Here is a 70,088-nt window from a genome sequence, read left to right as displayed (position 1 = left end):
TACCGCGGGCAAAGCCGACGTGGCCTCCTCCGGGCCTGGGCTGCTCCTGGCCACCCCAGCAGCTGCCCCCTATGACGCACACAGCTCCAGCTCTTCCGGCTGCCCCTCACCCACACTGCAGTCCTCTGACCCAGACGATGCACCACCCAAGCTACTACCCGAGACCATGAGCCGATCTGCTTCCAACTGGCGAGAGCCAGAGGTGCTCGATCTGTCCATCCCTCCCGAGGCGGCTGCCACAGGCCAACGGGCGCCTCCTGATGCCACTGCTGCTGCGGGCCAGGCGCTCCACACAGCCCTGGAGCCCACAGGTGCCTGCTCCTCTGAGCCCGAGGCTGGGGACTGGCGCCCCGAGATGTCGCCGTGCTCCAATGTCGTCGTCACAGATGTCACCAGCAACCTCCTGACCGTGACCATCAAGGAATTCTGCAGCCCTGAGGATTTCGAGAAGGTGGCTGCTGGGGTGGCAGGTGCTGCAGCGGGGGGTGGTGGCACCGGGCCAAGCAAGTGAGGGGCTTCCCCAAGGAGGGAGGCTTTGGGGGGGGCCTCCTTCCTGGAGTCATCTTTGTGCTCCCACCCCGTCCCTGCCCTCAGACCCGTTTGCCTGTGCTCTGCTTGCCTCAAATGGCTTGGTGTTGACCCAGGGATGGGGCTGGGTAGTCCTGGACATGGTTAGGGTTCTGGTAGGGCACAGGAAGGAAGAATTGCTCCCTGGTGTCCCTGGCACTGTCCCTGACTGTGCAGGTGGGGCCCAGTAGGTGGCTTCTGGGGAAGCCCAAGAACTTGGGGTTCAGGTCCTACCCACACCCCACCCTGCCTCTCCTAGCTTGCTTCTTGCTGTGTGTGCAGTGTCCGGCCTTGGTGCTATCTTAGCGGCTGCAGGGCCCCTAGGAGATCCCACCTAGGGTGGGCACAATCTCTTAGTGCCACCTGGGACTGAGTGAAGGATGAGGCCGAAATGGGCCCCTCCCTCGCGACACTATTGAGGGTGGCAGCAGCTGGGCCAGAGGCCCCCTTCCCTGCTTGCCTGTATCTGGACCAGGCCCACGCAGATCTTGTGTCCCACACACTGTCTCTATCCAAAACCCCCTTTGAAGGTGGAGGGGCTGCAGACATGGCACCCTGCCCGCAGCCTCTGGGCATCTGGAAGCCTCCTCCGTTTTCTACCAAAGGTGCTGTAGGAACCTGCTGTGGAAACTTCTGGCTGTGCATGTGTGTTTGCCCTTGGCTTGTTCTTGCGTGGATCCATGTGTGTGCTGGGTGCAGGGTTTCGGGCTTTCCTGCAACACCCCTTACAGGTTCCTCAGAACAGGGTCGCTGAAGGCGTGGCCTCCCTTGCCTTAGCCAGGCCTGGCACAGTTGGGTCTGTGTGGTTTGTTGTGGAAGCCACAGGCCTCTCCTCCAATCCCAGGTTCCTGGGGGACATGGAGCCCTCAGGCCCTTCACATAGTGGCCAGCATGGTGGGACTGTTGGGGGTGGGTCCAGCTCCAGCCTCCCTCCTTGCAGATGTAGGTGGAGGAAAGAAGGCCTGGAGACCTCCCAGGAGTCCTTGATTTCTCCCACCCCCCTGGCTTGCTTTGAACTGCTGAGCTTCCTGGCCTTCTAGCCTGTTGGAAGACTCTGGGTGCCTTGGGCAGCTTCTGTTGCCCTCTGCTGCTAGGGAACCGAGGCATCCACGCCAACAGCAGAGACCAAAGCCCCAGTTTCAGGCCAGGCACCAGAAGAGTGGGTGGGCCAGTGGGGAGAGGGAGGATGCCTGTCCCCAGGCAACATTAGGGACTCCACTGGCCTACCCTTGGCCTGGGATTCACTTGGGTGTTGTTGAGTGGTATGTTCCTGTGTGTAGCCTGAGCTGGCTCCTGGTGTACATGGCCCTGGTACCTTGCTCAGAGCATGGCAAAAGGCGGAACCAGCTGACCCGAGGACAAGTATTCTGGTCTTAGGAGAAGACGTTCTTCCTTCTCACCCCTCTGCCAGGGTCTGCAGCACAGCCCCAGCCCTCCTTCCCCCAGGGTATGAAACAGGGGTCCTCACAGGGTTTGGGGGCCACAGTCCAGGTCCCGCCTTGTCCTGTGTTAACCCCAATACCGTCCAAGTGCCAATTGGCTTTTCCCCCAAATAAGGGCTGGTATTTCACCTCTGTCCCCAGAGGCGATTTCCCCCTCCCCCTCCCCCAGGTGGGCCACCACCACCTGGGTGCCAGTTACAGGTGTTTGCAGAGACCATAGAAATGTGTTTTCCTGAGAGTCTGTGTCATTTGTGACCTTTTTTTGTAAAGAAGTTGTGTTTTCAGAGGTGATTTTATGACAGGAACGTGAAAGAGTTAGTTTTGCAAAAAATGAAAAAAAAAAGAAAAAAAATTTAAAAAGTAAAAAAAAAAACAAAGAAAAGAAAAAAATAGAAAAAAAAATATTGTGGGATTCCTAAGAGTGTGGGGTGGAGGGAGAAAGCTATTTAAAGAAGACATAGGAACGCACCGATTGCAGAGGTGAGGTGGCAATGTCAGGGTAAGGTGGAGGCCTGAGCTAGCTGGTGGGCCCCAGGGTGGAAGGCACCATTCAAGGCCATGGCTGCCCTCCTTCCTCGGCAGCAGGCGTGGCGAGTCTTCTGTGGTGACCTAGGAACCGACTTCCACTCCAGTCCTTGCTTGAAAGGAAGGGTGACAGCCAGTCCCCAGGGAACTAGCAGGAAGCTCAGGGGACAGGCAGGTGTTGGTCGTGGGACGCCTTGGGGACTGGATTCACTGTGCTTTTCCCCTCAAGGAAGAAGTCTCAACCACGCGCTTTTACTTTTCACCAGTTTGCTGGGTCATCTGGTTCCCAGTCACTCCACCGTCACCCTAAAGACCCAGACGACACCTTTGAGTTCCCCTGGTTTGGAAAGGGATGCAGGCTTCAGAAAGCTGCTGCTGGGGTAACCCCCTCTGGGGGTGCAGGGAAGGCATGGGATTGCCGGTGAGCAGAAACTTTCTTCCCTCTCCTGGATAGCCTGGAGTGAGAGGCCTGGACCTCTGTGCAGACCCCACACAGCCGTGCACCGCCGGCCTACTGCAGGCCCTCCCCCACCCTTGCTGCTTTTTGTTTGCCTAATTGCCAAGCGGAAGTTGCAGTCCGGTGTGCTTTATTTTTGTATGTGAAATGACCCCCCCTCTGACGGTCACGCCCTGTAAATGCACCCTTCCCACCCACTTGCCAGGAAAACGGGAGTGAGTAGGTGAGTCCCCAGGGTCTTGTTGGGTTTTGAGATGGAAGGTTGGGACCCATTCCTGTTGAGTGAGTCCCTCTGTGAAAGGGCTGTGCAGAGCAGCAAGACCTCCACACAGAGCACTCTGGGGCCTCCAGCTGCCCACAGCCCCCGAGGGAGCAAAGTGAGCCTCCTTCCTCTGGTCAGGCCGCCCTTGCCTCAGTGGGAGGGGGTGGAACGGGGTGGGGGGGCATGGTCTCTTTGAAAGGGGGCTAAGCTACTTCACTGGAGTGCTGGAGGGCTTTGAGCCCAGGCTGCCCTGGCCTTTGAAGGGAAAGGTGGGGACTCTGGGGATGGCTATTGCCCAGGCTAGAGACTCGGCCCTAGCAGAAACGAGGTCAGCCGAGAATCTGGGCTTAGGCCAGCCTTTCTGGCCTCTGGGGAGCTGAGAGGCCGCACCCCTTCCCCTTGCTTTTCTGGTTTGGTTGGTTGGCTTTCCCCCCCTTTGTTTTGTTTTGCACTTCAATGGATGATGGAACCCAGTCTGGTCAGCTCTGCCCTCGGGTTCCAGTGCACTAGGCCAAGGTGGCCTCTCTGGGGCTTCTGTGGTTCAAGGAATCACTTTGTAAAAGATAAGAGAAATTTTAAGGGTTTTAGTTTTGTTCTGTCTGCTTCTCTTCTTGGTTCAGAAAGCCCAGAGAGTGGGGTCCTGCACCCCTTCTGCACCCAGCCACCACCGAGAAGCAAGAAGAGCAGCTGCTTAGGTGGGAGCCAAGGACCCCACTTCCCAGCCTGTAGGTCCCTCCGTCCTTAAAGGACTCAGGACTCCATTCCCACTGTATGCAGAGCATCAGCTAGGTGATGGAGCCAGAAGGTCTGAAGAGGCCAGGTGGAAGGGGTCCAGTGCTGGGCACCCCTGTGCCGAGGAGCGAAGCGGGCATCTTTTTGTTGGTTTTAACTTAAAAACACAAAGGCCTAAAGAAATATGTATCTTATAATTTTGTTTTAATTTTTGAGAAGCTCATTTGATGAACCGCACGAATGGATTCTCTATATATAATATACGTACATAGCTCTATATCTGGGGACGGGCACTGTCTCTCTTCTCTCGCGTTTTAAGGATGACGTGTCTTTCTTTGTCTGTGGTTCAACCATCCAGCTCCCAGCTGGCTAAACTTTGCCTCCAGTGGTTAATGGCGGGAACATGGTAAAGCTGGCCGATGACGGATGAAGAAGGGGTGGGGCCCCCAGTCTGCCCTACCCCTTGGGAAGGACTTCCATTGGGGAAGGTAGCTTATTTTGGATGTGGGTTCGGTAGATTCTGGGCCAGGGGAGGGCGGGCTCGTGCTGATCACTCTGTCTCGTTCGTTTCGTTCTGCTGCTCTTCAATATTGTATCGATGCCAGGAAGAGGGGGTGAGACCTCTCTCACCCCCAAATAAATTGTCACATTCCGAAGCTAATCCCAGCCCCCTGGGTGGGGTGTGTCTGCCTCGTTTCTTCTGGTTCCCATGGCAGTTTTTCTTTTTTTGAAGTGGTCTCTAAACCCACACTGGCCTCATACCTGTCTCCTACACCGGGATTACAGGTGTGAGCCACTGTGCTGGGCCAGCATCAGACCCAGGTCGCTGAGGCGGCACAGCAGATAAAAGGCACTTGCTGTGAAACTCTGCAACCCAAGTTCGATCCCCAGAACCTACATAAAAGGGGAAGGTGAGTAACCAACCCCGCAAAGTTCTCTCGTCTCCACACTCATGACATGACATGCTTTTTTTACCCTTACATGTGCTTCACGCTCACACATAAATTAAGGGGCTGGAGATAGCTTAGAGGTTAAGAGCACATAATGCTCTTGCAGAGGACCTAAGTTCGATTCCCAGCACCCATGTAGGGTGGCTCACAATCATCTGTAATTCCAGCCTCAGGGGTATCAGGTGCCTCTGGCCTCCAAGGGCACTTGCACCACTCACATGTACATATACATGCACAGATACTCATACACGTACCTTTTTTTTAAGTAAATCTTTAAAAACTTAATGAAGGTAGAGAATCATCCATGAGGATAGTGTCAGCACTGGGTCAATCCTCAACCCTTGCAAAGCTCTCCCAACTCCCCAACCAGCATGAACTGTAGGTCCGAAGGGCACTTGGCCGGGAACACAGGCCTGTTGTTCTTGGAAATAGGGGTCTTGAGTAGTAGGTATGTGGCGGGAGTGGAGAGCTAGGGGCCAGCACCCACAGAAAGGAAGGGGTCCACAAGGCTGTCTGTCACTCTGGAGCCTTGGGGCACATAGACCTGAGGGAATCCATGACTGCTTTTGTTGCTGCTCCCTGAAATTTGGCACCATATGGTCAGAGAGTGGGGTCTTTCACACTTCTTAGTCCCGTGAGCCATCCCTGAGGACATGAGCAGGCAGCAGCCTCTGACATACTTCAGCACTGTCTTTGGTGAGCTGCAACCCCCCCCCCCCCCCCCCCCCCCCCCCCCGTAGGCTCCATCCAGGACATTCCATGAACACCTGTTGGTTAGGTGTGGGCATAGCATCACTCCCCTCTCTTTCCACTCCATCCCTATCATATCCGTGTCCAGCCTCTTCCATGCCTCCCCACCTTGCAGCCCCTCTGCTCCTCATCCTGCAATCCCAGGACAAGGGAGGTAGAGACGGGAGCATCCATAGGGCTTGCTGGGTGGTCTGTCTAGGCTGACCGGTGAGCTCAGGGTTGAATGAGAGACCCTGTCTCAAACACTAAGGTGGACAGTGACAGAGAAACACATCTGGTGTTAACTTACAGCCTCTACAAGGAGGTATGGAGAGATGGCTAATGTATTCAGTTTGGAACACCTTGAGAGAGAATTAGGCAGAGAGCCCCAGGGGGATATTTATGAATGGGTTTGAGGCTGATCCAGTTCCTGATGACCCAAGCACCACGGGAGAGAGCCTTGAAGTCTGTTCCTGGTGCTCCTCAGTGCTGTCATCACCCATCTTGTGAAGACCACCAGGGGTTTCATTCTAGAGGCTACTGGGCAGCTTAAGTGTCAGCCCTTGTACCCTTTCCGAGCTCATGCCTTCCATCGTTGTGAGCAGCTGAGAAACGTGAGGCACATGAGACAAGGTATTTGGGGGGGGGTCCCCAAAATTTGTCCAGAGAGTGGAGCCCTAGTCTGGGGCACGATGGCTAGAACCTTCTATAATAATACAAAATATTAGAGACACTAGGTAAAAGTCACAGGCATCATTTTAAATACTCAAGTTTCTAAGATATTTTTTAAAGAAAATCCCTGGAGTGTGGTGATATATTGTGTATCCTAATAAAATTTGTGTGAAGATCAGAGAACAAAACAAGCCACTAGATTAAACATAGATGGGTGTCAGGCAGTGGTGGCACATACTGTTAATCCTAGCACTCGGGAGGCAGAGATCCGTCTGGCTCTCTGTGAGTTCAAAGCCACCCTGGACTACATGAGATTGATTCACTCTAGGAGAGAAACAGAGCCAGGCAGTGGTGGCACACACCTTTAATCCCAGCACTAAGAAGGAAGTGATATGGTGGGTGGAGGAAAGATATATAAGGCATGAGGAGACAGGAACTAAAGCCTTTTGGCTGAAGGCTTTTTCAGGCTGAGGAGTCCTAGAGGTAAGATGTGGCAGTGGCTTGTTCTTTTGCCTCTCTGATCTTTCAGCATTTACCCCAATATCTGGCTCCGGGATTTTTATTATAAAACCAATTAGATTGCATACTACATCTGGCACCCAACGTGGGGCACGAACCCACAACCCTGAGATTAAGAGTCTCGTGCTCTACCGACTGAGCTAGGTGGGTTACACCAGAGACCAAAAACAAAGGAAAAATAAAATATCCGAGCAGTAGGTAGATGTGGTCCTGTGGGCACGCTGTGGGGTGGTGGGGTGGCAGTTGTGGGGACAGAACTGAGGCAAGACGTTGGCTTCTGAGGACCTTGGTAGCTAAAGAGCTTGAACTGTGGATTCAACAACCAGGACTGGGCCCAAGCCAGGGATCCCCCTGTACGGAGGCAGTGCTGGGGGACTCGGCTCATTCCTGACTCCGCCAGAAACACACAAAAAAGACTCCTCTCTGGAGACACAGTAACTCTAAACCTTTGCTGGCACGAAGTTAAAAGTGCGAACTTGTATTTTTCACACAATCCCAGAACTCTCAAATTGAGAAATTAATATAAAAAACAAACCCGAGGTGGGGGACCGCCATAGAGCAAGTGGGAATAGCAGACAAAAATCTCTCTGGAACACTGTGCCCACTGCACGGGCCACATGGGGTTCTCTCTGAAGAAAGCGCTGGTACCCATGAGGTCACACGCCCAATGACAATACACAGCAAAGGCACAAAGACACAAACAACAGTGGATAAGGGGCTGGGCCCCAGCACCTCTGTTTGTAATATAGGGCAGGGGCTCCTGAGAGTCTGGGAAGTGCCCTACCACTGAGCTGGGACCCAGCACTTATGTTTGTAGTATAGGACAGGGGCTCCTGAGAGTCTGGGAAGGGCCCTACCACTGAGCTGGGACCCAGCACCTCTGTTTGTAATATGGGGCAGGGGCTCCTGAGAGTCTGGGAAGGGCCCCACCACTGAGCTGGGACCCAGCACTTCTGTTTGTAGTATAGGACAGGGGCTCCTGAGAGTCTGGAAAGTGCCCTACCACTGAGCTGGGATCCAGCACCCCTGTTTGTAGTATAGGACAGGGGCTCCTGAGAGTCTGGGAAGGGCCCTACCACTGAGCTATATCCCTGGCCCAGTTTTGACCCAGGGTCTCACTAAGATGCCCAGACCAGCCTTGAACACACTCTGTAATGCTGGTGGGCTTTGAGTATGATCCTCCTACCTCCCGACCTGAATTTGAGACTGTAGACTACACTGCCAGACCTGCTCCCAACATACTTTTAAGGATTCATTGAGGATTTCAAAAATTAGCACGTCTGTACCCAACAGGACACAAAGCAAATCTCAGTAAAATTTTAAGAATTAGCATCACAGACAATATCATTGGATCAAAAGTCAGTAGCAGTATCTGGGGCACTGTGGTGTAAAGATAGGCCAACAGGACAGGGAGCAGAGGGCCCAGACAGAAATGTTCATTTATAAGGTCAAGGGATTTGTTTACATGTGTGTATTTGTTGTGTGCCACAGGTGCATGTAGAGGTCAGAGGACAACTTTTGGGAGTTGGTTCTCTCCTACCTTGTAGGTCCTGAGGAACAAACAGTTCCTCAGACTTGCATGGCAAACACCTGTACTTTCTGAGCCATAGGTTAATCCTAGTCACGTGACTTCTTACAAAGGTACCCAGCCTAGTCAATGGCAGAAGAGCTTCCTTCTCTCCTTTGAGACAGGCTGGACTCAAACTTTCCGTGTAGCCAAAGATGACTTTGAGCTCCTGTACCACCACATCTGGTTTATGTGGTGCTGGGCATGGAACCCAAGGCCTTGTGCATGCAAGGCAAGTGTTCTACCAACTGAGTCACATCCCCAGCCCATTTGTCTGTTCAATGAGTGAAACCATCCGTTTGCAAAAGAATGGAATTGGATCTTTAGGAGGTAGACACATGGTGCAGCTGGAAAGCTTTTAGGGAGCCCCAGTGGTACAGTCAGCTAGTGCACGGTATTTAGATGCACTATGTAAAATCCTGGGAGCTGGAGAAATGGCCCAGCTGTTAGGAGTACTGGCTGCTTTTGCAGAGGACCCAGGTTCCGTTCCTACTACCTACATGGTGGATCACAACCATCCAGAACTCCAGTTCCAGGGGGATCTGGCACCCTCTTCTGGTCTCTCAGGGCACTGCATACACATGGTGCGCAGACATACAAGAAAGTAAAACACTCTAACACCTAGGTCTAAAAAAAATTTTAAATACTGTTGACAGTAAAATATCAACCCACAAATGGGCCAAAAAAGGCAAACCAAATATCTGATAAAAAGTCAATACCCAGAACACACAGAAGTTTTTTTTTAATAATTTATTTATTTTTATTTTATGTGTATTTGCGTTTTGCCTACATACATGTATGTCTGTGTGAGGGTGCCATCTCCTGGAACTGGAGTGTAACTTACAGACAGTTGTGAGCTGCCATGTGGGTGGGTGCTGGGAATTGAACCCAGGTCCTCTGGAAGAGCACCCAGCGCTCTTAACTTCTGAGCCAACTCTCCAGCCCCCAGAAAATTCTTAAAACTTAATGACAAAAATAATAACAGTAATAAAATCTTGAATCAAAACTGGTCCAGCACACCAATGCTATGGTAGAGCACACCTGTAATCTCAGTATTCCAGAGACGGAGGCAGGAGACTGAGAGATCCAGGCCAGCCTGGGCTACTTAGATACATACATTGTCTCAACAAAATAAAAACAGATGAAGAACAAAATGGACAAAGGACTTGGACAGACAGTTCTCCAAAGAGGAAAGAATAGGCAGAGGTCCAGGAGGCCCAGGATGGTCTGCATCAGTGACCATTAGGGAGATGCCAGGTACAACTGTAGTGAGGGCTGGACTGTGGCTCAGTGGGTAGAGTGCTTTCCCAGAATCAACAGGCCCTGGGGTTGGTTGATCCTAGCACTGCATCAGCCTAGTGTGGTGGTGCATGTCTGGTGCGGTGTTGCATGCCTGGTGCGGTGGTACATGTCTGATGCGGTGGTACATGTCTGATGCGGTGGTGCATGTCTGGTGTGGTGGTGCATGCCTGGTGCAGTGGTGCATGTCTGGTGCAGGCCTGTGACCCCAGCGCTCAGGAGATGGAGGCAGGAGGATCGGAAGATTCAGATCATCCTAGGTCACATATCAAGTTCCAGGCCAATCCTGGGCTACACAACACTCTGTCAAAAAGGGGGAGGGGGAACCTCACAACCACTTTAGAAAACAGTATGAAAGATGCTTAAAAAGTTAAAACTAGCCTGGTGGCGGTGGCACACACCTTCAATCCCAGCACTTGAGAGGCAGAGACAGACAGATCTCTGTGTGTTCGAGAACAGCCTGGTCTACACAGTGAGTTCCAGGACAGCAAGGGCTACATAGTGAAACCCTGTCTTGAAAAACAAAACAACAAACAAACAAACAAAATTAAAGCGAATCACCAGAGGATCTGCAATCTCACTTCTGATTAACCTTAAAGCAAGATCTTCAAGTGGTTAAGTGTTTCCTCGGACCAAGAATGGCACAAATAGCAATGACAAAAATGTAGAGCAACCCAGGGGCCATCAGTGGGTGAGCGAGAACGCAGAAAGTGATATCTGCTACCGTAGAGCGCTGTTCAGCCTTGATAAGGAAGCTACGTCTGGTACAAGCTGCACCAGGGATGGACCTTGAGGCCCGGATGCTAGGCAAAGCAAGCCAGCTGCAGGACAAGGTCTGTGTGGCTCCGCTTGTACTGAGATACTTTTATAGAACGGAGTCTGGGGGGCTTTGGGCAGGGGAAGAGCTTTAAAGGTGGTGGTAATATGGCGTTACAAAAGCAGCTGAGTGTGGTGGCACATGGCTAGAATCCCAGCACTTGGGAGGTAGAGGCAGGAGGATCAGGAATTCAAGGTCAACCTTGGCTACATAGAGAGTCCAAGGACAGCCTGAGCTAGTAAGGCCTTGTCTCAAAGATAAACAAGAGGCCTTAGGAGATGACTTAGGCAGTAATGTAATTGCCATTTGAGCTTGAGAATCTGTTTCCATCCTTAGCAGCCAGGTCAGAGCAGAGTGCATTGATAGGCACTTGTGAGCCCAGCTCTGGGGAGTTGGAGACAGGTGGATCCCAGGAGCTCACTGGGGGCCAGGCTGACTAAATCAATGAGCTCCAGGTTCAGTGGGAGACCTGTCCCAAAAGATGAGGTAGAGAACGCGGCTGGAGAGATGACCCAGTAACATGCTTCCTGCTCTTGCAGAGGACCTGAGTTTGGTTCCCAGCACCCACGTCAGGCGGCTCACAACCACCTGTGACTCCAGCTCCAGAGGATTCAACATCTTCTTCTGGTCTCCACAGGTACCTACATACCTGTGACATACAGACGCACACATAATAAAAAAAAAATCTTTTTATAAAGTCAAATAAGGCGAAGGGCCAGTGAGCTGGCTCAGAAGGTAAGCCATGTAAAGTGGAAGGAGGGGAGCAATTCTATAAAGTTGCTTTCTGATCTCCATCCTCCACCATGGCGTTCGTGGCCTGTGACCTATCATACACACATACACACATGATACACACATACACACATGATACACACATACACACATCATACACACATACACACATGATACACACATACACACACGATACACACTTACACACACGATACACACATACACACATGATACACACATACACACATGATACACACATACACACATCATACACACATACACACATGTTACACACATACACACATGATACACACATACACACATGATACACACATACACACATCAATACACACATACACACATCATACACACATACACACATCATACACACATACACACATCATATACACATACACACATCATACACACATACACACATCATACACATACACATCATACATACATTATACACACATACATCATACACACATACACACATCATACACACATACACAAAATGAGTGAAATATAGTGCTTTAAAAATAAGGTAGTAGGCCAGGCAGTGGTGGCGCACACTGTTGATCCCAGCACTCGGGAGGCAGAGCCAGGCGGATCTCTGTGACTTTGAGGCCAGCCTGGTCTACAGAGTGAGTTCCAGGACAGCCAGGGCTGTTACACAGAGAAACCCTGCCTCGAAAAAACAACAACAACAAAAGGTAGCAAGTCATGGAGGAAGATGCTGGTGTCAACCTCTGGCCTCCACACATACACGCTCCTCAGTACACATATATAAGAACACAGAAAATGGACAGTCGTCACAAAAGCGCTAAATACGTATGGCTGAATTACATTAACACAGTATAACATGGTCAATTTTATGTCGTGTGCTTTCCACTGGAAACACAATCACTTCCCAGGAAGAGGACTGACGAGCACAGCTTCCTCCACGCACCAAATGTGTCACTGCTGTCGCTCACCAGCTCCGGCCGCCTCCCGGATGTCTGTCATCTCTGTGAGACTGAGATCTGAGGGCAGCGTGACAAAGCCTAACAGAAGGCAGTCACCCAGGAGCCCCACATCGGATCTGAGAGTTGAAGCCGGATGGGACCAGATCCCCTCTTGTCCCTCAGCTTGGGATGGAGCCTTCATTAGAGAAACTTGGGACCAAAGTCTTTTCTGCCCTTTCCAAAGGCTTTGTGAGCTCAGAGACTGGCAAAGGCCTGTGATGGTCAGCAGTGGCCTTTATGAGTAAGTAGGCCTGGGGAGTGATCTACAGAGCAGAGGGCTGATGGAAGCAGGACAGGCTGAGTGGCAGGGGTTCTGTGCTCTGGGAAATAATGACAGCCCCCTGCCACGGCCTCTGCTCATGCTTGCTTCGTGGTCTAAGATGGAGCCATGAGCAATAATAGCCTTTTGGGGCTGACTTTGGTGTCCCAGGCATTCTTTGTCACAGCAGAGGCTCCTGGCTGTTTGCAAAGAGCCAAGATGCACTTTGGGAAAGGCAAGCATGTCTCTGTCCCCGATGGAGGGTCGCAAGCACAGCTGTCACTTCTCTGGCTCCCTTGGAGACCTCTGCTACTTCCTAGAGCTCATCACCTCCTGCTTCTCAAACTCAGGTGCCATGAAGAACCTTGTCCAAAACTCATGTGGCCTGGTGGGAACCTGCTGGTCACCTCTCACCAGACCTCAGTGTTCCTTTACCATGGAGGAAAACAGGTTGCCAGGCAAGCTGGGTTGTCTGGAAGTGTGGAAGGAAGTGGTAGCTAAGAAGACATGTCTTCCAGGTCTGTGGTCAGATGTGACTACTGTTCCTGGCATCTGGCTTGATGTCCCGGCTGCTTGGGACCAGCTAACACTGCCCAATGCCACCACAAACAGCTCGAAGACAGTAAAAAGACAGATGAGTCTCTGCCCTCTGTGACCTCAGCCAGGCCAGTCACCCAGACTGAGCTTCCTTCTTTACCTGGAAAATGGGCACAGGGCTTCCTCTCATTAAAGAGAGAACATGCGCAGAGTGGTATGTGTCAGGGTTGGCTCACTATGAACTACCCAGCACACAGTTCCTTTAATGCCCAGAGAAGTCCCAGGCCCTGCCAGGCAGGTTTCTGAGAGATAGCCCCAAGCCTGTGCCCCTCAGCAGTCCCGCTGAACATTCACACCATCCCAACAACAGGATCGCTGGAGCCAGACTGTCTAGCTGTGTGGAACCCACGGTACGTCTCTTGCCTGTTCGGTGCCGTGGTTTCCTTATCTATAGAATGGGGAAAGGGCCTGGGGCGATAGTTCAGTCTATAAAGTGCCTGCCTCGAAAGTATGTTTTCAAAAGGTAAAAGTGGATCAAGGCAGGGGCTGGAGAGATGGCTCAGAGGTTAAGATGACTGCTTGCTCTTCCAAAGGTCCTGAGTTCAATTCCCAGCAACCACATGGTGGCTCACAACCACCTGTAATGAGATCTGGCGCCCTCTTCTGGCCTGCAGGCATGCATACAGGCAGAATACTGTTTACTAAATAAATAAATCTTTAAAAAAAAAAGTGGATCAAGGTGTCTCAGTGGGTTAAGGCAGTTGCTGTCGCAGTTGCTGTCAAGCCTGACTACCTGAGTTTGATCCCCAGGGGACCCCTGGTGGAAGAAGAGACCCAGCTCCCCCAATTTGTCCTTTGACTACACACACATGAACGTACACAAATAAATAGATGTAATTTGTAAACAAATAAAAGTGGAGAAAGGTCGAGGAGACACCGGCTGATGACGTTTGGCCTCTGCACACATGTACACACCCACACTAACAAGTATACACCTCCATCCCCACAAAAAACAAACAAACAAACAAAAAAACCGGAAAGGACAGCGAGGTCCCATTCTTCATGGGGTTGCGGAGCGGAGCGCCAGGCTCTGACTGTGCATTTGAGTCTTCCACTAAATCCCCACGGTGCCGCCATTGAAGCTGGAGACAGATTGAGCCGCCTCCCCCAGGGACAGCATTAGTAAGTTGTACAGCACAGTTGAAGCCAACAAAGCTGACCTCAGGGTCGTTGCTCTCAAATACCCCGTTCTACCTCAATGTGAACCCCTTAGGCCCCACATTCAAAGCATAGCTCCAGACCACATGTGGCCTCCCGAGGCTATCTGACTCATCCCCTTTCCCTGGGAAGCCCAAACCCTATTCCTGCCTGTGAGTCATTCCCTCCCAGTCAGCCACCAGCATCTGTGACTAAGTGACCCCTGTGTGGAAACGTCGCTCTGATCTATCACTTCCTCTGCAACCTGCTGTCCCCCTCCAGTCCAGACCTCCAGTGGATGCCTTGTGCCCACTTCAAAGTGTGGACTTGCACAGTAGGGCAAAATGTGCCTACTTCCTATCCCTTGACCTCACGTGGCCACAGAGCTAGGGAGCCATCGATGAGGTGGGAGGTCTAGAGGGCTGGGGTCTTCTTAGGGACAACTAATGCCACTGTTTGCCAAACTCTCTCACTTACCCCAGGAAGAGCCGAGTCCATGGCAGACATCGGTGGGAATTTGGAAGTGAAGAAGCTGGGAACAGAGCTTCTTCACTTCATCTGTCCCTTGTCTGAAACGACCCATGAAGCAGGGATGGGTCGGTTTTTTGTTTTTTAATATTAGAGCCTGGAGAGATGGCTCAATGGTTAAGAGGTTTACTGCTCTTGCAGAGGACCTGGGTTCAGTTCCCAGCACCCACACGGTGGCTCACAATGGTCTGTACCTCCCATTCCAGAGGATCTGATACCCTCTTCTGGTCTCCAGGGACACCGCATGCATGTAGTTCACATAAATTCACACAGGCACACATGTATATATAAATTAAGAAATTAACAACTTTTAAATTTGTTTATTATTACTGTGTGTATATGTCATGTGTGAGTCAGTGAAGGCTTGTGCACACCATGGCACGCATGTGGAGGTCAGAGGCCAACTTTATGGCATCACTTCTCTCCTTCACTGTGAGTTCTGTGTGGCAAGCACCTCCCCAGTGACAAGAGCTATTTTGAAGTATGATCTGATCTGGCTGCTCCAGAGGGTTGGGGGCACCAGGAAAGGGGCACATGTTCCTATCCAAGGAGCTTAAATTAGATGGATCCGCGCGCGCGCGCGCGACCCCAAAGCCCCTCTGGAGACAAGTTGTGATGGGAACTCACTGTAAGCAGGCAGCCAGCCAGAGGAGGCTTTGCCCAGCAGGAACGCTGGCGATGTCCTCTCTGAAGATTGTACAGAAGCACCATAACGAGGAGCCAGCTTCTGGCACCTTCCGGGACATCTAAACTCTGGAGAACCAAGCCAGGTGGGATTCCCCATCCACCCTCCCCTGAACCCCCATGCTTGAGAGTGCAGAGGTATCTGGTGAAGGGAAGATCCGGTTGTGGTCATTTTGTTTGTTTGTTTTGCTTTGTTTTTCAAGACAGGATTTCTCTGTGTAGCCTTGGCTGTCCTGGAACCTGTTCTGTAGACCTGAGCCCACAAAAGACTCTCTCTCTGGATCTCTAGCCCACGCAGGCCTCAAATTCACTATATAGGCAAGGATGACCTATGACCTAACCTAACAATCCTGGCTCAACCTCCCAAGAGGCTTACAGCCACGCACCACCATGCCCAGCTCATTCAGTGCTGGAGACCAAACCCCGGTCCTCATGCGTGCTAGGTGATCGCTCTACCAAATGAGCTACTCAGCCTGTTTCAGTACCTGAAGATTCTGGTAAAGGAGGCTGCAGAGATGACTCTGTTGGTAAAGTGCCTGCCACACAAGCCTGAGTTTGGATCCCAGCATCTGTGAAAAACCCAGGTGTGGTGGCACCTGCCAGTAACTCCATTGTTGGGGGTGGAGGGGAATTGGGCAGAGACAGGCAGATCTCTGAAGCTCATTGGCCAACAAGCCCAGCCAAATCTACTGGTTTCCCTAGTCAGTGAGAACCCATCTCAAAAGAAGATAAGAGATCGATAGAGGAAGACATTTTACAATCGACCTCCGGCCTCTCTTGTAGATACATGGATGTACACATGCACCCCACACTAGATGAGAGAATCTAGTAAAACCCAGAGGTGACTGAATACATTGAGACTGCACCAGAGGTCGGAAAGATGGGCGAATTGACTGGCCTAAAGTGGCAGCCACTGGGCAAGAGGGAAGTCATTGCTTCCAACAGCGGGCCCAACACAGACCTTCCTGAGTGTCTATGGACACTCTTCTGTTTTGGTTTTTAGAGACAAGGTCTCACTAATGTAGCCCTGGCTGTCCTGGAACTCACTCCGTAGACCAGGCTGGCCTTGAACTCAGAGATCCACCTGCCTCTGCCTCCCGAGTGCTGGGATTGGAAGTGTGCGCCATTATGCCAGGCTTCTGTGGATATTCTTAGCAGGCCCTTCAGCCATGTCCTCAGATCCTGCTCCAGGCACTGGACTCAGGCGGGCCAGATGAGACACAGTGTATCCCCGCAGCATGAGTTTCAATGCGTGAATTTGAGCGTCAGCCCCTCAAATTAGCCATTGAGCGACCTGAAGCCACTAGATTAGCCGCTCTGTGCTTCGGGATCACCGTCTGCAGCATAGGAATGTTGGCGGCGGCGGCGGCGGCGGCGGCACGGGGTTTCCTTGGGATTTTGTGAGGCTTTAGTGAAGCGCTTTGGAGCAGTACCTACAGCGCCTTCTCAGAGAGCTCCTCTCCTTGTCACATGCCTCCTCCCGTTAACCCTGCAACAGTCTCTTCCCTCCACGCCTCCTGTTTTCAAATTCGAAAAACAGCGTGTGGGTCCAGTCGGCTAGTGGCTGCAATTATGGCGGGAGGTAGGCGGGCTTTAGACAGGAGAGACCCAAGGCTGGAGTCACCTGAGGCTGACGAACTAGCCCAGGGACAGAAGCAAGAAGGGCCTGGCTCACGGGGCTTCCCACCTGCCCTGACCTCCTGTGCTGTCCCATTTTCCAGCCAGAGAGCTTCCCTAACCTGGCCCCCATTTTTAGATTCGCCCTGGGTACAGGAGGAACCAGATGGCGTTGAGGGTTGCTGCCAGGCACATATGAAGGGCCACGCAGGCAAGGTCCTGGGGCCCTCCCTTGCTGTAGCCAAATCAGGGCTCTTCAGACCTATTTCCCAGACAAGAAAGGATGTTTCCTGGGCTCTAAAGGCAGTATCTGCAGAGTCCCAGGGTTCCCCAAAATACCCTTTGTGTAGAAAGCAGACGCACCTGGCCCTGCTCAGGGACAAAAGACCCACATGTGGGAAACCAGCTCCTGGAACCTCACAAGTACATGCGGGACTCAGTGGGTAAAGGTACCTGCCGCGAAGAGCAATGGCCTGAAGTCGATCCCTGAGACCCACGTGGTGGGGAGAGCTGACTCCTGCAAGTTGTTCTGTAATTGCCCACATGTATACACATTTCTATCTCCATCACCCGAAATAAATGTAGAAAACTGTAACTGTCCACACAAACCATAGATTAGCATGAGAGACACTGGTGTGGGACCACTAGGCAGGAAGCGGGGGGGGGGGGGGCGGGGGGGGGGGGGCGGGGGGGGGCTGTGTGGCCACCAGGGCTCAGGGGACTGTGCAGGAAGAGGCCATTTCTCAGGACATCCACATAGGACAGGAATGACAGGTGGTAATGGGAGCTAGAGACTGACAGCTGCTGAACTCAAATGCCAGCTTGGCCACCCACTGTCCATGGGACCCCAGGACCAACACTGAGCCTGAGTTCAGCTCCCCCAGGTGGGGACTAAATACTGGGTAGCGTGTAGCTGCAGCCTGGCCATGGGTGAGACCCCATAAGGCAAGACTCAGGAGGAAGAGCCAGTGTCTGGGCGGGGAGGGTGCAGGGAACCCAGCCTGTCCCTCAGAGCAACAGACAGCAGTCTTTGCTGGCTCTGGTCCCACTGGCCTTTCTTCTCCGGGCCTGGCCTGGACTCTGCACAACTCCAGTGGCCCTGCCAGCACAATACACTCTTCCTCCTGCATTGGGGCTCCTCCAGAGCCTGCAGGAACAGATGTCCCCTTTCTGCCCAAGCCTATGGCTGGGTTGGCTTTCTAGCTGCTTCCAGGAAGCGGAGAGTCTGGGTGGAAATCTCTTGGCTTCCTCAGGAGGCATGCTGTCACCCCACTGGCTTCCATTCTCTTCCCATTTGATCAGGGCTCCTCATCCCAGCATCCACTGCAAATGTGCAAACAGTTTTGGGCCCCAGCAGGGCCTTGCTTCCCTCCAAAGAAGCTGAAGTGTGTGGAGTCAGATTTATAAATGAGTCCCGGACTCGAGTCATAAAGGAGGCAAGAGGGCACCAAGAGAGGAAAGCAACACTGGGCACCTAACCCATGCTTAGGAACACACAAGCATTTACCAGTCACCTTCTGAATGTCAGGCACTGTCCTGTGCCCTGGAAATACAAAGCAGTGTGGTAAGAAATGGAGCCAGGGGCCCGGAAGATGGCTCAGTGGTTAGATGTGCTTGCCATCAAGCCTGATTTGAATTCAATACCCAGGACCCATATGGTAGAGGAAAAAGAGAACCAACTCCTGAAAATTGTCCTCTGATCTCTATACATGTATGTGTGTGTGCATATACACTTGAGATAGATAGGTAGATAGATAGATAGATAGATAGATAGATAGATAGATAGATAGATAGATGATAGATATAGCTAGATGATAGCTAGCTAGCTAGCTAGATACATAGGGAATAAAACAGTAAAGAGAAAAGAAATGGTCCCTGCACCTGACCCCTGACCCCTGAAGGAAAGTTCTCGGCAATGTCTTTCCTTACTCCTCATTACATCCTGTCAGTAGGTATCACTGATTCTACAGCTCCGATGGGGGAGATGAGACAGCTCCCGCCAGAGACCAGACCTCATGGAGACTACAATGCACGGTCCTTACAATGGAGAGGTGGCCTCCTTCCCCGTGTTCTGGGAGGAAGGGGTTGCTTTGCTCACAGGCACACCCTCGAGAGGGACATCAGCTCCCCATGTAGCAGTCCTGGGGACAGGAGGTGGGGCTGTGAAAGCTGGTCCCAGCCTACATGTGGGCTGAAGACACGTGAAGGGGCTGCAAGGGAGGGTACCCGGGGCTGGAGGGAGGGAAAGGTGTGGGGTGACCATGCACTCCCTGGCGACATGGAGGAAGCATGGCAGAATGGCTTGGCTTTGGGGATCTAGTGGGTGCCACATTCATGGTTTGTCCAGGACTGAGAGATTCCCCGGGTTGCAGGACACTCACCCCGAAAACTGGGGGAAAGCCCAGGCCATCTGGTGTGAGCTGGCAGCCCTAAGCCCCATGTTCAAATCCTGCGTCTGCTCCCTGCCTGCTGCAGAGACTACCAGGGACCTATCTAGCGACTGCCCGTGTTTGGAATTTTTATTACATTCATTTATTTATTGGAGGGGGCACATGCATGTCGCGGCACTGGTGCAGAGGTCGGAGGACAACTTTCCAGTCAGTTCTCTCCTTTTATCACCTGGGTCCCAGGGATTGAACTCAGATTGTCAGCTTGGCAGCAGGCGCCTTTACCTGCTGAGCCAGCCCACCGACCCGTGTCCTATGTTTTTAGAAGCCATGTAATTACATTTCTTGCACCCATTCCACCCTTTCCATGCCTGCTCCTTTTAAATTAGCCATAGAGTGCTAAACACTAACTGAGCAGAACTTTTGTCTATCTATCTACTTTATTGTATCTGTGGCATAGGTGTGTATATGTGTTCATGTATGTGCAGGTACACATGTATGTGTATGCACATGTGTGTAGAGGCCAGAGGTCAGCATTGGTGTCTTTCTCATCATTTGCTCTACGTCTTATTGTTTGAGACAGTATCGCTCACTGAACTTGCCCTTTTGGCTAGAGTAGCCAGCAAGGTCTTCTAGCTGCCCAGGCCCTACTGCAGTTACAGGCTAGTGCCACCACATCCAGATTGTTGATGTGGTTAGACAGGGTCTCACTATGTAACCCCAGCTGGCCTGAGACTCACTGTGTAGACCAAGTTGGTGTGGCACTCACAGAGATTCCCCTGTCTCTGCTTCCCAAGTGCTAAGATTAAAGGTGTGCACTACCACATCCAAAAAAGAAAATCCTAAAAATCATGTGTTATTTATAACAAAATTCCCTCAACCTAAGAATGGAATGGAAATGAAGAAATAAAAACTTAGGCTTTCTGGGAGTGTATCCCGGGATGGAGCTCCTGCCTAACATGCACAGGCCCTGGGTTCTGTGTCCAGCACTAGAAGAGAAAACAAGAGATGCAAGACTTACGATGGAAATGGGGGTGCTATTACAGTCTTAGGGAAGGTTCCCTGAGAACACCCTGACCATCCCTGCAGGAATTCTTTGTTAGGATAATGGTGGTGCATTCCCAGAAGAGATGGGTCTAGCCTCAGCACTCTGCCCAGAGCAGTGACTCTGCCTGTGGGGAAGCTACCTCAGCGAGTATTCTCTAAGAAGCAGCTGGGGATTGGGGAAGGGGGCTAGAGAGGAATGCTGTCGGCTGCCATGGACCAGTGCAGAGATGGGAGGTATTGTGGTGCCTGGGACATTAGCAGTTTGAGATTACTGCAGGCAGCGGGCACAAGGATGGAAAGCTGAGTTATGCTCAGATTAGCAACTCTCCCTCTGTCAGTCTGACTCTCTCTCTCTCTCAACAGGCTCTCACGAAGCTCATGATGACCTGGAACTCTTGATCCTCCTGCCTCTGCCTCCCAAATGCTACAATTACAGGCATGCACCACACCCTGGCTTTTTGTGGTACTTACTGGGGCTTCATGCCTGCCAGCCAAGGACTCTCACAACTGAATTACATCCCCAGCCCAGACAGAAGCCTTTGTATACTCTCACTATCCCTCATTTTAGAGAGGAGAGACCCAGAGAATGTCAAGATGGCCTGAGATTCACCTCACCTGCAAACTGGCAAGTTAGGGCCAGGTTTGATGGTGAACATCTTTAGTCCCAGCTCTCCGAGGCAGAGGCAGGGGGATCTCTATGAGTTTGAGGTCAACCTGGTCTATATAGAGAATTCCAAGCTAGCGAGGCCTACATAGAAAGACCTTGTCTCAAAAACAAACAAACAAAACAAACCACCAAGCTAGCAGGTTTCATGGATGCTGGGGAAGTCAAGAACCCTCCCCCCAGGGTGGGGCAGAGAGAGACTTCATCACTCACATCACAGCAAGCAGCATTTACTGCACATAGGCAATAGCCCCCTCCCTGTACCTTCACAGAGCAATGCAGGCACCCTAGATGGACACACACAGTAGGTCTGCAGTACAGCAATACACTGTGTGCTAAGAGAGCCTTAGTCGTCTTTTGATGGGCCACAAGCTGACCCACCCCACTGTGCTCCCGGAGATGTGAACTGTACTCTGATCAGCAAGCAGATCTGCTCTCTGAGGGCAACACTCAGTCTGTTTTCCTAGGCCATTTACCATATAGACATCCCTGAAGAGATAGTCCCTGACAAGAGCTGGGGTGCCACTGGCAGGTGTTGAAGCAGAAGGGTGACTCATACCATTGGCTTAATAGTCATGCTAAGCCATTAATAGACCAGTTTAAACAAGATCCAACTCCAGCCCCTGTACTCATCTGTTCTGCTGTCTCCAAACTCTTGGGGTGGCTGATATACTCACATCACAGTTAACTGTGCCGCTCCTCATTGTGGCTTCCTCTTGGCCTCTCCCGGCCTTCCTTGCATCTCAAAGAACATTTTCCTCTGGGGAATTTTGTCTGCCTGTCTGTCTGCATGGACACATTAGAATCAGCTGGGGTGCTGCTGTCTTTTCTGCCCCTAAGGCTTCAGGGGCCCCAGTGCCTGACATGGCCTCCAAAGATCTGAGGCTAGCTTTCCACCTGCGGATGCTTCCTCTGAACCATGCTGCCTGGGCTGGTTTTCAGGTGACTAGCTCCCATCTACTCATACGGCTCTGGGTGTCCATGATGAGCAGATCCTGCCTTGGGTGGGTTCCTATGCTACTTACCACTCAGATCGGGACAACAAACTCTGACTTTGGAGGTGAGTGAGCCGAGGGGACGTATCCCCATGAGCGTGGAGGGGAGCGAGTTGGAACACACGCCCATGGGACACACATGTGGTGTCAGTGGCCAGGTAGGGTCCCCCAGGTTCCTGGGGGCTAATACCCCCTCAGGAATGTCCTGGTCTCCCTTCCAGTCATGTCCACCCTGGCAGCTGTGGAGGTCAGAGACTTTGAGATGGCCTTCCCTTCAGGTCAAGGCTCGGCTCAGGACTTAGTGAACAATTCCCACGAGCCGCAGGCTGCAGTAAGAACCGTCATGGCTTCCCAGAGTTCTTTCAGCCCAAGAATCCACCCCAGGCAGAACGATGGGGCTGGGGCTGGACTGGAAAGGGTGGCAAGGTTTTTAAAATATTTAATTGCGAAGTTCATTTCCAATAGACTGTATATAGACATTTTAGACACGATAAAGTAAAACCTACACACACACACACACACACACACACACACACACACACACACACACACACAGCCTACTCCTGCCTGGTCCTGGCGGCACCAGCTTGCTTCCCACCTGTCACTCTGATGGAGGCTGCAGTGAGCTAGGGGGTTCTCCTCTGGGAACCTTGATGCTTGCAGGCCCAAGGTCTCGGATGGGGGTGCTTCTGATAGTCCCTGCCATCCTAGGGGTGGAGAAAAGTGAACCCTGCTGTGCTAGGAAGTTTGGAGGTGGCAGGTGACACTCAGGTGATCCCAGCAGAAACAGGTTAGGTTAAAATCGCCTCCTCACCCTCGGGTGCTGTCTCTTTTCTCCCCAACTCCCACCCTACGAGTCCTGTCCAGGCAAACGCTGCTCCAAATGCATACCATCTGTGTGACCTTGGGTTGCCACTTGGCCTCCATGGGTCTCAGTTTCCTCTTTGTATCAAGAGCATGCTCACGTTGAGGCTTAACTACAACCAAGCCTGCATCATGCTGAGCCCAGAGCCCTCAGTTTCCTCATTTGTATCATGAGCATGCTCACATAGAGTGTTAACTGCAACCGAGTCTGCAGCATGCTGAGCCCAGAGCCCCGCAGGGGCTCAGCTGTCGGCATTCCCGGAGACCCGGAGAGGACCAGAGCCCAGAGAACAGGGTCGCCCTGGAACCCAGCCATCCAGTCACCGCCCTCCTTGTGAGATGAAGTCCTGGGCGTGGCGCACGCACCCGGGCTCCCGGCACAGAACGGGTGCGGGGCTGGGCCTCGGCCGGCCCCGGGGGAGCGAGTGGGGCGGGGCCGCCGCGCCCGCCTTCTCCTCCTCCCGCCGCGCGGGCTCAGAGCGGCGGCAGCAGCGGCCGCGGCGACATCTCCGGCTCCCGCTCCGGCTCCCGCGCTCCCGGGCCCCGCGCCCCGACCCCGCCGCCGCTCCTGCCGGGGGCCTCGCGCGCCCCCTCCGAGCTTCACGCTGAAGTTCCTGGCCGTGCTGCTGGCCGCGGGCATGCTGGCGTTTCTCGGTGCCGTCATCTGCATCATCGCCAGCGTGCCCCTGGCGGCCAGCCCCGCGCGCGCGCTGCCCGGCGGCACCGACAACGCCTCGGCCGCCTCGGCCGCCGGCGCCCCGGGCCCGCAGCGCAGCCTGAGCGCCCTGCACGGCGCTGGCGGCTCGGCCGGGCCCTCGGCGTTGCCCGGGGAGCCGGCTGCCAGCGTCTTCCCGCCGCCGACCGGGCCCCTGCTCAGCCGCTTCCTCTGCACGCCGCTGGCCGCCGCCTGCCCGTCGGGGGCCGAGCAGGGGGACGCGGCGGGCGAGCGCGCGGAGCTGTTGCTGCTGCAGAGCACAGCGGAGCAGCTGCGCCAGACGGCGCTGCAGCAGGAGGCGCGCATCCGCGCAGACCGGGACACCATCCGCGAGCTCACCGGCAAGCTGGGCCGCTGTGAGAGCGGCCTGCCGCGCGGCCTCCAGGACGCCGGGCCGCGCCGCGACACCATGGCCGACGGCGCCTGGGACTCACCCGCGCTGCTCCTGGAGCTGGAGGACGCGGTGCGCGCGCTGCGGGACCGCATCGAGCGCATCGAGGTGAGCAGCGCGCCGTCGGGGGACACAAGGTGTTGGGGGGCACTGCCCTGACTGCGACGCGCGGGTCTTGGGTCTCCCCTGCTGCCGTCCGGTCACCTGGAGCACGTGGCTGGCACCACGGGAGCGTCCTGGTCCCGATCCCGGCTGGGATCCTGGCACGATGACCGAGGCACTAGAGTGGGAGAATGGTGATCACTTGTAGTGGAAATTGATTAAGGGACAGGTGTGGGGATGTTGGGCACGTACGAGGCTCTCCTTAGATGTCCTTCTACCAGAACCAGAGCAGCACCCGCCCCACACTCACTGCTGTTAGGAAGTACTCCTCTCATGCCCAAGAGTGCCCCATTAACACCAGCCTACTCTCCCCGCACCACCTCCCACCCTCCGGCCACGCCCAGCTTTATATACCTGAAGCTCTGGACTCTTGGGGAGTCAGCGGCTGACTCTCCAATAGGGACCCACTTAGCTCTCTCCTCCTCCTTTTCCAGGTCAGATTCAGGAAGCCGGGGCAGTAGGGACCCTAGTCTGGCTTGTATGTGATGCTAAGCCCACTGATTGATTATACCTATGGTTCCCTTTCTCCCTGTTACAAATTCCCATTCCGGGGAGACAAACAGATTGGGCAGGACAAACAGCCAGGAAGCCTCGGCCATTCCCGGGCATGGACTGATTTCCAGACACAGTTAGATCGGCGACAGAGAGGAGAGATATGGCAAGTGCTGTGGCCCCTGCTCTCTCCCCCAGGCTGAAGCTGGACAGAGGTGAGGAGAGAGCCTGAACTAAATGGGGAGAGAAAGTATGCATATCGCTCCGGACTCAATCTGGGGGTGCAGGAGGAGATATCCATGACCCTAGCCCAGAAGACCACCAGGAAGTCAGCCGCTCACACCCCCACCTTCAAGATGTCGGGCCACAGCCTCCCCTCACCATCCCCAAGGCTTCTACTCCCTTTATGGAAGTGAGAAAATCCACCTCGAACCTCCTGAGCTGAGCAGCAGAGGGGGAGGCCAGCCAGGCCAGCACCCCTCTTCCCTGCCCAGGGGTGAAGTTCCAAAAAGCAAGAGCAGGAAAAAGACCAAGTAAAAAGCTCATAGTCCGCAGGGAAGGGCAGCCTCAGTCTCCTCACCTATACAATGGGCATCGTGACACCGTCTCACCAGACACTCCAATCCCAAAGACACGAACATAATTGTGAGCAAACACTCCCTTTAAGAAGATTGTACTAATGTGAAAATCATTGGCTTTTCCTCCCCTCAACTTTCCCTTCTGCCCTAGCCCTGGCACCACAGATGGCACAGGGGGCCCCTCCCACGTCTGTGACTGGTAGAGCTGGGCTGACCCTGGCCCTGCTCCCTGGCACCTGGCTCTTGGCAGGGTGGGCTTCCCTGCGGTGGGCCTGCTGAGGTGGAGGGATCCTGGCACCTGGGATTTGGCAGCGGGTCAGCTTCCCAGGCGTGGGGAGCCCCGGTTTCCCCACATTCTCCTCCTTGTGTTTGCTGAGTGCAGCGGACATGGGGCTACCAGGTCTGGTTTCTGAGCTTGGCAGCAGTCAGAGTCAATCTCCTGGGGTCATGCTCCCACTCTCAGTGGGGACTCATGCACCTCTCAGCCACTTACATATTTCTCCCGTCTCTTCCCATCCAGTATGGGCAAAAGCCCCAGATTTACAGGGTCTGCTGTCACTGATGCTGCCCCCCCCACCCCGAATCCACTCTTGCTAATGTCCCCAGAGGTCATGACCTGAAGGGGTTTTCAGATCTCTGCCTTGCTGGCTCCTTTTAGACATCTGACCCCTCCCCCATACCACATATCTTTTCCCTTCTGGGCTTCTAGATGCATCTCCCTGCCCCCTCTCACTGCACCACAGCATCTCTGTCTGCTTCAAGATCCTTCTTGGCTCTCCTCTCAGGTCCCCTGGGTGGGCTGAACCACACCCAGGGACTTCCAATGCTCACTCCACATGACCCACAGATCCTGCCCGCATCTGTGTGTGTGAACTCCCAGCTGCCTCTTGGCTGGTCCCTCGACTCCAGGCACATCTGGGGGTATTCCCACCCTGGGTTCCTTCGTGGGGGCACACTCCCCAGCCTGAATCCAGCCACCTGCTTGAATCTGATCTGGCTCCTCAGCCTTCTCTCTCAGGTCTCTCCCGTCTTCTCTTGGGTCAGTCCAACTCCCCTACACACACACACACACACACACACACACACACACACACACACACACCAACACACAAAAACACCTGCTCTAGACTCCTGCCTCCCAGAGCTCTTCCCTGGCCAGACCATGACCACTCCCCACCCCCCATCACCACCCACCTGTGCACCTCTGGGTCACCCCTGCCGCTTCCAGCCAGACCTGACTCTAAAAATAGGTGGAGATGTCAGACTGTCCCCCTCCTCATACCTGCCTCAGGTGGGAGCCACATTTGAGGACTCCCAAGAAAGCATTTGGAAAGAAGTGTCTCAATCCCACTATTCCCTCCCCTTTTGCAGCCCCCTGATACTAGTCCACCAGCCGGCATTGTCACGGAGCAGGGCAGAATTACCGTTTTCCCATCATCACTAGTCTCCGTGGCTGGGGATGAGTGTAGTTGCCTCTGATTCTTCCCTTCCCTTTGCCTCACTATGGCGAAGTTGTTTCCTCTTTAGTCTGTTGAATGGAGCCTTTAGCTGAAGTCCCTGGAGTGCCATTCCCAGGTCAGAGGATGTTGGCTTCTCCTGACTATGGCCAAGAACCACTTTCTGAGGGAACTGGTCCACTTACGTGGCATCCGGCCATGCTGGCGTGTCCTGGAGTTCCATTTTTGTGCTAATGTATGTATAGGGTGAAGATTCAGGATTGGTTTAGACAGAATTTCTTTGACATAAACCCTGTCCTCCTTTGCCCTGCCCCCATTCTGGAGCAGAGCCACGGTGAAGAGCGTCCTGATGGGAATCCCAGCAGATGCTGGGTTCAGGGAAGCCACACTTTCTGATATTCTAACAATGATCGTCCGTATTACTAAGCACTTACCGTGCATCAGGACCTTCACATCATCTCATTTAATCCCTCCCTTCACTCTGTGGAGGAGAAACTATTCCTCTTGTGCAAACAAACCAGACTCAGAGAGGTTAAAACACTGGCCCCAGGTCACCCAGCATCAGAGCCTGGGTTTGACCTATCAGTATCTAGCTCCAGGGTCCTGTCTGGTTCTTTGTGTTGATTCTACTACACTCAGGAATCAGACATTCCCCACCTACAAGACAGTGATCGAATACAAGTGATTCACCTTCATCTTTGGGTGCTAAGAGTGAGCAGCTGGCCCTTTTTAGGTATGTATTATACATTGGCTCCTCCAGTCTCTGTCATGTGAAATAGGCCATGCACGCTTCTGTCTTGGGGAGAAGGGACCCGAAGGCTCAGAGTCTGAGGGATGAAACACAGGCAGACCTCTGCCCCTTGGCCCTGTCAGGGTTCCCCTTTGTAAAGACTCTACAGGGAGAGGCTGGGGTGGAGTTCCATTGGTAGAGCGCTTGCCAAGCATGCGCAAAGCCCCGAGTCCAATCCCTAGCACAGAATAAATGGGGCATTCTGGCACACACCTGTAATCCTAACTCTTAGGAGGTAGAAGCAAAAGGATGAGACTTTTAAAGTCATCCTCGGCTACATGGTGAGTTTGAGGCCAGTCTGGGCTACATGAGCCTCCATCTAAAAAAAAAAAAACTAACAAATCTACAGCAGACCAGATGCTTCCTAGACACCCTGACAGCTCTAAATGGCCCCAGGTAGGCCAGCTGCATGGGACTCACTTATTGCTCAGAACACTCCCTTTCCAGACCTCAGTTTTCATGTCTGTAAAATGGGTGAGCTGGGTTGTGAAAAGCCCCTAACTGAGCCTGTAAGTGGTAGACCTTCATCCTAACGAGAAGCCTGGCTTTGTAAACCCTGGATCTGCTACCCTTCCTTGTGCTGTAACCTTAGACCCTCCCGTGTCTGATCCTCAATGATCCCATCTGTTGAATGGGAAGGGACACCACATGCCCTTTAAAAAAGTCTCTTGTCCTCCTAGGAAGAGAGGCCTTTCCTGCCGGGTCAGAAGCACAACTGCTTTTTTTTTTTTTTTTTTTTTTTTTTTTTTTTTGGTTTTTCGAGACAGGGTTTCTCTGTGTAGCTTTGCGCCTTTTCCTGGAACTCACTTGGTAGCCCAGGCTGGCCTCGAACTCACAGAGATCCGCCTGGCTCTGCCTTCCGAGTGCTGGGATTAAAGGCGTGTGCCACCACCGCCCGGCCACAACTGCTTTTTATTGCTGTGGTCTACCACACATCCGTGGTCTGCAAGGGTTCATGTCTCACTTTTTTTTTTTTAAAGAGTTATTTATTTAATATGTGTACAGCATATGTGACTGCAGGCCAGAAGAGGGCACCAGATCTCATTACAGATGGTTGTGAGCCACCATGTGGTTGCTGGGAATTGAACTCAGGACCTCTGGAAGAGCAGTCAGTGCTCTTAACCTCTGAGCCATCTCTCCAGCCCTCACGTCTCACTTATAAAGGGTACAAATCCCGAGTGGACAGATCGGGGCAGGTACATGTGGGCGCCCCTAGGAAGGCACTCCCAGGTGACAGTTAGAGCCTTCCCAGGTCCTGACGGCTCCCTTGGGCCCCCCAAAGCCACTGGGGTCCCCCCATTCTGGCTGTGGTCACCATTAATGAGTTTTTGTTGTTGTTGTTGTTGTGTGTGTGTGTGTGTGTGTGTGTGTGTGTGTTTTCTTGATTTTTTTGAGACAGGGTTTCTCTGTGTAGTCCTGGAACTCGCTTTGTAGACCAGGCTGGCCTCGAACTTGGAGATCCGCCTGCCTCTGCCTCCCGAGTGCTGGGATTAAAGGCATGCGCCACCACTCCCGACCTATTAATGGGTTTTGCTTGTATTGGAACCTTGAGCGGTTTTGTGCCTGTGCCACTGAGTCAGGTGGCTGTGGCAGCAGCCACTTGTCACTGTGTAGAGGCACCACCCACCACCCACTAGCCTGTTCTGAGGACGCACCTTCAGATTCTGCCTAATTCTAGCTTGAAGCTTCTGTGAACACTGTATGGTCTCTTCGGGTGGCCATCAGCCCTCCTTTCTGCTGGCCCTGGCCCTGCAGTGGGATGCCTGGGTGCCAGCAGGGACATATATTTAGCATCTGTAGGTACTGTGACACATTTTCCCAAAGTGGCTGCAAGTCTCCACACCCACCCAAGAGCAAGCCTCGCCCACCAGGCCTGGTCATTTGCGAGCTTCCCTGAGCTGGTGGGTGTAAAGCGCTCGGGACTCTCAGGGTTTCAATGTGTATGGTTCTGCTAATTCATGATGGCCCGCACTGTGCCACTCTAGAAGTCTTTGTCCATGGTGGGATGAGGTCAAAGGTTAAGCTGCTCACAAAGGAATCAGCTTAACAGGGTGACTCCGGGATGGTTTGAGTGTCTTATCCCTGTTGAACCCTGAGGACAACAGTTGAGCCTGTGTGTCCTCCATAGTTCTACCTAGGGGGAACAGGATCAGAGAGGCCAAGGGACTTGTCCAAGGCCCACAGCACGGTGGGGCTAAGCCAAGACTATTGCCAGGATTTCTGAGTCAAATGATCTGGGATGGGGGATCCTGTCTTTGCTGGGGACACCAGGGGAGGCTCAGCACCGCCAGGATTGTGCACAGGTGCCTCCGCTGGCCTTTTGTTCAAGTCACCCAACTCCAACACCTCCCTTTTCCCCTCAGTAAAGATAATAGTAATAGTAACAACTGCTCGAGGGCCACATGTGACACACGGTCTTAGTTCCTGCCTTCCAGTTCACCACGTACGAGCCGAATGTAGGAAGTATTCAAAATACAGCCTGGCTTTCCCAGATGACGGCCACGAGGGTCGGAGTGGTCGAGCAGCTTCCATAAGTGAGAAATCCAGCAGCAGTGCAGACCGCCCGGCTGAGGTGATGACTGTCACTCAGGCATCTCACTGCCAGAGCACACGCCGTGGCTGCGTGAACGAGCGAACGAGGGCTCAGAAGCCCCGACAGAGCTTGGAACCCCCTTCTCTTCTTGGAGCATCTTGGCTCGGGCTTGAGGGAAGCTGCCATCTGGGAGAGCAGGAGCTCTCTCGGGCGAGGATGGGGTGGGGCAGGAAGAGTATTCCTGGCAGAAGGAACAGCATGTGCTGAAGCCTCAGGGTGAGACGGATTTGGGGTGTCGGGGCACGGACACCTCATCCTGAATCAACCATCTCACCCCTGCCTCCTGCCTGAGCCACCTCCTCCCCCAGTCACCTGACGTCTGGCGGTGCCGACTGATGACCGTCCTGTGCCTAGCTCTTCTCCCAGTGTAATAATTTGACAGATGGTTTCAGGGCTGGATATGGGAAAATGTGTATCCTTTCAAGACATTTATTTACTTATTTTTGAGATGGGGTCTCGTGTAACCCAGGCTGGCCTTGAACTCAATGTATAGCCAAGGAAACCTTAAGCTTCTGACCCTCCTGACTTCACCTCCTGAGGGCTGGGGTCCTAGGGTGTGTACCACCACAGACGGTTTGTGTGGTGCTGGGGCCCTCTGCTGAGCTGAGTCTCCAGCCCCTTTAAGGCATCGTGTTGGTGGCAGTGACAACAACCAGCACTCAACCTAGCTCCCAGACCTGCTCCCCTGTGGGCTCGGAGACAATATTGCTCTTGTGCTGAGAGGGAAACTGAGGCACAGCCTCTTTTAATAACAAGCCACTCAGCTGGAGTCAGGGTGTGAGCCGGCAGGACTTGCAGGATATGGGCACAGTTGGGCGGAGAGGCCTGTACTGCTGTCCCCAGAACCTGGGCTGGGCAGGCGGGGTGGACTGCACGGACCTGAAGTCAGGCCCTTCCTCTACGCCTGTCCCAGAAGAAGCAGCCACTTGCATGGAGCCAAGGCAGTTGGCTTTCCTGCTCCCCCCCCCCCCGCCCCGCCCCTCAGCCGTGCCACACTGGCAGGATTCTCCTATGGGGCCCTCTGTGAGACTGCCCACAGTGTGACACAGCCTGCCTTTCCTGGCTTTCTCACGGCCACTGAGGCCATCCCTTTAGGTTTTCCTAGCAGCCGGGGCAACGCTACATACCCACTTTGCAGAAGAACAAACTGAGACTCAGAATGTGAGCGTTGGTACGAGGAGTGGGCACGGGACTGCTGTGCCTCAACACCCTGGTCTCTAACTTAGTCCTCAGGAGGTAGGAGCAGCTGAGAAGTGTTTGTCCCATGTCTGGTGTCAGCAATGCCGCTGTTCTTGGCATTCCCTGTTGAGTACTAAGGAGCCTCCCACTCCCACCGCCCCTCCCCATTAGCTCGTGATGGCTGAGCTGGGCCGAGAACCCTGGGATTTGGCTCGAGGCCCAGATATAATAAACTCTACCACCGACTCCCAACAGCCCACCTGGAGTCCAGCCCTCCCTTCCTGCCCTATCAGGCACTGTGTGGGGGACAGTGTGACATCATCTCCGCTGTCCCCCTACCATCTCAGGCTGGGGCCCACTTGGCACGAGGCCCAGAGCCCACGCCATGCAGCCTGCGCCTGTGGCAGATGGAAGGGAGGTGGGGGCGTCCTGTTTCTCTGATTCACATGCTGGGGTGGGGGGATGCTGCAGCCCAGCCTCGGAGCCCCCTCCTCCCTGGCCTCCTGGTGCCACCAAACAGGAGCTTCGACAAAGGACAGCTTGTTCACTTCCCCTGGCCACCTGTGTGTCTGTCCCCTTGAAAGAAGCAGCCAAACCCTACAGTGTCCTGGTCACTACTGGGAGGGAGGACCCCCAGCTGGAGACAGGACAGTGTCCCTTGGCATCCCATGAGCATCTTGAGCCTTGAGGCACTGGCCCTGCCCCTGAGGACAACTTAGTGACCCTTTCAGCCTAGGTGACCTAGCCCTGGCCTTGCTGGTCATTTTGCTTGGTGACACCGGACATGCCTCTTAACCTTTCCTGTGCTAAGGGGACAAGTGTGTCCTTTGTGTTGATGGACTCTGTGGCACAAGAGCTGCTGTGGTAACCAGCCTCCAGCTGAGGAGGTGCAGGGCCTCACCCTTAGCGCTGCTGCTGTCCCTCATGAGCAGGGTAGTGGGGTGACGGCCTGGTGCCACCATTCTGTCCGTCCCCGTAACACCCCATGTGAGAACTGTGGTCAGGACTGTGGTGCACAGGGAGAGAGGCCCATAGCCTGGCTGGGGTGTGGGTCAGCCACAGGGTTTTGGGTGCATGGGTTGTTGTGTTGAAAGGCAGCAGCGGGGCGCAAGCCACATCCACCCTCTGGATCTCTCACGGCAGGGAAGCTCAGTGGGAGTCACAGGGAGCCTTCAGTCACTTGCCTGCAGCTCTCCATCCAGCTCACCAGCAGCAGCAGCCACATGCTCCTGTCAGCATCTTTCATGAATCCCCCTGGGGAGCCCTGCACCCCCCCTGTCCCATCTGTCCCCAGCTCTGCTGAGTGGCTCCCACATGAGGTGTGAGGTTTCCTCAAAGGACTGGAGGTCTTAGGCAAGTTCAAACTTAGCCCTCGCCTCTGCTCAGAGAGTCCTCCCAAGTTGTTCATTGACCAATCATGAATGAGCACCTGCCATGTGCCACAAGCACCTACTGTGTTCATGAGCACCTACTAGGATGTATTCACCAGAGAATGCCCTGTCCAGAACCTGTGGCCTTGCCTGCCTGCCTCAATTCTGCCTACTAGGGTTTAAGATAGGACGAAGAGGGACTATGGACGCTACCTTCATCCTGGGCTGGATAGTGTCAGAGCCTGCCTTGGGACACCCTGAATGAGACAGACATTGGTACCAGCAGGCTCTGTTTATTGGTATTTGCCACATAAATCCTCCCCAGAACAGTTCCAAGATGGCAGTACAATTGTCTCATGAGGAAATAAGTTCAGAAGAGTCTACAGGTTTTCCCAGCATCATACAGGTGGTTGGTTCCCAAGCTGGGTTGGGATCGTGACCACAATCCCAAAATAATGATACCAGAGTCCCATCCAGAAGGCTTTGCAGCAGGCATGTCCTGGGAGGTCACAAGTGCATCCTAGCAGGCCCCGCCCTCCCTCAACTATGTTCCAGCCCTTAGAGGGGGATTTGTGCCATAGAAGCCCAGCCATAGAAGGCTCTAGAAGCCCCCAGTGTGATGCTTTTCCACTCCGAAGCTGTGCTTGCACGAGTTCTTACCCCCTCTGCATTCCAGCTCTGTTTCTTTGCTCCGCTCATCCCAGCTTTGCCTACCGGAAGCCAGGCTCACCAGTGGTGGCCGGCAGAGTGGTGGCATCTCCATGTGACATCACCACCCTTCCTTTTCCTCTGGAGCAGCAGGAGCTCCCGGCCCGCGGGAACCTCTCCTCGGCACCAGCGCCAGCTGTGCCCACCGCCCTGCACTCCAAGATGGACGAACTAGAAGGCCAGCTGCTCTCGAAGGTGCTGGCCCTGGAGAAGGAACGTGCTGCCCTCAGTCACGGCAGCCACCAGCAGCGACAGGAAGTGGAGAAGGAGCTGAACGCCCTGCAGGGTCGCGTGGCAGAGCTGGAGCACGGTAGGTCCCAGGGTGCAGATGGCTGAGCCGCCAGGCCCTGATCTCTGGCTGCCACTTCCAGAGGCTGTTGAACGTGAGAGAAGGAGCCTACTTGGGGATTGCTGTCACTCTCAAAGCTGCTGACAATTAATTGTCATTTTCTGGTTCTGCTGGGTCCAGGAGCTGGCTGTGCAATGACAGGCTGGCTGATTTAATCTTCACTAATGGCAGGCTTTTTCACAGGTAATGAGAATGAGTTCGAGAGAGGGCAAGTGACTTGTCAAAGGTCACATAACCAGGGAGTAGATGGTCTAGACTGTAGTGGATATCTGTTCTATCTATGACCTTAAAGCACAACCCCTAGAGATACAGCAGGTAATTGTCCTACCTATGACCTTGAAGTATCTGCCCCTGGGGCATGGCCCCGGGCCTATCTTTAAGACCTGAGATTCACATAGCAGTGCTTTTCTCTCCCTCATGGATTGGGATGCTGGGACGACCCAGGCAGATTTTTCGAATTACTCGACCTATGACCAGATCCTTCAGACTCCATGGCCTTGCATTTAGCTATCTGTAATTAGCACCTTTTACTAATCTGCCAGCCTTCTGTCATTTAATTAACCCCCCAGGCCTGGCACTGCCAGGGGTCAGAGAATCATAAAGGACAGTGTGTAGATGCAGGTATCAGGACTCCTGGGTTCTAAGTCTGTCACAGACTTGCTCTGTGACCTTGAAAGGTCATTTCCTCAGGCCACACTGTCTTCACCTGAGAGATGGGGAGCGGGATTAGGGACATATGAGTTCTGATGGGCCCTTGTGAGGGCAAGTTGGGGAGACCAGGGAAGCTAGGTGTGGCTCAGGTGTCTTCCTGGAAGAGGGATCTTAAGCCAGCTTTGGGGAGCAGAAGCAGAAAGTACCTGTGGGAGCCAAGGGGCCATGCTGGTTTCAGCTGTCGGGGAGCAGTGGACCTGGGGAGCTCCAGGGAGGCACCCAGTTGAGTACTTGAACTGTGGCAGCCAGCGGCCCTTCCTCCCCACTCAGTCCAGCTACTCCCCCGCTACCACACCAACACCCCTGAGGACCAGGAGAAGTACCTCTTAACTGCCTGCAGGACAGAGGAGGGAGGTCATGGTAGCCGCCCTCCCTATCACCTCCCATCCTGGGGCCCCATGCCTGTCTCTATACTGAGTTGAGTCTTTGACTCTTTGTTCAAATCCAAGCCCTGCCACTTACTTTCTCTGTGACCTTGAGAAAATAACCTCTGTGTGCCAAGGTGTACATACCTGAAGAATGAGGATTCTAACAGTACCTGCCTTTTGAGCTTATGAGGAAGTGACATGCAGAAGGTCCTTAGAACCAGCCTGCCCCAGAGCACCACAGAAGGCTTCTTAAGTTGATGAACAACTGTAAACAGTCATGATCATAACTAGTATTTGATGAGCCTGCCAATCCTCACAGTGTGGAATGGAGGACGTGTCATTAGCCCATTTTACTGAAGAAATGGAGGCCCAAGGAGGTTGCCTTTATCTCACTGAGACTCACAGGTCAGAAATTAGTAATGGCAAGATTTGAACTCGGGACATCTGAAGTCCAGAGCCGCTGGGCCTCATCCAATCACACCTGCGCCCCAGTGGACTGGAGCCATTAGCCCTCATTGCTCAGTGTCCACTGACCCTGCCCTGTCCCCTCCAGGGTCCTCGGCCTACAGTCCCCCAGATGCCTTCAAAATCAGCATCCCCATCCGCAACAACTACATGTATGCCCGCGTTCGCAAGGCGCTGCCTGAACTCTACGCCTTCACCGCCTGCATGTGGCTGCGCTCCAGGTCCGGTGGCTCCGGCCAGGGCACCCCCTTCTCCTACTCAGTGCCCGGGCAGGCCAATGAGATCGTGCTGCTGGAGGCCGGCCCTGAGCCAATGGAACTGCTGATCAACGACAAGGTGGGTGGAGTCTAGGACACTGGGCGGGGCTTAGGGCCCAGGGGCAGGGGACGGGTGGGCTCTGCTTCCCAAAGCACAGGGCCCCGAACTACCTCGGGGCTGAATGTGAGTTGACACTGTTCTCCTGTTCACCATACTCAGCATACATTAAAGACCTACTGTATGCTGAGTTCGGTTCTGGGAATATAGACAATCCTGATGCAGGGCTGGCTGAAGCAGGGCAAACAGGCTGACTTCCAGGTCACGTGGCTAGAGGCCAGCCTACAGGCATCGGCACCCCGAGCCCTGTGCATTCTCCTGAACCGGGGAGGAGGGGCGGGGAGGGGGGGGATGGAGAACTACTAAAGGGCTTGTCTGGAGAGAGGCGGGCTGCTGGTGATCCCCAAAGCAGATACCACAGGTCACGCTCTCCTGGGACCAGCCCACAAGCTATACATCTGGGAGCTCCACTTGGTCCAAGAGACAGGAGGCAGTGGCCCAGGGGGTCATTGTGTTGCCTTGGGGTCCCAAGATCACAGGGGTGACCAGGCTTCATGTGAGAGGGCTGTCCTGACCTCTTCATCTTGGCTTGCCTCCGCCAACTGGCAGAGGGCCGCACTAGGCTCTCGAGATGGAGAATTCAGCACCCTGGACAGGGCACCGTGCAGTCCTCTCTGTTCCGGCCTGCAGCCCTTCCCCGCTCCTTCCTCTGCCTTTTCTCAGCTGGAAGCACCAGCTTTGCCGACCCATAGCCAATTCCTTGTCCTTCCAGGGGGATTCTGTCAGCAGGTTTCCACCCCCCCCCCCGACCCCCGCCGGCGTCCCCTGCAGCCCCCAGCTCTGTGATAAAATGCCTGGCCCACAGTTCGAGGCGCAGTCCATCTTGGAAAGGCAGGGAGGCAGGAGCAGCTGTAGCTGTGAGGGTGAGAGTGTCGGGAAGCAGAGATGGATGCGGGCTCTCAGCTGGCTTCTTCCTTTTTATTCAGTCTGAGAACTGCATCCCATCAGCCACATTTGGAGTAGGCCTTCTTCCTACCAGATCTCTCTAGAAACTCCCTCATTAACAGTAATGCCCAGAAGTAAGTCTTCTGGGTGATTCCAAATCCAGTCAAGCTGACAGTGGAGATGAACAGTAACAGGCAAGGTTGTCCCTGAAGCCCTGCTCTCCCATGCAGGCACAATTCATTCAAGGCCGTGCCCAGATCCACCCTCTGAGTCTGGAATGGAGCCTGGCACCCAGCAGGCATCAGAGAATGCCTTATGAAGTCGTGATCTCAGAGCACTTGTGAGATAAAGGAGCCTTTAAAGCCACGGACAAGTGGCTTTCACCTCACAGACCAACACCAAGCCGTCAACAGGCTTCCAGAGCACCACCAGCAAGAGCCCCCAGGTTGCGGCTAGGCTCGTGATTGCTTAGCCATATCTGCCTTGGGTGCAGGAAGAGGCCGCGACTGTGTATGCTCTCTCCCACTTTGCAGATGAGGCCCTGAAAGAAAAGAACAGCCTCCCCAAAGTCACATAAGGGATGGTGGCAGATCCAGGGCCAGACCCTGGGGCCCAGCCTCTGAGTCCAAGGCTCATTCTGTCCTAGTGAATGAGCTCCACTGTGTGCTGGGCACTGTTTTAGGTGTGTAAGGAAGATGGGTTTGTGGTCCCTGTCCCTACCATGGGTGACCTTGAAGCCCTGAAAACCAAAAAGATAGTCCCTGTGACCTCAAGGGAGGTGCTTGGTGGGGTCACGTGAGAAGAGGAAGAGCAGGGACAAGAAAGGCCATGGATGGAATGCAAGTCAGGCCTTGGGTTCTGTCCCCAGAGGCGAGCTGTGAGGCTGGCTGCAGAGTCACCCCACTTCTCCAGCCTTGGGCCTCTCACCTGGGTTTGCGTCCTGTGTCCAGGTGGCCCAGCTGCCTCTGAGCCTGAAGGACAACACTTGGCACCATATCTGCATTGCCTGGACGACCAGGGATGGGCTGTGGTCTGCCTACCAGGACGGTGAGCTGCGGGGCTCTGGTGAGAACCTGGCAGCCTGGCACCCCATCAAGCCACACGGCATCCTTATCCTGGGCCAAGAACAGGTAAGGCTCAGGTAGCGTGCACCCCCGAGTCATTACCCTGCTCCCTCTGGGTCCCCTGACAAGGAAATGAGAGGAAGTGAAAACAGCAGCAGTGAGCATCCTGTTTAACCCACCAGTTTGCAGACGGGCAGCGGAGAGCTAAGGAGGCGCGTGGAGTGGGGCTGGCATAGGGCATGAACCTTGGGAGTGGGGCTAGAACCTTGGGAACCTGGCTTTGGCAGGTGCAAACCTGGCGGGCTTGCCTCTCCTTGTCCCCTCATTCCTCGTCTCTCTCCTTTCTCTGTTGCTCTCCCGGCCCAGGATACCCTGGGGGGCCGGTTTGATGCCACCCAGGCCTTCGTCGGTGACATTGCACAGTTCAACCTGTGGGACCATGTCCTGACACCTGTCCAGGTCCTAGGCATGGCCAACTGCACTGGGCCACTGATGGGCAATGTCCTCCCCTGGGAAGATAAGCTGGTGGAGGCCTTCGGAGGTGCCAAGAAGGCTGCTTTCGATGTCTGCAAGGGGAGGGCCAAGGCATGAGGGGCCACCTTGTTCAGGGCCCCTCCCTTGCCTGTCACTTTGGGGACCTTTGAAGGGGCATTTCCCTCCTCGGCCTGTCCATGTGCTGGTCTTCCCTCCTACCACACTCTTGGCCGTACCTCCCACTTCCCATCACAGGCACCCATACCTCCAGAATACCCTGCCCTGGATGGATGTCTCCTCAGCCACCTGGGTAGGGACCAGTATCTCAACTGGTTCAACCTAGGGGAGTTGAGGCAGTTCCGCCTCCTGGAGATGTGTTGGCTTGGTCTCTCCTCTCACACACTCTGACCTCCCACCAGTCACAGCAGACCCCTCTAATTCCAACAACATCCCCTGAGGAGTTGTGGGTATAGGTGGCCTTTGACCCTCTCATTCCTTATGCTTCAGGCCTACATCAGGCCGTAGAAGGGATGCCAGAGATGTATGAGATCAGACCCTCCTTGTCTGTCTTCCTCAGTTGCCCACAGGGCCTACAGGATCATTGCTGCCACTGCCCCCTCCCCCTCCCCCTCCCTCCTCGCACCAGTTTCTTTGTGTGTTGTGGTTTGGATGTTGGTTTGATGTCAGTTCAAGGCCCACCTCAGTTTCCAGGATGTTCCCTTCCCAGCTCCCACCTAACAGCTAGGGACCAAGACCTTAGAGGCCAAAGGACTCTCATCACCCCCTGTACCCACTGGCAATGTTGCCCACCAGCATGGTTGACGACCCACCCCCGTGCCCAAGACAGGACCTGGGTCACTCTAGCCTCGCTTGAGAGCATCCAAGGCAGAGGTACTGTGACCCAGGAGACATTTTCCTGCCAGGGCCCGGTGGCTTAGCCACCATATCAGTTTCTTCTGCATGGCCCTGGAAAGGCTGGAGGATACTGAGGGAGGGCAGAGCACCAAGTGAGAGAGAGGACGTCTTGTTTCATAGTCAGCCCTGCTGCTGACTTCCTGTGTGGCCTTCTCTAAGAACCTACCCTTTCTGGGCCTGGCTTTCCTCCTTTGTGAGCTGAGGCCCTAGTGTTTGTTGGTTGCTTCTGAGAGTGCCACACTTAGAACATGATACCTGGCGGACAGAGCAGGCAAGGACAGCACTAAAGGCCCAGTGGCTTAGCACAGAAGGTTCTGGAACTGGATAGCACATGGGATCGGGCTAGGCAAGGGTTAGGGTCACAGCTGGCTCAAAGGTCAGGGTCAAAGACAAGGTTCACGGCAGACCAGATACACGTAAGGATTAGCTCCCATTGGATCCTTCACCCTTGCTTTTCTGAGAGCGTCTCAGCTAGCGGCTTCCTGGTTCCTGTCTGTGAGTCCTTACCACCTACCCCAGGAGCATGGAAGAATGTCAGTGCTGAGAAAGGCCACCCGTCGTAAGCTCTTACTTGTAGAAGATGGGGAAGAGCAGAGAGAGGGTAATGCACTTGTCCAGGACCACACAGCACAACATGGCAGGCCCAGGGCTTCTGAATTCCTCCTCAGTGCTCCTTCCTGTGTACCATACTGCCTGTCCTTGAGGGTCCTTTGAGCCCAGCTTATACCTGTACAGGGAGGGATTTGAGAGGGCCGCAATGCTTTCCAACAGGGCACTAGAACATCTTTATGGGATACCCAGCCTCAGGGGTGAGGGAAAGAGCCAGGACAAATAGATAACCGAGGATGCAGTACCCTCCTGGTCCCTCTCCTAAGTACTGGAGCAGTAGCAGGGCTGGCTGAATCAGTGGGCACTGGTGCCCCGCCTCTACCGCCACCAGCTTCTGTCCCTGAATGTGCTCCTCATGGCCATTCAGCCTGGGACATGACGCAGGAGTGGGAGGTTGCAGCCCATGCCAGGGAAGCGTGTCCAAGACTTGCGTCTGGCCTGCAGATCTCTGTTTCCATTTTGAGAACAGCTACATGGCTCAGCACCTCCATCCCCATCCCCTGAAGATAGTTTCAGTGGCTTCACCCAGACCTGCTGAGATCCCCGTTGCCCAGTAACAGCCAATGACATCAGCCCCAGTGCTGGGTCAAGTGTCTGTCGTTCAAGTTGTTGCCGGGTGACAGCTGGCTTCAGAACTTAGACCTCGGGGACTCTGAGCCTCATCAGGCTTTTGCTATTGTTCTAGAAGAGGTTGCTTTAGAGGAGGCCTCGGAGGACAGAGTCTTAGGAAGGATGTGGCAGAAAACTGCCGGGTCATTTGAGCCCACCAGACACACCATCCTGATCCTTTCTGCTTTGTCACAGTGGTAATGAGAAATGACACCTCAGCTGCATTCCCGTGCAAGGTCACTCTGGTTAAACTCCAACCACCTCCCAACCCCCCGGGAGAAAGAAATGGAGACATTGGGGCATGTCTCTTGAGTGTGGATCACTAGGGAAAGGGCTGGCTATTTCTAAAGTCCCCACCTATTCTCGTCTGTTGTGCTATGAATATTCCCTGAGCACGTGGACCCCTGTTTGGATGCCTCCGCTGCTCCCAACAAGACATCTGTGACCCTGAGCTGCTCCTGGGTCTGAGGAAGATGGAGCTGGGCTTTTTAGGCAGCCTTAGACACTGCAAACCGCAGAGTGCTCTACCTGCACCATCTGGTTGTCCTTACAGCACAGGGACGAGGTAGGACTGTTCTCGGAGAACAGGAGAGGAGGTCAGGACTCTGAAAAGGTAAAGTAACTTGCCCGGTATGAATTGGCCAACTGGTAACAGTGCAATTTCTATTTGGAGGCAGGTTACATGCCCAGAGGATGGTGCCACCTCCTTCAGAGTGCAGAAGGAACAGAGATGAGGTGTGGGGCTCAGGGTCAGTGAAGGGTTTCTCATCTATGCTCAAGCCTCAGCCTCTATCCGGGCTGCAGTTTACAGGGCAGGGAAGGCGTGTCTCTGGAATGGAGGTAGGAAAGCAGGCGGAGGTGGCTCCTCCTCAGCTTCCTGTTCTGGACAAGGCCTAGACCAGGTGCTCTGAGCTGATCTCTGCCAGCTTCCCCATCCCTGAAGCATGAAGTGGCCTCTCCCACATCCCAAGGCATCATCTCACTCCAGTTACACATGAACGGGGACCACAGACAGGAACATGGGGATCTGTGGGAGGGAACTCAGCCCTCGGCTTACAGATGGGGAAGCTGAGGCCTGGCCAGGGAGCTCACATGACCCTCGACGCCCCTCGACTGTGCTTCATCTTCTCCGTTTCCCCCAAAACTGGGTCTCACCGACCTGTAAGTCCCAGCACCTTTGGCCTGAGGAAACTGGGGAAGTGTCTCCTCCCAGATAAGGGCCTCCTCTCCTCACCCCTTAATTCCAGCTGCCTGCCACCCCAGATCCCACCTCTCACCCTATCCCCTGCCCCTGCTGGGTGGGGAACCGGCTCCTTCCCAGACTGAGCAGCCAGCGTGAGCATGTGAAGTCATCGTCGTCATCGGACACTGTGAAATGAATGCCCTCCACTGCCCTCCACCCTCCTCACTCTGCTCTATTTTGTATATAAGTGACATGAGATACTTGGTGTGTGTGAGTGTGTGTGTGATCTGTGTCATGGTTTTGTTACCATTTTTGTTTTTGTAAATTTGAATGTTCAAAATAAATGTGTGGTTTACTCGGAGGAGGCTCTTCTTGAATGTGGGAGTTGGGGGCGGGGGACACCCTGACCCCCACAGAGCAACATCTGTTTCTAGCCTGCCCCAAAGCCTCACCCATCTATACATGCCCCACACCTGGCCTGGCCAGTTCCACTGAGCTAGACTCAGATATACCATTTCCTAGGATTTCCGAGGAAGGCTGCATAGAATCAAGTCCCACGTGGAAAGTGCCCCAGTTCTAACTCGGCTTTGGCCTCATTCCTAACACCCCTTCCCCACCTGTGCTCCAGTTCCAGGATCCGGGTCTCTGGTGCTGCTTAGGACCCAATCTTCCTGAGTCACATGCCCAGACCCCAGGAGAGCTGCATCCCTTGGGGGCCTTGGGAGCTGGTATAGAAGAGAAAGACTATGGTACCACAGCCCCTCTGCTGCTCGATTTCCCCTTTCCTTCCCTCCCCAAGTTTTGTCTAGGCTCATCTGGTGCCTCTGACCTCTAGACTGGACTCAGACCAGCACTAGGATCTACACTATCTTAGGGGGAACTTACCGGCCTGGCACTAGTCCCTGCTGAACTTGACCTCAAGTGGTGACCTTTGGAAAATCAGGGCAGAGGGGCAGGGTTGGGGGATTGTGCGTACACACAGGCAGAGCTTGCCAAACTCCCAAGAGTGGAATTAGCCCTGGAAGAAACACACATACACAGGAAAGCCACGTTTGATGCTGCTGAGGCCTCTGAGCATCTGTGAGATTCCAGGTTTGTATTAAATACAACCCGGGGAGCCGTAGGCAGATACACCTGGAAAACCGAGCTGCCGGCCAACATGCCTTGTTTATCCTGTCTTTCACCACGTTCCTGGCAAACACCCTCTCTCCCTTTGTCCCACTGATCTGGCAATGTCCCACCACCCAGGGAAATCCCCTTCCACCTGCTCCACAGCTGTGCCGGCAAACGCAGCAGGCAGACCTGGGCCTCCATAAGCATTAACCACACAAACCCAGAAATGACCCAGGAACAGCCATCCCCCCACCCCCCCACCCCCGCCTCTGTTCAAGGTCTTGCTCTCCCAAACAGTCACATCATATGCTTTCTGTGCTCAGTCCTACAACCCTCTTCCCCAGTCCGGCAGGCTGGAGGGTGATCTTTCCCTCCCAGCCCATCAAAGGGTCATGGTGATGGGCCAGTCCTCACTTAGTACCATCCCCAGGCCTGACGATGAACTGTACCAGACTTGTTCTTGGCTCCCTCCTGCCACACCAAATGAGCTATGCTTCTCTCAGAGACAATAAGATCTGGCTCCAATGGTTTGACCTTCCCAAGAACCTGTGTCCTGAATCCCCAACTCCTTCCTCCTCGTCAGCTCTGTCATTCCTGGGGGCATGCAGGTGACCAAGTGTCTCTTCCCTTAAACAGGCCTTGTTTGGGCTTATACTTGCTGAGGTTTCAAATCCATGGTCAGCTGGCTCTGTCATTTCTGGGTGGTGGTTTGAAGCAGAGCATTGTGGTAGAAGGGTGTGAAGGGACAAAATTGCTCTCCCTTGGTGGCCAGGAAGTGTGCTTGGGGTTGGGGGCAATACACCATTCAAAAAAGCATGTCCCGCCGGGTGGTGGCGCATGCCTTTAATCCCAGCACTTAGGAGGCAGAGGCAGGCGGAGCTCTGTGAGTTCTGAGGCCAGCCTGGGCTACAGAATGAGTTCCAGGAAAGGCGCAAAGCTACACAGAGAAACTCTGTCTTGAAAAACCAAACAAAACAAAAAAGCATGTCCCAATGACTGACTTCTCCAAACAGGCCCCACCCCGTAGTAGCCCAATAAGTCATAAGTGCAGGAAATGGCAGGAGTCAGTGCCCTCTGAGCCAATCACTTCTCAAGAGCATCACCAGCTAGGGACCACCATGAATCTCTCAGGAGGATACTTCAGACACCCACAACATCCCCTTGAGCCAATATCCTCTTCTGACCATTCCTCGTGTCTTTGTTCCTTTTGTTACAAAACTTCCTCGAAAAGCAGGCCTGTTGGGCTGGTAGCTCACTAGAGTGCCTGCCTAGCACTTACAAAGACCCAGGTTCCATCCCCAGTAAAAACCAAGGGTGGTAGCAGATCTGCAGGTTCTGGAGGAGTAGGGAGCTGGCACCAGTTGTAGGAGCATCATCTGTGGGACCCAGTCAACAGGGCTGGTTCAGCCAGCTCAGCTAATCCCAGGATGCAGCCCCCCCCCATCCTCCCCCCTGCCGTCAGCCTCAGAACTGTGGTGCTGCAAGGCTGGGCAGGCCTCTTCTGAGAAGCCTGGGACAGAAACTTGACCCCTTGGCTTCCACTTCTCACCTGTGGGACAGAACACCTGCCATGTTGCAGGAAAGGGGCAGAGGGCAGAGCTGCAGATATGGAGGCTTTAGAGGTGTCTGTCTCGGCACAGTCTCCAGGATGCCATACACATGCTGTGCTGCTGAAGGGTATGTGTATGTATGTGTTGGGGGTAGGGGGATTGTTTTGTTTTAGACAGGGTCTCTCTACATAGCCCTGGCTGTTCTGGAACTCACTTTGTAGACCAGGCTAGCCTTAAACTCACAGAGATTTACCTGCCTCTGCCTCCCAAGTGCTGGGATTAAAATCATATGCCACCACCGCCTGGCATGTGTTCCTTTTTAAGACTCAGTTTCACTATGTAATTCTGGCTTAAATGTGTTATGATTAAAGGCATGTTCCATGGTGCCCAGCCTCCCTAGTATATTTAGCATGAAATCCAGACCTCCTCCATCATCCCAGCCCAGCCACTTCTCAGGCCTCACTCAGCCACTCTGGACATGCTGGGCATCCTGCTGTTCCCCGATGACATGTGCCAGAGGGAATTTTGCACATGCATCTCCTTGGGTCTGGACTGTTCCTTCTTCTCAGTTCCCAGCAGACTCACTTTTGCTTGCGACTTAAGTCTAGTTTGTTACACATCACTCACAGAAATTTTGCTGCCCACTTGGCCTGGCACAGAACACCTGTACCCAGAATGGCCTGGGGAATAAACTCATGCTGGACCTCTGAAGGATGCTCAAAGCCACAGTCAACTATGGCTCTCAGGAGCTCCAGCTTCAACAGAAAGTCCCCGGAAACCAGAACTGTGAATGGAGACATAAGATCCTTTGACATCTTTCTTTGGGGGAGCTGTAGTGCTCTCCTGGGGTGCTTGGGGCTCTTCATCTTCATCATAATCCAAAAGCTCATTTTCCACATCCTGTTCTGCCATGGTACTGTCGCCCGGTTCACTTCTGAGAGCTTCGAAGAGAGTCGCCCATCTGGTTGTAGGTCGCACCTCTGGACATGAGCTGCAACGCTTACTGCCTGAAGCCCAACTTGGGTCTTGCTCACTGGGCTTATCACTTACCACATTGGGCACCAGATGTTGCTTGAATTTCTAAAGGTCTTATAATAAAAAACCCCGGAGCCAGATATTGGGGTAAATGCTGAAAGATCAGAGAGACAAAGGAACAAGCCACTAGAGAAACATCTCACCTCACCAACTCTACAAATCCTCTGACTGAAAGTCTCTGAATCCTCAGCCGAAACAGCTCCAGCCAAAAAAAGCCTCCAGCTGAAAAGTTAGTTCCTGTCTCCTCATGCCTTATATACCTTTCTCCACCCAGCCATATTACTTCCTTCCTAGTGCTGGGATTAAAGGTGTGTGACTCTCTGCCTGGCTGTTTTCTCTCCTAGACTGAGTCAATCTCATATAGTCCAGGGTGGCTTTGAACTTACAGAGATCCAGATAGATCTCTGCCTCCCGAGTGCTAGGATTAAAGGTGTGTGCCACCACTGCCTGGCCTCTATGTTTAATCTAGTGGCTTGTTCTGTTCTCTGATCTTCAGGCAAATTTTATTAGGGTACACCATATATCACCACAGCTCTATTTTTTTAATCTTATTTTTATGTTTTATTTATGTATATTTGGGGGTGTGGAGAGATGTGGAGGGATATGTGCATGCTCATTACTCCCTGGAGTTGAAGTTCCCAGGCAGTTGTGAGCCACCATGTGGGTGCTGGGAACTGATTTTGGGTCCTCTGGGAGAGCAGCCATCTTTCCAGCAGTACCTTTCTATGTTTTTGCTTGTTTGTTTTTTGTTTTTTCAAGACAGGGTTTCTCTGTGTATTATAGCCCTGGCTGTCTTGGAACTCACTTTGTAGACCAGGCTTGCTTCAAACTGGAAGAGATTCACCTATCTCTGTCTCCTGAGTACTGGGATTAAAGGGGTGAGCTGCCACTACACCACCACCACCACCTTGCATGCTATTTTTTACAACTGATTGGGAAAAGGAAAGGAAATGGCCTCCTGAGACCCGCAAGGAATGCAGCCCTAGGGACACCTTGATTTTAATCCAGTGAGACTCATCTCAGATCACCTCCAGAGCCAGCGATGATAAATTTGTGCTCTCAAGTCACTGAACTTGTCATAATCTGTTATGGAAGCAGTAGAAAAGTAGTTAATATACTAACTCATAATACGTTTGAACAAAAAGCCAGTCTAAAAACATTCCAGAAAATCATACTGAGAATGAAAGTAGAGATTTGTAACAAAAGTGGAGTGATTACAAATGCTTGTAAATGATTCAACACACTTTTTTATTTTTGAGTCAGGGTCTTACTTTGTAGCCACTTCTGCCTACCTCTGCCTCCTAAGTGCTGGAATTAAAGGCGTGCACCTTGCAGTAGCTCCCTTTCTGCACATACTCTGACTGCTCAAGGTTCAGTCAGTTGTTTACTGTCTGGGACCCCTCACCAGCTTAGAGCTACATGCATGGGTCAATGTAAAACATGCAAGACCAGCCAGCCCCCATGGCAGCTCAAGGACAAAGCCTGGGATCTGTCTAGATCTGTCCAAAAATGATAACTGTAACCTTCAACCAGTAAATTCAAAGGTTACACACCCTCACCCCAATCAATATGATGCTAAGACTAGTACCACCCTGCTTGTGGTTTTTCCTTTAAAACCCCCTCACCCTGAGAGCTCAGGACCATCCTCCTCCACCCGCTGTGTCCAGTGTTGGACACAGACCAAGCCCGGTCTTGCTTGTTATCAATAAATCTCTGTGTGTTTTACATCGGATATTGGCTCTGTGGTGGTCTTGCTCTGGCGTCTTGTGAGGCGGCCACAATACAACCATCTGTAATTCCAGTTCCAGGGGATCTGACTTCTGGAGTTCACAGGCACCAGACACAGGCATGGTACACTAACATATGTGTAAGCAAATCACCCATACACATAAAAATTAACTAATTAATTAAAATAAATAAATCATTTTTGAAAGAGGAAAATAAAATGGAAAACAAAAATATTATTGATAGACTCAATAAATTCCATGATAAGTATTTTGAATCCCTGGTATTAGGTTTCTCCGCCAACGCAGTAAGACAAATCTAGCCCAATTAAAAGGTAAAGGACCAGTCTTGATCTGAGCAAAGCACTCCCGGGTGATCTGGGGGAAGGAAGGAGGAGAAATCCCATGGCAGATCTATGAACTTGAGCTTAAATAATACCCTGTAGGCTCGGTCTTGAGCAGCTCCAGGGGAAGAGCTGCTGCTTGGCCAGCTTTCTGAAGGGCAGGATTTGGGGGAGGGAGGTGAGGCAGAGCTTCCAACGGAACACTCCACAGTTGGTTTTTTTTTTGTTGTTGTTTTTGTTTTTTCAAGACAGGGTTTCTCTGTGTAGTTTTGGAGCCTGTCCTGGATCTCACTCTGTAGACCAGGCTGGCCTCGAACTCACAGAGATCCACCTGCCTCTGCTTCCCAAGTGCTGGGATTAAAGGCGTGCGCCACCACCGCCCAGTTTCACAATTGGTTCTTTCTGAAGCAAGGTGTCAGGGCCAGGCAGGTTAGTACATGGCAGTCATTTTAGTACTTGGGAAGGCGAACAAGAGAAGCAAAAGTTAGAGGTTAGCTTGGCTTATATAACAAGACTTTACAAAAAGAGAGAGAGAGAGAAAGAGAGAGAGAGAGAGAGACAGAGACAGAGACAGAGAGAGAGACAGAGAGAGAGACTCAGAATGGTTAATTTCAGTGAAGAGGGTACAAGGACATAGATGGGGCTCCCTGGAAAGATTGTCAAAGTTGGTTTAAAACCAGCTCTGCTCCAGAAGAGGGGACAAGAGAGGAGACCTGGTTTTTTGTTTTCCCTCCTTCATAGCCAAGCACACACGTGTGATTTCTTCCTTGATCCAGTGGCAGGCCTAAGAGCTGAGACATCGCCCGACCATCTGGCCCTCTGCGCCAAGCATGAAGGGACCTCAAAGCACCTGCTCCCTGTTAGGACCTTGGCCTGGAGCTCACGGAAGGAGAGAACAATCTAGCCATAGGACTCATAGGAGGTGTCAGCCACAGGACCTTGCACAGAGTGAGGTGGAAACTCAGGGGACTTGTGTTTGCCTAGGATCCTGATCCCAGGAGCTTACGGGTAAGAGAATAATGAGCTGAAGGAGAACACAGGAGTCTGGGAGCAAAGCCAAGTCAGGGAGGAGCAGCCTGAAGAGTTGGGTTCTCCCTGTGATGAACAGCTAGGAGCAGGAGGAAGGAGGAAGGTGAGCCCTGACTGCCCGCTGGGGACAGTCACTTGATCCCATGGGGCACTGTGGGGCAGGAAGGAGCTGCTACACAGGGACGAAACTGAGTTTGGGAAGGACCACACTGACTGGAATGGAGAATTAGAGACGAGCAAAAGAAGGTGGCAGCCTGGGAAGGAAGTAGCTGCTACAATAATGGCTCCAACTGTATTGCTGTGCAGGGATGGGGCCATGTGAGGAGACAGGACTCAGGAGTAGCAGACTAGTCGCTGGCTAGGTAAGCTATGGTTGAGAAAGTGTAAAGGTTGACACCTTGGTCTTGGGGGATATTTGATCACACTGGGAACCCCAAGTTTGCATTTGCGTTAATTAAATAAAATAATCTTGGGTCAGGAGGCTGCATTAGCAAATAGTCAACTGAAAGTAATCATAGAGCATCAGAGGGCATCCTGGAGAGCTAGAGAGACACAGGAAGTAGTAGGGTGGGGTTTGGAGTGGCACAGCTTTTTCTGGTGTGTGTGGCTAAGGAAGGACAGGTCTTTCAGAGACACCAGCAAGGATGGAAAGTTAGCTAATTGCATCCCAGCTACTCCGAGCTAGCAGGTTGTCACCCCAGCCTTTGAATCTCAAGTCTTATTCATAAGTAGAATGACAGAGATTTAGTTCAAGCTACCTTTAGCCGCAGAAGCAGGGCAGATACCTGTGGGAACAGAACTCCCACCAGGCTGCAGCCTGAGTGGCCAAGTCATTGCTAGAGAAGCAGGCTGGAAACTGCAGAATTGCAATTTCTGGCTGAAATAGCAATAGATTAAGGCACAGCCACTGTGTCAAAGTTAAAACAACACCTCGGTGTCTGATGGAGGCTACTAAGTGGCAAGGGCAGCCATTTACTATCACTGTCAGGGGGACCAGCCTCCAGTAACACAGGGCTCAAAGGGAAATCCACAGAGTCAATGTGTCCTAGACTTTTTTTTTTTATCTGAGGGGATTAGAGAAAGACACTCACACTCTTTCTTGATGATTTCCCTCTTTATTCTCTATTCTTTTACAGTATAATTTTTCTCTACAGCTTATATACCCCAACAAAGTTTTTCAAGCAATATAGGAATTACAATGTAGTTACATTCTATTTTTTCAAGTGAATGATTATAATGAATACACATAAAACATGTTTTTCATCTCCCTTACATGATTAAAACAAAGTCACCCCAATAACCCGTATACATTTACATCTAAGTAACTTGTTACAGATTAACAGAATATGGGCAAGCAGAGGGTATTTTTTTCTCAGCCAATTCTTTTGTTGGCAGGCTGCATATTGTGGTTACAAAGAAAGAATCAATCACTTTATTATTTATCTTGAAAAAGTAATCTTATAAGGAATCTTAAAGGAATCACAAACCTAAGCTTTTATATGTAAAAAACAGTCAGTTCTACTTTAAATCTTTAAGGTGCATACACACTCATCAATAGTTTCTTATATCAGGAGATTGAGGGTAGAAATGGATACAAGGAACTAATCATCACCTTTGTTCATCAACCAACCTTAGCAAGGAAAGTTTGTCAGCTAGTAACAATTGGGCTGCCTTGTGTTTTTGACCTCAGCTATGTGTCCTTGTGAACTTTAGATTGTTTTCTGTTTTTTTTTTCATATCAAAGCTAGACAGTACAAATATTATAAAAACATTTGCTCTAACCTAAAGTTATTTTAAGGCTTTGTTTCAACCACGATGCACACCGAAACCTGTGACTGCATCTTTCAACATTAAGATTAGAGGAATTCGAGCCAGCTTGGCTCCTGGGATTCAACTGATTTTCTTTTTTTTTTTTTTTTTTTTTTTTTGGTTTTTCGAGACAGGGTTTCTCTGTGTAGCTTTGCGCCTTTCCTGGTACTCGCTTTGGAGACCAGGCTGGCCTCGAACTCACAGAGATCCGCCTGCCTCTGCCTCCCGAGTGCTGGGATTAAAGGCGTGCGCCACCACCGCCCGGCCTCAACTGATTTTCTTAATCATTAACTTGAACTGCGATCTATGCAGCTCCTTAGGTGAAACTCATAGGCCCTAGCTGTGTAACATTTCCTTATATTTATTTATATTCATCAAAACTCGGTATAAACTAATATATATTAGTTTATCAATTAGACAATACAGCTTTGGAAGGAATCATCTTCATAATAATCACAGGTAAAAATGCCCAGTAGAATGGGGTGTTTCCATGAGATAAACACACTACATTACAGGCAGTGGGGATCTCCCCACACCCATTCACCCCATGCCAGATACCAGAGAAAGATGGCAGCAGCAAACATGTGAAGGCACAGCAGAAGCAAAAGACATTCCGGGGTCTGTGGTCTCGGGGGCCTTACCTATCCGAGATTCACCCATCAGGGATTCGCCTCTTGGTGGACTGACACCTCTAACTTCAATTGCCACCTGCTGCTCCTCTGACACAGCCACCAGCCAACAGCACTTTACCCAAATGGGAAATATGGGGAGAGCTGGCTGGAGAATCCACTCCGTTTGAGACATGCTACTTTGAAAAGCTTGTGGCCATCCTGGTAGAGGCAGCCAGGATTCTGATGGAGATCTGGGCCAGGTGCACAAGACAGGTCTGGGAAGTAAAAGATAAGAGCAATCAGGATCTCGAGGGATGAGGATAAAGGGAGCTGTGGGCAGGGACAGTCCTAAAAGAGCACTTCTCAACAAGGCTCACGTCAGGAGCACTGCTTCCTGGAAGACAGGACATTTCCAGGGTACACACCTCCCACCTACAACTCCAGGACGTGTTGGAACTCTGCTTGACGCGGAAGCAAGCAGTTAGAGAGCACTGATGTCCTATTGTTCTTGTCAGTGTGACAAAAATACCTAGCAGAAGCAATTTAAGGAAGGAAGTGTAGCCCGGCATGGTGGCGCATGCCTTTAATCCCAGCACTCAAGGCAGGTGGATCTCTGAGTTCGAGGCCAGCCTGGTCTACAGAGTGAATTCCAGGACATCAGGGCTACACAGAAAAACCCTGTCTCAAAAATTAACTAATTAATTAACTAATTAATAAAGAAAAAAGAAAAAGAGGTGTTTCTTCTGGTTCATAATCTGGAAGTGTAGTCCATTATGATAGGGGAAAGCATGAAAACCAGGACATGGCTCCTTTCCATCTTGATGGCTCCAGTAGCAGAGAGGACTGGAAGCAGGGCAGGGCTATAACCCTTAAGGCCTGCTCCCCAGCTGCCTGCCAGCTAGGTCTGATGTCCCAAAGATTCTACAACCTGTCCAAACAGCGCCACCAGCTGGAGATCAAACGCAGAAAACATAAGCCCCTGGGTGACATTTCACATCCAAACCATAACCATCTGTCAGAAAAAACCACATTCAGGTTAAGGAGCAAAGCAAGAGCCCAAGATGGGAGCCAAATGAATTAGAGATCTGGGGGACACAAGAGAGGGAGGTGCCCTGTTAACCTGTGGCTCTCACTGTTAGTGTGCACAAGGCAGCCTGTGAAAAACCCACACCCCTGCTTCTCCCCATTCGGTTGCAGGAGACCCTGGAGTCTGCATTGCAAAGAGCTCTAGAGGTACCACCTCTGCGGTGGAGAATTGCGGGAAGACTCTCGTGGTTGGTGCTGCCAGCAGGGGAGATGAGTCCCTGTGAAATAAAGACTAAGAAGGTCTATCGGTTTCTGCTTCTCAGAAGGTCACTGGTAACCATGAGAGACGAAATTTCAGTGGCATTGTGGGAGGGGAAGCCAGATTGCGGTGGGCAGAAGAATGAATGGGAGGTGAGAAAGGGAGATGGCAAACAAGGACCCCTTTCGGGAGACGTTTGTATGAGAGACAGAAGTGAGAGCATCATCCCCCCTCAAAGGCTGCCCTTCGTCTCCGGATTAAGGAAATCTGGAGGCTGAGTAAGACTTTCCACAGACCCTCAGAACTTTTCAGGAAGACAAGCTGGGGGCTGGCACAAGTGGCAGAATTCACACCGCCGAGTCTCAAACCAAGCGCGTGTGTCTGCACTCGGTCCACACCCTCAGGCTAGGGTTAGTCCACTGTCCCAGATCAGAACTTGTTATTGCTTCCAAGAAGCTCTCCAGCAACGACTGTGCTCTGTTCTCACCTCATACCAGGAGGCATTCGTGTTTCAAACCCCTCCATCTACTACCCTAATTCCTCCTGTGTCTTCTCTCCCACCTACACTACGTGGGCCCTGCACCCAGGCCTCCTGGAGCCGCTGACTACTCTCCAGGGAACTTACTGTCCCACTCTCCTTAGCCTTCTGGTCATCTTGGGCTCCACCCACTTAGGAGCCACATCTAGAAGAGACAAGACTCTGCCCAGCCTCTGCTACAGAAGCGTGTGGAATAATAGATTCTGTACCCATTTCTTCCCATGGCTCTTTTCCTGCTGGACTGTGGCTTCCCTGGAATCACTAACATCTAGCCAGGGCTGAACCTCCTGTAGATGCCAGGAAACCGGCTAGTGGAACTTCACTAATGAGTACATGTTAAGCACAGAGTAAATGTTTCAATTATGGGGTATCCCAGTGACCCTTTGATCCATTCTTCTTCCTCTTCACCTTCCTCTCACCCAGCTGCACTAACGCTCTTTGGTCATTTCATCCCAGGAAGAATCAGAAGCAGGTTTTTCACAGCTGTATCTGTTGGTACAGGTGTCTCCCAGCCTCAAGGGCAAGGTGACTCTGGAGGGTGTGCGCAAGGAAAAGAGGACTCGGGTTCCTTCTCCGGGGCTATTCCTTGATTCTCTCCTTCCGTCTCTCAAGTTCTACACATCGGTTCAGACAGGATTGATTATTACGGATGTTGCTACTTGAAACTACTGTGTTGAGAATCAATGAGACAGTTCCTCTAAAGCATTACATAAATTACATCAGGTTCTTGAGGTCCTTGTAAAACAGAAGATCAGCGTCACGACACCAACAAACCGCATTTGTCATTTCCAATGACGAAAACTCACAGAGCAATACAGCTTTACGAAGTTTGTTTCTCTCCAGAGACAACTACAGCTGGCGGGTGGATGCTCTGGCATACTGAAGACGACTATAAGCGAAGCCCCGCCTCCCCGGTCTCTAAGCCACGCCCCTCGCGTGAGCGCCGGCCTCCTAGGAATCAATTGGCACTTCTCTACACCAATAATAAGTGATATTGCTGTCAACGTCCGGTGAGGGGACGGGACTTCCGGGCTGGTTGCTAAGACACTCTTGTTCGCTCCTTGACAACCCTGGCGGGGGTGCGCTGGCAGCGGCCTAGGCTCTGGCCCCCGCGGGAGCAGGTGAGGCTGCAGGGCAGCGTGGCGGGGTGGGCTGGCCCGGAGGGAGGGCGGGAGGACGCGCAGGGCGGACGAGGCCTGGCCCCGCGTGAGGCCCCACCGTGATCCCCAGTCTGCGGTTCCCGGCCCAGGACCTCCCCCCCGTCCCAGGTAGAGGACCGCGGAGCTCGACCGTGACATTGTGCCTCCCCACTCCCACTGTGCGGGCCGCTCCTCCTCACCCACCCTGGGCCCCTTCTAGCACCGTGCCCTCGCATCCTCCCTGTTCTGACTCCCGCAGCGCCCTGTCCCCGCGCCACCCCGCTGCTGGCTGGTGGTCACGAACGCCTCGTCCCAGACCACTTGGTTTGGAAATTTGGCGACGTCCTGGGACTCTGGGCTGACTGTTGCCCGTTGTGGGGGGACTCAGTTTCCCCATCTATAAAGGCGAAATTGGATTGAACGGTCGCAAAGGCCTTTTGGACTCGGACGTCCTAGGATGTTGTTCTTGGACTCAACTGTCAGTTCCCCGGAGGATGTGTTCTCTCTCTTCCCTACTTTTATGTACTGCAAAGAACTTGGCAAACCTAAGTTGGATTCCCACTTGTAAGAATCCTGGCAAGTTACCTGAGATCTCTCTGGGCCCGCATCTGTCGGTGCATCTGTAAAGTCAGTATTCCGAAGCCCATCTCCGTTGGCAATTGAAGAACAAAGGGCCCAGTCCAGTGTAGATTCAGTGCTTGCTAGCTTTCTTTTTTCTGTGTATATATAGGTTCCTGTGTGTACAGGTTCATGTGGAGACCAGAGGTCAACACTGTGCCTTAACCACTCTTCATCTTATATATCTTCTTTCTTTCTTTCTTTCTTTCTTTCTTTCTTTCTTTCTTTCTTTCTTTCTTTCTTTCTTTCTTTCTTTCTTTCTTTCTTTCTTTCTTTCCATTTGTTTGTTTGTTTGTTTTCGAGACAGAGTTTCTCTGTGTAACAGCTCTGGCTGCCCTGGATCTTCCTTTGTAGACCAGGCTGGCCTTGAACTCACAGAAATCTGCCTGCTTCTGCCTCCCCAGTGCTGGGATTAAAGCTGTGTGCCACCACTGCCCATCTCTCTCCACCTTATTTTTTGAGACAGGGTCTCTCTTGATGCTAGGAGCTCGCTGTTGGGCTAAATGGCCAATGATCTCCAAGGATCCTTCCAGCTGCCTCTCCAATGCATGGCTGCCACACCCAGCTTTTACATGTATACTGGGAAGAGAACTCAGGCCTTCACGTAGCAAGCACTTTATAAAGTGACCCATTCCTCCAACCCCCTAATTTCCTTTCTTTGTCTCTTACTATCTCACACTTTCCCTCCTGGGGGGAACCCAGAGATTTCCTGTGGAACCCACTTAGTATCCACTATCTGCAGATGAACCTCACATCTGCTCTCTGGCTTTGATCTTTCCCCTGTACTTTGTGGTTAGGCATTATGGGCAGGGGATGAGAAGACTGGAAGAGGTTGATACGGTGATGTGAGCTGGGCTCATAGCTTCCCTTTTCCAACCATCCACAATTCCGTCATCTTGTACTCCTGACCAGATGTCTCCATTCGCGTTTGGCCAGCTGCTAAAATCAAGCTGGCCTCCTTCTCCACCTGCCCATCTGTTCTACCTGGCTTTCTCCATGGTCTGCCAGGCCCATTCCACTGAGGACTGAGTTATCAGATTGTCTTGATTCTGTCTCCATGGGGATATCAGATCCTTTCCATTCCTGAGGCCACCATCCTGGTCCAGGCCGTCAACGCCTGTCATGGGGGTTATTGCTCTAGCTTTCTAACTGCTGTCCCTATCAACCCAAGTCACCAACCACTGTGCTACCAGCCCCCAAGAAGCTAGACACAGTGGTGCTTGCTTGCAATCCTAGTACTTAGGAGCAGTATCACGTTTATCCTCAGTTGCTCAGTGAGTTCAAGGCCAGCCTGTGGTGTGTGAAAGCCTATCTCAAAAAACGAAATCCACACTTTTTACGCCTGGGTTTTAGGGCCCTCTACACTTGCACAACCCAACTCCAGCCCTTTTTTGTCCTTCTCAACTGTGTTTGGTCACCGGTCCCAGGAATCCGTGAGCTTTCTCTGGAAACCACTGCATCGCTCCTGTCTGGACAGTCTGCTCCAGTGCCCGAGAGGCCGGATGCTCACTCACTAGTGCTGACTCCTGTGCTGCCTGCCCTTCACGCTGAACTGCTCTTGACGCCCTCCCACCCCCCCTCCCAGTCTTCTCCTTCTCTGCCATGTCTTTCTGCCGTGGATCATAACTCCTGGGTCCGTTTCACGAATGCTGGGAGCCTCCATGGCAGTGCCACTTCTTGCTTGGTTAGAGTGGAGTCGTCGAAAGCAGAGTCTTGAAGTCACGTGCACTGGGGTGGGGTCTGGCCCTCCACTTCTCAGCGGGATGGAAAGTCATTTTGCTTTGCTCGGGCCATGTGCTCATCAGTAACGGGGGGCGGGGTGTGTGTGTGTGTATGTGTGTGTGTGTGTGTGTCAGTTTTTTGGAGGATGGTGAATTTTTGAGAGCCTGTATGTAGAATTCCTCTTCTGATCTCTGGCTGAAGATCAGTATTAAGTAAATATATGTTTAAAAAACTTTGTGTGTATACATGTTCATGTTTAGGTGTGCCTGTTTGTACATGAATATGGAGGCCAGAGATGGATGACGGGTATTTTTCTCAATCATGCCCCACCCTTTTTTTCTTTAAGACAAGATCTCTTTTTAAACCTATAGCTCACTTATTGGCTACACTGGCTGGCCAACAAGCCCCGGGATTCTCCTGTCCCTGCCTGGCCAGCACCAGGACTACAGGTACAGAGCATAGCATCCAGCCACCTCTGGGTGTGTGCACTTATGTGTGAGGGAAAGAGAGGGTATAAGCATGCACATGCACCCCCCAATGTGCATGTGGAGGTCAAAGGGCAACTTTGGGGCGCTGTCTCTCTCTTTCCACATGGGTTCTGGGGACTGAACTCGGGTCACCAGGCTTGCAGAGCAAGCACTTTTACCCATGGAGCCCTTTCTGCAGCTCTGCACCCCGCCTTTTCTGTGGGTGCTGGGGGGTCTGATCTTAAGTCTTCATGCTTGTGCAACAAACCACGCTGAGCCATCCCAGCTCCAGTGTTTAGTGAGTATTATTGGATGACTTTGAATGGACCTCTCCCCTCCCAGGAGACAATTGAAATATAATTTCATTACATTTTGGATATCCTTTGGACTTCCGCCATGTGTCTGACAATGGACTGCTCATTCTGGAACAGTAAAAGAGACTGAAGTCCCTGAGCTCCAGGGTGTCAGGATTCACGACACGTGGTGAAGTTGTCATCACTTGTAAGGTGTGATTGCTGATTAGCAATTGTCAGTGGTTTCCTAGGAAATGGATCAGTGCTGCATGCAGTTCGAGCCCGTGATAATGTCACTTTTAATTCCTCACATTCAAATCTGTTCAGAGTGTGGAAGAAGTGGGCCAGGAGGCTGCGTAACCGTGCTGTAGGCAACCACTCTCACGCCGAGCCCGTGGCTACCGTGCTTATGACTTTGTCTTGCTTGTCTCTTAACGGAAATGTTTGGGACCGCATCCAAATTTGGGTATGTCCGTGGGGGTGTACTGTGTGAGTCACTGTCGTTTAGCACGCAGTGTTGGACAAAGCAAATGTTGATCGCCTAGCTCAGCGAGTCAACAGATGTCTCTTCTAATTCCACCTCCCCCTCCCCTTCCTTCTCTTCTCTTCCTTTTCCCTCTCCATGACCAAAGCATAAAGAAGTTTTCACTGGGCCTCCATGTAATTGAGAAAAAGTAAAGACCTTTTCAGACCAAACGAGACAGCTTGTGTATGTGTAGAAAGGTTACTTTCTTTTTAGGGACTGTTGTCCCCTCCTTGCTGTCAACTTGTCTCCTGTTCACAGCAGATGATGGCCGGCCTCCCTCCCTGCCTCCTTCCTTTATTTTTCCTTAAAAGAATATTTCTTTTTTGCAGGTGTGGGGGGAGCTGAGGACCGAACCCAGGGCCTTGCGCTTGCTAGGCAAGCGTTCTACCACTGAGCTAAATTCCCAACCCTGAATGTTTCTTATTCTTATTTCTGTTTCTTATTCAGGGTCTCATGCCACCCAGTGGTGGTGTCAGTGGCAGCATACACTTTTAATCCCAGGAGGCAGAGGCAGGTGGATCTCTATGAGTTTTCGGCCTGCCTGGTCTACAGGGTGAGATCCAGAACAGCCAGGGCTACAGAGAAACCCTGTCTTGGAAAAACCAAGGGGGTGGAGAGCAGGGATAGACAGGGTCTCACTCTGTTGCCTTGTTTGGCCTGAAACCCATTGTGTAGGCCAGGCTGGCTTCTCAGTGCTGGCAGTGATATGATGACCAAGGAACACAATGCATGGCCCTGGTGTGGCTCTGTGGGGGTTACAGAATAGAGCTATGTAGATATTTTTTGCTCAAGCATAATCTTGGTTGCCAATGATTTAAAGCATGTGTTGCTTTAATGTGTCAGATTTTCTCATACTATCGATGCTCAAATAAATGATCTGTATAAACAACAAAATCTCAGGTGACTTTGAATGCCATCTTGGTTAAGATGGTTTCCCCCCTTTCCTTGGTCCTCTGTTAGCTATTCTTAAAATTCTCTTATGCTTGCTATAATAGACTAGCCATGAAGGCAGTGCATTCAACCTTGGCTTCTAGTACAGACACAATTTTCTCCTTAAAACCTAAAGAAGGAGGAGATGTGGGAGGCACAGAGGTCTTTGTGCTCACAGATAAGCACAAGGGGAACCTAGAATTTTAAACACACAGAGTTGCTTCTTCAAAGGAAGGCATGTATAATCCAGTATCCCACCCAGAAGGCTGGGAACAGATGTGGCTAATAGACTGGGGACCTCTGTGCTATCTGTGTGGCTGAGACCACACTGGCTCTTCCCCAAGACCCTTATCATGAGCTTGTCAATCTATAGAACCCATCTTTATGGAAGATGTCGCATGTACTTTACAAAGAGTTTTGATGTAGTCATATCTTTTTTTTACTTATTTACTTTTATTTTATGTGCGTTGGTGTTCTGCCTGCATGTATGTCTGTGTGAGGGTGTCAGATCCCCTGGAGCTGGAGTTACAGACAGCTGTGAGTTGTCATGTGGTTACTGGGAATTGAACCCGGGTCCTCTGGAAGAACAGTCAGTGCTCTTAACCACTGAGCCATCTCTCTCCAGCCCCGATGTAGTCATATCTTAAGCTTTATTGTGCACAAGGATTGAGTTAATTATTACCAGAAAAATTTTCACCAAACTATGCTGTTGTTAAATATACCTAAAATAAACTACTCCAGGTCGGACTCTAGAAGTTTGAACCAACACCCGCTACTAAGTCATATTGAACCAAACTACTTTCTTGTCTCCCAAAGATCATTACTCTGCTGGCTGTGGTGGTCGCAAAGACCCCTGAATGGGTAGAGGCAGGAGGCAGGCACAGATAGGTGGTTGAGTTGGAAGATGCCAATATTGATGTTATTTCTTCCAAAGAAAAAAAGCATGATAAAGTCAGGAGGTTGGATCTGGGCTCAGATCCTGGCTCTGCAAATGCTGGCTGTACACTCTCAGGCCAGCTACCAAACCTCTCTGGGCACTGGGTGCCTGATTCTCCCCCTCCCCTGGGGCCCTCCGAAGAGTTGGAAGCCCTTCACTGGGGAGCTCTAGTGTTGAAATGAAGCAACGAATACGAAGGTGAAGGTAGGCTATAGCCATGCCACCTCCACCATTGGCCCAACCCAGATTTCGACTCTCTTCCTTCAATGCTAAGCCCAGGCTGGCCCACAGTGGGAATGGGGAAGTGATAGTGTGCTGGCCCAAATGCTTAAATACGTGGTTGGCTCCTATGAAGAGAGATGGCAAAGTTCCTCTTCTTGACATGCCAGAAGCAGGTGCTGATCCTTACTGTGAGGTCGAGCTCGCTCAGCCTACTTCCAGACTCAAAGCCAAGGCTTGGGGGCAGGATTAGAGGAGATGTGAATTCAGACCCCCCTGCAGAACCAGTCTTTGGAGACCATGCCATGCTCCAAAAGGATCCTGCAGTCTCTTGCTTATGTAGTGGGTTATCAGCCTGAGGGCCAAGAATGTTCCAGCAGTTAATAAGCGTATAGCTTCATAAGCACATGAACACACACACAGGTCATGCATGTATGTGTGCTTGTGCACACACACACAAACACACACATAGGCATGCGCACACACAGTTGGTAGATGCTTTTGGCTTTACTTCCCAGAGACCAAATATTTTCTCCAAACCTTCTGCACACTCTCACTCTCTTAAAGATTCTCCTCAAATACTTCAGAAGCAAACTAACAAATGGTGACTTAAGGTCGGTGTCACAAAGAGCAAGGACCCTCCAGACAGGCACACTGGCTTTGATAAGGCAATGGGGCAGCCCTGTGTGTACCTCTTAGATGAGGCTATGCAGAGCACTAACGGAGTCCTGAGGGAAGAGCAAGTTCATGCTGGCTTCAAGTACCACTAAGGGCCAGATGGCATCGGGCTGAACTTTGGTACCCTGACTGTGGCACACTTGCATTATTAAAAAGTGTGGTTTCGTCTGATGGAGCCTCTTGGGCACGTGCTCATTCACATGGGAGATTGATAAGGTTATTAAAGCCCCAGTTGTGCTATTTTAGGTAGCATCCATTCAGCAGGGTGTGTTAATCATGACTGAATGACCAGAGCTGCATCAGAATGATACAGGAGCATAAAACTGTCTTCCTTTTCTGTGTGGAAGCTGGCCATCTGTAACGATTCCTCTTCTCTGTAAGTCTCACCTATTTTGGACTGCCAGGAGTATATGCAGTGATTAGAAAAGCTGTTGTGTTCATGAATCATGGTCCATGACGTATTTGGTTGAATAATGTTGGCTGAGGCTGGTTGGAGGGATGATGCTCCTAGAGAGCAGAGCATCGAGAACCACAGCGCACTGGGGATTCACACCTCTCAGACACTTGTGTGAGCCTCCCAAGAAAAGGAATCTCCAAGAGGAAGGCCAGGCCTGGCTGTGGCCTCTTGTTCATGGCTCCAAAGCCAAGGAAGTATGCAGAGCTCCATTCTCTTATGGAACCGGCATCTAGACCTCAGTGTTTCATTGTTTTGTTGACTTATCTGTCCATTTTGCAGCTTTAGGGCTGAACTCAAGGCCGTGCATCTGCTAAGCAAGTGCTTTGTCTCTTAGCTGCACCTGCAGCCCCCAGACATAAATGTTCGGACTTGGCATCCTCCGCTCCATGCTGCTGCCCCCTGGAACTATCCTAGGGACTTCCCTACTTGGTTCCTGAAGAGTGGACTCTGGTAGCACCCAGGAAGTCCTGTGACCTCCCACAGATTCTGTTTTGAGGCTGATATCGATAGGATTGCCTTGAGGTTGGTGGCACCACGGGTTCTGTGTTCCCTCCTGTCCCCTGCCTGGCAGCCTTTCTTAGCTCTGAGGATAAATCAACTTGAGTTGAAACCCTTAAGTGGAAGATGCTGGAGCAGCTGCTCCCACACTTTAAGTCATTCCCACTTGGGATTCTCAGAGGTAAACAAAGTGGAAAGCCCTGGCACCCCCCACCATACCGCCCTGATGAAGGTGGCTGAGGAGGCAATAACATGGTGTTACTAAAGCTAGGAGCGTAGGATGGGTTGGGAGATAGGCTTTAACACCAGTGAGCAGAGATGAATGGCCCTTTGAATTTTGTAGAACAAGAAGCCTGACCAGAAAGTGCAGTGAGATTGTGCTTGATAAACAGCCAACGCATATGTAGAGACAAACAAAACCTGCTAAAACCCAAGCTGTACAAATGCCCAGATTTAGAAGATAAGTGGAGCCATCTGTCCCCTGGGAAATCAGAAAACACCATGTCGTGGAATGATGGAGTCTGTGCCAAGCTTTGAGCCTTACTTGAGGATGCCCACCAATGGTGTGGCACCGAGGGTGACTGCGACATCAGAGAGGGTGTGAATTAGGAGCATAGTGCAGCCTGGAAAGAGTACCCAGAAAGCTCAGTGCTCGGGCAAGCCAGATCGCAGACACCTAGGACCACAGGCACTGGGAGGGGAGGTGGAGCACTCCCATCACTGCCAAGTCATCTGAGGCACGCTCGTGGTCAAGTGTGCAGCAAGGGCCCGTGTGTGTGCCTGAAGTGAGGGAGTGGCTCTAGGGCAATGCTGGGGCCAATAGCTCTCCTCACTCCTGGCCTGAGTGATCTCAAGCCAGAGGTGGCAGCTCTCCTGCCTCCACTCCCAGGCTCTAGCTTCTGCAGCCGTCACCATGGAGTTCTGCATAAAGACGGAGTCCTGGGAACCGGGGCTAGTGCATGGCTGGTGGGCAGCAGGCAGCTAATCCACATCACCTCCTCTTACTGCCTGTTAGCCAGGCCCAGTGGTCTGTTCCTTTATTCCCAGCTATTTGCAGCCTGAAGCAGGAGGATCATTTGAGTCCAGAAGTTCCAAACCAGCCTGAAAAAAAACACTGTCTCAAAATATATATACCTCTTGGTTACTATGCTGATCATCTTGGAGTTCAGTGGCTATGCAGTGAAATTATTATAGATTTAAGAAATGTGGCTAAGCCGGGCAGTGGTGGCACACACCTTTAATCCCAGCACTCAGGAGGCAGAGGCAAGCCAATCTCTTTGAGTTCAAGGTCAACCTGCTCTACAAAGTGAGTTCCAGGACAGCCAGAGCTGTTACACAGAGAAATCCTATCTTGAAAAACAAAAATCAAAAAACAAACAAACAAAAGCAATAACAACAACAAAAAATGCTGCCCTGATATGTGGCTTCATTTGTCTGTGTAAATTTCTAGAAAGGTTCGTCATCACAGTGATTATATCCATCATGTTAGTTCCTCTGAGAGAGGAAGCCCTTTGATTTCATTCTAGGGTACATGAAACTGGGATGAAGAAGCATCCTGACTTCTGCAGGGCTGGTGGTCATTTAGACTGCAGTCCATCTGTTTGTGAAAAGCTCTGCCTAGATCTGCTGTCCATTTAAGAGTCTAGAAAGCCTGTCTCCAAAAAAAAAAAAAAAAAAGCCTAGACCTACTATACCCTCACTGAGTGCCCTGTGAGCCAGAGGAAGGGGAGACAGCCACTGATCAAGTGATGCCCACATTCCGGGCACTGTGTGCTGCTCCACATGCCTAGTCTCATTGAGTCCCCTGCCGTGGGTATGGCCCAGTCACTGATGGGAACTCCTTTGCCCCGGGCTATGCTGCTGGTTAGTGACTGAACAGGTACCAGCACCTGGGCCTTCCAGCTCCTAGACCAACTAGTGGCTCTGGGAGAGGAGGCAGGGGCCGTCAAAGCACCCCGTGGGCCAGGAAAGCCACCACACAACACTGTCGCTATTCTGCAGAGCAGGATCCTGCCGAAGGGACCCTGGTAACAAATTGTCAGTGGTCACCGGTGCGTGTGGCTTCCTCAGTACCAGACAGACTGTCATCGGCACTCAGAAACTATCCTTGCTAATTGGTAGCTCTGGACTCCATCCTTGGCGTGGCCCACAGTCAGTATCTGTCTTGACAATGACAGTGTGTTCTTGCAGCGTCTCGGGTTGACTCACCCTCCGTCTGCAGACTTGCTGGCCATTTGGGAAAGGAGGCAGAGGCGTTGAGATGGGGAGGTGTCAGATTGTCACTGAGACATTTCTAATTTGTGATGTGTGGTTTTGAAGCCAACTCTTCCCTCCTGCTTTTCCTGTTCTTTGCAGCACCCCTCGGGGAAAGACATTTTCTGCTCCCGCCAAGTTGGCAAGGCCTGCTTCCCGAGCCTCCTGGGCGCTGTGACTGCTGGGCCCAGCGCCTCCTGAAAGCCCCACTCTCTCCTCCTGAGGTCACGCTGGGAGGATCATGGGAGAGACAGAAGGGAAGAAAGAGGAGGCTGACTATAAGCGACTGCAGACCTTCCCCTTGGTCAGGGTAAGCGTGGGGAGGGAGGAGGGTGGCCAGCAGGCCCCACAGCCTGCAGGTGGGCGGGGCTTGCGGTGAGAGGAAAGGGCCGCACTGGCTCCACCCCAAACATCTAACAGTCCCAGCGACTCATTCCTTCATCCATTCCTTCATTCACCAAGTTATGTTCAGGCCGCCCGCTCTATGCCAAGTGTGGTCTAGGCACTGTGGAGCTGGTGGCGAACAAGGCAGGTGATGCTCTGGCCTGTGCAAAGGACAGTGGCAGGCAATCCATGCTGTACAGAAGAGCTGAGCTGGTGCAGAGGTCAACTCCTGGAGGAAGTCAGATCAGTGACCCTCATCAAGTTAGGTGGCAGACCTTGAACGAACCTGAGGAAGCCTCTGCCCCTCAGAGAAGCAGCAGGCACTGGAGGCTGAGTGGGGCGAGTTTGGCATCATCAACATGGCTGGCTGGAGCCCTTGAGGAGTGGCAGATGGGAGGGTCAGAGTGATGGTGAGGTTAGTCTGTGCAGGCCTGGCTGGCAGCCACGTGAGGAACACAGTGAGGAATGTGGGTTCTGTCTGGAGGTCCAAGGAGCAGTGAGGGGCAGAAGTTGTAGGTGACATTGTCTCGAGTCGTTAGAAAAGCCGGCAGTGATGGCATATGCCTTTAATCCCAGCACTCGGGAGGCAGAGGCAGGTGGATCTCTGTGAGTTCGAGGCTAGCCTGGTCTGAAGAGTGAGATCCAGGACAGGCACCGAAACTGCACAGAGAAACCCTGTCTCGAAAAACCAAAAAAAGAAAGAAAGAAAGAAACAAACAAACAAAAGAAAAAGAAAAGCACTCTTGCTGTAGTTAGGAGAGTGGACTCAGAGGAGAGTGTTAAGAGAGTCATTGCCTGGCAGTGGTCAAGCCCTGGAGTGGAGGTGTGAGGTTGGCCCTGGCCAAGCTGTTCACTGGGTGGGATCTGGATGCCAGGGGAAGACAGTCAAGGATGGGCCAGAGTTAAGGAAAAGTCCTTGTCCCCAAGAAAGTGAAACTGTAATCAGAGCAGGTTTGAGGGGAAACGGGGAGATATTTGAGACAGCCGAGTGAGGTTCACCTGGGCAGTGGGACATGGAAGTCTAGAGCCCAAGGATGGCATGAAGACATGGAACCCGCCCCCGTGGAAGGCACGGCTGTGTGGAAGGACTTGGCTGCAGAGGATGAAGACAGGCCCTGGTTCATCCGGGAGGAGGAACCTGGCAAATGCCTGAAAAAGGAGCCAAGGAGCAGGAGGGAGCGGGGGCTCCCGGGAGTGGTCCTTGGTGGGAACATGGACCCTTGCAGAGGGGCGTGGCCCAGAACATGTGGCCCGTTACCATCGCACGCTCCACCCCAACTGTAGGCCCCAGTCAGGGAGAAGTCACTGGCCCAGGACTAGGCCAGGGAAGCCACCTAGTGTCCGTGCCTTAAGCTGAAGACCGAGAGGCTGGCCAGGAGGGCTAGGTCGCGGGCTAAGGCTCTCTCTGTTTGTCACCCTGCCCTGTCTCTAGCACTCGGACATGCCAGAGGAGATGCGAGTGGAGACCATGGAGCTTTGTGTCACAGCCTGTGAGAAATTCTCCAACAACAACGAGGTATTGCCATCAGTTCAGGCGGCCCCTCGTGTCTCTGGTGACCCTGTGTGTGATAGTACGGTGCCTCCAAAGCCCTGTAGCCAGCTCCAGAGGCCTGCCAGACACAGCTAGAGCCTTGCTTGGGAGTGGTCACTGTTCTGAAGGCCAGTGACAGACGAGGTCGGCTCTAGCCAGGGTACCAAGGGCCACACCCAGCCCCAGAGGGAGGGAAGCCAGCAGGGTCTCCATACCACCTCTGCCCCCAAACTCCTCAAGTGGATTATTGGCTAGGGCATCTTTCTGGGCTCCATCTCAGCTATGAGCAGAGGCCTGCCAGGCATTCATCCATGAATTCATCCATCCATTCAGAAAGGGTGGAGTCCCAGCTCGGCCACAGGTATCAGCCCAGCAGTGCCATTCATGAGGCTGTGGGGGGAAAGAGGGTGGTAGTGTGGCCACATCCCGTCTGTGACCCTCCCTCACTGTGTTCTCAAGACAAGCCATTTCTCAGCTCTGAACCCAGAGCCCTAGTCTGGGGGCTAGGGGTGGTGGTGCCTCTTTCCTGAGCCACTGAGGTAATGGGGACACATGCTCAGTGTCCCTAAACCTCTTCATGCTGAGGGAAGCTTTGGAAAGAGCCGACATGGGAAGTGGAATGCCATTGCTGTGACTGGGGTCTTTCTGGAACCTGCCACACTTGCTGGTAACGAGCGGCCCCTCAGGGTAGCCCTCAGGGCCCATGTTGTGCCCTCACACTGAGCATCCCCACTCCGTTATTTCCTCTGGTCTCCACAACAGCCTTGGGCCCCGTTTACCTGGTCCACAGCTGAGGATGTTGGTGCTGCTCTGGAACCCAGAGTGATAGAGCCAACAACCTTCAGCCTGGGCTTTCTCAGACCTCCTCTCTTCCTGTCACCAGGTCCTTCCTGATGAGGGGCAGGTGCTGTTCCCGTAGCCCTGTAGGAGGTGCTGTGCAGAGCCCTCTGTGGTGATCTTGCAGGTAGACTGCAGGCAGGCTGAGGCAGCAGCCATTTCCTGCCTAGAGTTCAGTGCCCAGCTTCTCCTTCCCGGTGTGGGAACTGAACTGTACCTGTCACTGCCCCTGATTGGCACCTTCTCCCTTCCAGAGTGCCGCAAAGATGATCAAGGAGACGATGGACAAGAAGTTCGGCTCTTCCTGGCATGTGGTGATCGGCGAGGGCTTTGGGTTCGAGATCACCCATGAGGTGAAGAACCTCCTCTACCTGTACTTCGGGGGAACCCTGGCTGTGTGTGTGTGGAAGTGCTCCTGACACCACCCAGCAGCTCTCCCGCTTCTCCTGTGGGCTGGAGGGCAGCCCTAGGCAGAGCCTGGCTCTTGTGTGGGGAGTTCAGTCTTTTCCTTTGTCCTTGTGTACCGGTTTCCTGAGCCACACCCAATGTGTGAGTTAGTAACATCACCTCTCCCAGGCTCTCCACTGTCTCCCTCTGAGTCCTGAGCTGTGTGTACGTGAGGGGTGGGATGGTGTGACAGGTGAAGGGGTGAGGTCATGGGATTTTTCTCCTTGGAATGGACTGGTCCCACCTTTCATCCCAGGAGCCCCAAAGCCCTTCTGCCCCCAGGACTGCTGGGAAATATCTACTGCCCTTGTCATTAGTGACTATGTGGCAGCAACCTAAGAAAGAGCCTCGCTTCTCATAAGACACAGGACATTTCTCTCCTTGTCATTGGGGTAGGGGTCCCCTCTCCCCTTCCCCAGCCTAACCCAGGGCTGTACAGACAACCATCTTATTGGACCAGCAGTTCACAGTTCTGGCTTTGGCATGAGGATCACACAGTCTTCCCGTCCCCTTCTCCCAGCCCGGGCCACCCAAATCTTTCATACCACCTCCATCAGATCAGCTGCATGGCTGAGAGCTAGGGCCATGGTGTAGAGCAAGTTCTCAAGATGTTGCTGAACCCCGGTGAGACACCTGGGCCAGGAGTGCTCTCACCGTGAGGCCCCGTTAGCAGGGAAACCTGGCCTGCCAGGGACTTCATCAGGGACCGCATGCTATTTGTACTTCTTACCTTGCTGGCTTTTCTAGATTCTTTTTGAGTGTGGGGAGAAGGGTTTTAGTAGAAGGGTGAATCATATTTTACACAGCGGTCTTATTTATATAAACGTCTTGGTTTTTACAATTAAAATGACTAAAAACTAAACTTAGTCTATGGTGTATTGAAGTTTCCCAGAACAAGGGCTCTGTTCTGCCGCACTCGGCCTGCGTGTCCACTTGTATCAGATTTCCATCAGATCCACTGGACAGTGATGGCACAGACCAGTGCTCCTGGAGAGAGCTGAGTGTGCTTGTGCATGGGTGTACATGCACAGGACTAGAGAAGCGTCGCCCGAGGCATCTGGGCAGATGTGAGGAGCAGGAACTAGCCCTCCTGAACTGCGTGGGAGAGCTTGCTGCCAGAGAGATGGGCAGCCCCGTGCGTGGGACTGGCAGGGGTGACCAGGTGGGGTGGTGCAGGAGGCGGTGAGGGGGCCCCAGCCTGGATTAGCTGTGGCTGTTCAACGCCTGCCCTGCGCCTGTTCTTCCCTTAATCTACCGCACGTGGGTGCTGGCCAGTGAGGCTGGCTCAGTAGCAGCCAGCGTGGAGCAGTGGCTGTGATGATGGGCGCCACGGTCCCAGATCCGGTCCCTCTGTTGTGTTCTAGGCCTCAGCAGCTTTGTCTGTAGAGTGGGCACGACTCCAGAGGTTGTATGGCCACTGTCAGGCAGGTAGGTGATAGGGTACCATAGCAGGGTACTTCTCTGGGCAGTCCTCCCTCCCCTCCTCCACTTCCTGTTCCTCCTCTTCCTGTTCCTCCTTTCTTTTTCTTCACAGCATATGGAAACGTAATTATAGTTTAAGGGTAAAAACTAAAAAGATGTTGCTATATCTAGAAATCAAGTGTCCCCTCCCTGTTTACCCCACATAAAATCATAGTTTACTTCTTAATGACACCTCTAATGGTTGGCTTTAATTGTCAACATAACCTGGAACCACCTGGGAAGAGTCTCAGTGAGGGACTATCTGCATTGGGAAGGCCTGTGGCGTATCTGTGGGAGGCTGTCTCAAGTTAGTTGATGTGGGAAGACCCAGCCCACTGTGGGGGGACCCAGTCTAGGAAAGGGGTCCTGAACTGTGTAAGACTGGGGGGAACCAAGCGAAGCTCAGGCAGGCAAGCATGTCTGCTCTCAACTGTGGATGTCGTGTTGACTGGTTGCTTCGAGCTCACTGTGACCTCCCCAGAGTGACTAGAACCTGGAATTCAGACCTAAAATCAACCTTTCTTGGTGTTTTTCTGTTGGCTTAGTGGCTGCACATGAATCTACTAATATTTTAATTGTCGTCTGTGGCCCCAGGGCCACTCAGGCTTCGGCCTAGAGGGCCTTCTGGTCTACATTCCTGTGCTGCTGCTGTAGGTTTAAACTAAGTATCGTTCTATTCACCAACCAAGACTCAGAAGTCAGATGTGGGGGGGGAAACCTGCTAGATCAGAGAAGCCCAGAAGCGCCAGCTGACCTTGCTTTTTGGCTGGAGACCCACCAAGAGATGTCTCATCACTTGTCCCCAAACCAAAAAGACCTGCCAAACCCCAGTCCCTGCCCTTTCCTTCCTGTGCATCATTATCCAAATTGCTGGCTTCTCTATGGCCAATTGCGGTCACCTAGTTGCCGACTCCGCCCCCTGATTTAAGGTAAACTTTACTGATAGTCTTGGAGTGCCACGGTATGGTCAAAATATCCTGCAACGCTTTGTCCCCTAAAATTTTTTCAGGATGTTTTATCATGGCAACAGAAATGAAGCTAAGACCCCCCCAAGCTCAGCTTTTGTTCAGTACAAGACAGGCCCTGGATGCACAGAAAAGATGAATTATTTCTGCACACAAAGGAAATATTATCATTGCTTCCATGGCTCAACTAACATGCGACACACGTGACTCCAAAACTATAGTGTGAGGCAACTGAAAAGCCACGGTTTCCAAGTTGCAAACCCTCCTCTTGAATAGACAGGGCCAGCAGTGGGGAGGAGGCCCAGGAAAGTGCTGGCTGCAGAAGCCTGAGGACCTGGTTTGATTTCCAAAACCTGCGTATAAGTCCAGCTGTGGCAGCATGCACCTGTAACCCCTGAGCTGGAGGGGCCAAGACAGGAGGACCCCGGGGTGTCTCTGGCCACCCAGTCTAGCCATATTAGCAAATTTCAGGGACCCAAATGTGCATTGTCCCAAACAATAAGGTGGAGGTAGGTTCAATGGCTGAGTGGGTAGAGTGGTCTGCAGCCAAGCCTGATGATCTGAGCTCAATCTGTAGGACCCACATGGTGGTAAGAGACAATCATCTCTCTTAAGTTGTCCTTGACCTCTGTACAGACTCTGTGGCATGCACCCAGCATAAATGAGCAAAAATGTAATAAAGTGGAGAGCAATTGAGGGAGACACACAATGTCAGCCTCTGGCACACACACACACACACACACACACACACACACACACACAGAGTACATCATGATCATGTTTGCTTCTCAGTCAGATACCCCAGTTCACCTCAGCACAAAAACAATTACTAGATGCCAGTTTGAAGGGAGCAGAGATAAATCACCAAAGGAGCTGTTTCTTTTTTTCTTTTTGAGCTGAGGATCGAACCCAGGGCCTTGTGCTTACTAGGCAAGCGCTCTACCACTGAGCTAAATCCCCAACCCCCAGAGCTGTTTCTTGACAGCTGGATATGGTCATTGTAATTGGATTTGTGTTTACCTTCAACTGAACACTCTGTACAACATCAGCACCTAACAAGGTCCACCAGGCTCCAAGGACTGTATCAGGTTAAATAGGATGCATCATTTGGAAAAGGAACCAGTTACATCAGCAGAAGTCAGAACCCCAAATCTAAAGAAGGATGAATGTCAAACCTTTATACTCATAAC

General features: G+C 52.3%; 3 protein-coding genes across 3 annotated transcripts in view; all 3 read left to right on the top strand.

Annotated features, from left to right (window-relative positions):
- Cbx6 (chromobox 6) overlaps positions 1–4,646 on the top strand; it is a 10,476-nt gene extending 5,830 nt beyond the window's left edge. The window contains exon 5 of the mRNA XM_052748366.1: positions 1–4,646. This exon is cut by the window's left edge and continues 488 nt beyond it. Coding sequence (XP_052604326.1) covers positions 1–511 — 511 coding nt within the window. The 3' untranslated portion in view covers positions 512–4,646.
- A 12,408-nt stretch (positions 4,647–17,054) lies between these two features.
- On the top strand, positions 17,055–41,859 carry Nptxr (neuronal pentraxin receptor). Its single transcript, XM_052749228.1, has 6 exons — positions 17,055–17,064; positions 23,396–24,270; positions 33,582–33,801; positions 35,473–35,720; positions 37,595–37,774; positions 38,075–41,859. The coding sequence occupies exons 1-6, from the start codon at positions 17,055–17,057 to the stop codon at positions 38,297–38,299; spliced, it is 1,758 nt and encodes a 585-aa protein (XP_052605188.1). The 3' UTR covers positions 38,300–41,859.
- Positions 41,860–53,528: 11,669 nt separating this feature from the next.
- On the top strand, positions 53,529–67,334 carry Dnal4 (dynein axonemal light chain 4). The gene is made up of 4 exons (XM_052748365.1): positions 53,529–53,657; positions 63,376–63,583; positions 65,090–65,173; positions 66,280–67,334. The coding sequence occupies exons 2-4, from the start codon at positions 63,515–63,517 to the stop codon at positions 66,442–66,444; spliced, it is 318 nt and encodes a 105-aa protein (XP_052604325.1). The 5' UTR covers positions 53,529–53,657; positions 63,376–63,514; the 3' UTR covers positions 66,445–67,334.
- Positions 67,335–70,088: the final 2,754 nt, after the last annotated feature.

This window comes from Peromyscus californicus, unplaced genomic scaffold (assembly GCF_007827085.1).
Source record: "Peromyscus californicus insignis strain IS unplaced genomic scaffold, ASM782708v3 Scaffold_20__1_contigs__length_68692818, whole genome shotgun sequence".
NCBI lineage: Eukaryota > Metazoa > Chordata > Mammalia > Rodentia > Cricetidae > Peromyscus > Peromyscus californicus.
This window is presented reverse-complemented; position numbering and strand designations above follow the sequence as displayed.

Coding starts and splice junctions, on each gene's coding strand:
- Nptxr (XM_052749228.1), top strand. Junction 35,721..37,594: donor AACTGCTGATCAACGACAAG/GTGGGTGGAGTC, acceptor TCCTGTGTCCAG/GTGGCCCAGCTGCCTCTGAG. Junction 37,775..38,074: donor TTATCCTGGGCCAAGAACAG/GTAAGGCTCAGG, acceptor CTCCCGGCCCAG/GATACCCTGGGGGGCCGGTT.
- Dnal4 (XM_052748365.1), top strand. CDS start 63,515: ATGGGAGAGACAGAAGGGAAGAAAGAGGAGGCTGACTATAAGCGACTG. Junction 63,584..65,089: donor AGACCTTCCCCTTGGTCAGG/GTAAGCGTGGGG, acceptor CCCTGTCTCTAG/CACTCGGACATGCCAGAGGA. Junction 65,174..66,279: donor AATTCTCCAACAACAACGAG/GTATTGCCATCA, acceptor TCTCCCTTCCAG/AGTGCCGCAAAGATGATCAA.